The sequence below is a fragment of the Quercus lobata genome, chromosome 2 (assembly GCF_001633185.2).
Source record: "Quercus lobata isolate SW786 chromosome 2, ValleyOak3.0 Primary Assembly, whole genome shotgun sequence".
Taxonomy (NCBI): domain Eukaryota; kingdom Viridiplantae; phylum Streptophyta; class Magnoliopsida; order Fagales; family Fagaceae; genus Quercus; species Quercus lobata.
In genome coordinates, this window is record NC_044905.1 from 4090524 (window position 1) to 4162612 (window position 72089).

At 34.4% G+C, this 72089-nt stretch overlaps 5 protein-coding genes across 8 annotated transcripts; 4 read left to right on the forward strand and 1 right to left on the reverse strand.

Annotated features, from left to right (window-relative positions):
* Positions 1–9268: 9268 nt before the first annotated feature.
* LOC115974144 (uncharacterized protein At4g06744-like) lies at positions 9269–10996 on the forward strand. Its single transcript, XM_031094361.1, has one exon. It carries the CDS (start codon positions 9330–9332, stop codon positions 10665–10667), a length of 1338 nt encoding a protein of 445 aa, XP_030950221.1. The 5' UTR covers positions 9269–9329; the 3' UTR covers positions 10668–10996.
* A 16102-nt stretch (positions 10997–27098) lies between these two features.
* LOC115977847 (uncharacterized protein At4g06744-like) lies at positions 27099–28626 on the forward strand. Its single transcript, XM_031099872.1, has one exon. The coding sequence runs from the start codon at positions 27294–27296 to the stop codon at positions 28611–28613; it is 1320 nt and encodes a 439-aa protein (XP_030955732.1). The 5' UTR covers positions 27099–27293; the 3' UTR covers positions 28614–28626.
* Positions 28627–35551: 6925 nt separating this feature from the next.
* On the forward strand, positions 35552–40275 carry LOC115974145 (probable inactive receptor kinase At5g67200). Its single transcript, XM_031094362.1, has 2 exons — positions 35552–37213; positions 39572–40275. The coding sequence occupies exons 1-2, from the start codon at positions 35797–35799 to the stop codon at positions 40141–40143; spliced, it is 1989 nt and encodes a 662-aa protein (XP_030950222.1). The 5' UTR covers positions 35552–35796; the 3' UTR covers positions 40144–40275.
* A 2437-nt stretch (positions 40276–42712) lies between these two features.
* On the forward strand, positions 42713–49275 carry LOC115974148. 2 transcript variants are annotated; one of them, XM_031094366.1, is made up of 2 exons: positions 42713–43068; positions 48462–49275. In XM_031094366.1, exons 1-2 carry the CDS (start codon positions 42874–42876, stop codon positions 48831–48833), a joined length of 567 nt encoding a protein of 188 aa, XP_030950226.1. In that variant the 5' UTR covers positions 42713–42873; the 3' UTR covers positions 48834–49275. The 2 variants fall into 2 exon arrangements, with proteins under 2 accessions (XP_030950226.1, XP_030950227.1); XM_031094367.1 differs by lacking the exon at positions 42713–43068 and adding an exon at positions 47926–48115.
* Positions 49276–51958: 2683 nt separating this feature from the next.
* On the reverse strand, positions 51959–63980 carry LOC115974146 (kinesin-like protein KIN-4A). Of its 3 annotated transcripts, none has more exons than XM_031094363.1 (26): positions 63577–63980; positions 62206–62352; positions 61979–62128; positions 61125–61378; positions 60509–60696; positions 60297–60421; positions 59904–59940; positions 59158–59249; positions 58916–59026; positions 58533–58646; positions 58242–58335; positions 57926–58077; positions 57480–57578; positions 57287–57400; positions 57077–57193; positions 56912–56992; positions 55727–55798; positions 55357–55450; positions 55065–55096; positions 54877–54974; positions 54695–54793; positions 54309–54530; positions 53977–54139; positions 53419–53589; positions 53028–53338; positions 51959–52465 (listed from the first exon to the last, which is right to left on the reverse strand). In XM_031094363.1, exons 1-25 carry the CDS (start codon positions 63694–63696, stop codon positions 53126–53128), a joined length of 3159 nt encoding a protein of 1052 aa, XP_030950223.1. In that variant the 5' UTR covers positions 63697–63980; the 3' UTR covers positions 51959–52465; positions 53028–53125. The 3 variants fall into 3 exon arrangements, with proteins under 3 accessions (XP_030950223.1, XP_030950225.1, XP_030950224.1); XM_031094364.1 differs by having other exon boundaries at positions 51965–52465; positions 57926–58038; positions 63577–63696; XM_031094365.1 differs by lacking the exons at positions 62206–62352; positions 63577–63980 and having other exon boundaries at positions 61125–61412; positions 61979–62081.
* Positions 63981–72089: the final 8109 nt, after the last annotated feature.

Genomic DNA, 72089 nt, shown 5'->3' on the forward strand with positions numbered 1-72089 from the left:
ATTATATATATATATATATATATATATATATTTCATTACTCAAATGATCAAATCCTTCTTTTTTTCTATCAATGAAGATAGAATTATATTGATTTTTTCATTCATTCATCTTTTCTATCAAGTATATATCATGGAATTTTTCATATTTAAATTTCTTCATACTTTTTGATATTCATACATTTTTGTCTCTAATTTTTCTGCCAAACAAAAAGAGCTATTAAATAGATTGTTGTTAATCAATTTCATATCATTTTCCTTCTAGTAATGTTAGGATTATATAAAATAACACAATTTATATCACAATTAGTCCTAGTTGTGAAATGTAAATAATAGAAATGTGATAATAAATTCATATAAAAATATATTTTAATCATTCACAACTTACCATGTAAATAAATAATAGCAAAAGTTATACTATTTAACGTGGAGCTAGCGTTACTCTTTTTCCTTCTGCACGAATCATAATAGATTACAATGATTTGAGTTGGTTGCTGACGTATTTCCTCCCACGTCACAGCAAAGGTTCATTGCACTTTGGAATTTGTTTCTTCCCTTTGGAAAAAGGTAACCAGTGGCGGCAACAAACATAATATTATATATAATAAGCAAAGGCAAGAAGTGGGAGGAAACAAAGTCAAGAAGTCCTAATATATCACTTTCACGTCAATTACAAAGTTAGATAGATGAATGATAGATGAATGAGGATGGATAGATAAGACAACCAAAAGAAAATTCTCCTAGTTTCTCCAAAAAAAATAATGAAAAAAGAAAAAGAAAATTCTCCTCAACTTTTTTTCTTCTTCTTCCTTTTCCTTCTGTTCAGCAACATTTTTGGCTGTCCCCCCTGTCAAATTCACGATTTTATAGCGGTGAAATCCACTAATAAGTAATAATGCATTAGATATTACAAGGATGATTCTCTACTTGTACTGTCAGGTTGAAAACAAATCCGGCTTATGTTAAAATAAGTTACAATATGTTGATATTAATTAGACAAAAAAAGGAAGAAGTTTACATTAAATGTCCGTTTGGATAGAACTTATTTTGTTGAAATTGAAAACTGAAAACATTGTAGCAAGATAATTTTTAAATGTGTAAATAGTACCGTGAGACCCATTTTTAATAAAAAAAGTTGCTGAAAAGTGAAGTTTGTGGGACCCGTGAACAGTGCAGGGGTGCACTGTTCACTGCTGAAAAGTCAAAACATGTGGCTGGGAAAAGAAAAAAAGGAAAGAAAAGCAAACGTGGATCCGCAAATGCGAATCCAAACGGATACTAATTCCATCCTTATGCTTTATAGATAAGGGTTTGGAAAAGAAAATGCTGTAAAATATATATTGGTTCCTTCAATTTTTTGTGCAACTTATATTCAGATCCATTAAAATTAGGGGTGTCAAATGGGTGAGTTTGGGTAGGTTTGGGGTGGGCATAATTGAGTTGACGTATATAAAATCCATTTACCCATTAAAACCCATTTAACTAATTGTTTCTAATCCAAATTCAACCCAACTCAATTATTATGGATAAACCCCAACTCATCTAATTACCCAATTATCAAAATTACCAAAATGCCATTAAAATGAAAACCCCAACAATTTCTTAGATTCCATTTTCCACTCTCTAGTCTCCACTCTACTTTCCCAAAAAATCAAATTAAACAAAAGATACAAGCTTGAAAATAAAATCGCTTCAAATTGGATCATCCTTCTCCTTTTATTTTCCCACACTTTCTCGGTATGCAAACAGCATTATCTAAACAACAAATTTTTTTTAACAAAATAAAAAATAAAAAGGGGCCTAATTTATTAAGCATTTAGCTTCCATTTCCTGCACTTTCTCAGCAACCAAACAAAAAAGCACTGTAAGAAGCGGATATGGTTCCTAAGAAGCAAGACTCGGTGGTCTGAGACCAAATAAAAAAAAACGCAAATCGAAACCAGATTAGAAAAAATAGAAAAACAAACAAATTGGAAATATGAGCACAAACAAGTAGAAAACTAGATCAGAAAAACTAGAAAGAGAGCATAAATATGAGCAACCCAGATCGAAACCAACAGATCAAGAACAACCAGCTCGGAACGCAGAGAGAGGCTGAAACCCATGCCCGAAACACAAACTTGAAATGCAAACAAAACCTGAAACCCAGCCTGAAATCACGCTGAAACACAAACACAAACACAAACGCCGAAACCCATACCGAAATAGAAACACAACCCAAAATCCAGCCCGAAATCTACTCTAAAACATAAACACAAACTCCGAAACCCCTACGTCGCCACATCGAGAAATCCACCGGTCTCTGTGTTGTGTTTGTTGTGCCTCATTGTTCTTTGAGAGAGAGAGAGAGAGAGAGAGAAGTATTTGGAGGCTGAGAAAATGAAGGAAAATGAAAACCCTAAAACACTGAAATGTCTTAGGGCTTTTTTTTTTTTTTTATTTATGGGAAGGGCTGAGTTGAATTTGAGTATATTGTTTTTGAGTTAAATGGGGCTCAATGGATTTTTAGTTAAAACCTAATAATTACTGGGTCTAATTGGGTTTATGCCCATTTAACCTAACTAATAATTGAGTGGGTTTGAGTTCAATTATAGTGAGTAGGCAAATGAGTTTGGGCTTCCTTTGCCACCCTAATTAAAATATGCAATAAAAGCTTTCAACTTTAAATCATTATGAATGTAGTCTTCTACTTTTTTTTTCTTTTAAATTAAAAAAGGGAATATGGATGTAGTCTTTATATCAAGATTAGTAATCTGATGTGGTTTTTTTTTTTTTTTTTTGAGATTGTAAGGACACGATTCGTAACGAACCGTAGCAGTGTGGGGTTCGCACGTAAAAAGGCCCAAACAATATCATTTGTAGAGCGTGGGTTTGAAAGGCTAGGCCTTAGTCACCAGGTGGTGGGTTTTTCGTGGTGTTCATGCGTGATTAAGTTTTCTTCACCCCTGGAATCTTTCTCCTGGAGGTGGGCTGGGAGGCTCTGGTTTTTGGCCATTTTTCCCAGCCCCTTCTCTAGGTTACTTATCTTTCCTTTTATATCTGCCTGCGTTCATTGTCCTTCGTCCACGTATAGGGTCAACCTTTCCAAGACTGATACTTGTCTCATCAGCCCATACCCAAAGTCGTTGGGGGTGGTTGTAAAAGCCAAAGAATACGGCTCTGTCGGGTTCAGAGTATTAAATGGCAGTAAGGGCAACTTTCCCTGGATATTTTAGATTTTTCTTCCTAGTTTTAGTCCTATACCGTTTTTACCCCTCTTTCTGGGTGGGACTTTGGGTCTGCCGAGGACTGAACTGTCCTCGGCTGAATCCCAGGGCTATCCTGCCGAGCTTGGGCCATAGCCTTCCTCGGCTTGGGCCTCTGGCCTCCTCACGGGTAAATGGGCCCGGCCCATAAATTATTTGGGCCCCACAGAGATAATTATAATATGTTGTTAATCTTATAGCTTGAATTATTTTCTTCCTAAATCTTCAAGTACTTTGTGCATGAGGAGGTGTCAATTCAACTGCAAAACTCATGTCCCCCAACTCTACAAGCCCTTATACTTGTGAAGTGATTATCATGCTAAGGACATATACACATAGGACTAAAAAACTCAGGAAAGAAAAATAATTAATGCATTAATAACTAATAATGATTTTTTTTAGGAACAATTAATAAATTTTTTTTTTTTTGAGAAACAACTAATAATGATCTTTTACTTAACATTAAGGATATAACTTTTTTCATAACTATTATATGATTTATGTGATTAATTCAAAATAAAAATATTATTGGACTTCGGTGGGGTGATTAATTAATGAGGGTGTATGTCAAAAATTTATAAAAATAATAACGAAAAATAACATGTAACTAGCATTAATTTCTCTCCAAAATTGAACCAAATTTTTTTAATTTTGCCTGCCCTATTTCTAGTATTATCCGAGATTCCCAAGTGTGTAACACGTAAAGAGCAGTACTCTTCAACTTCAAGCTTGAAACTGGAGATGCAGACCAGTGCAGTCTCCAGTGGGTACAACCTTTGTCAGTAGTCACCAGCTCAATGCAGCCTTTTGTTTTTAGACTTGCCACTTTTCATGGTGTCGGTGGTCTTTAAACAATACCAAAATATTGGAAAATGCTAGGACCACCAAAATATCCTTGCTTTAGCTTTGCTTTCTTCATCCAAATCACATTGATTGGTTTCTTTTTCTTTGATAGTTCCACTTTGCAATTATTGATAAGAAAATTGATTATTTTTCCGAATGATGACAGCAAAAGATTACAAGAATTCTGTGCCTTTTGGATTGGTCCTGTTCCTTTTTTTTTTTTTTCCCCTCAATACATTCCTTTATTGGCATAGAAGAACTACCAAAATCACGTGGGTAGGTTTTCATATGATTGAGAATGAATTAAAACTAATTCATTAAAAAAAAAAAAAAAAAAAAGAATGAATCAAAACTATATATAAAAAGAGAAAAAAGGAAAAAGAAAGAACCAATGAACTGAACCACCAAAATCACGTGGGAGGGTTTTTATCATATGATTTCGAGATTTTAAATGGCACTAAGGAAAAAAAAATGGCGATGATAGAAATAAATGGATGTGTGCCTTTTGTTTTTGTATGATATGTATTTGATTTACGTCACACGTATCATCGAATGAAATGAATGTTTATGTCATATTTTCACCTGTTCCACCGAGTAATAAAGAAATTATTGATCCAAAGTTTTAAAATAGACTCAGCAATCGGCATATTTAATTACATATGGTCTATTTAAGCATTCATAACATTAGTTTCTCCAAAAAAAAGAAAAAAGAAAAAGCATTCATAGTATTCTATACAAAATAAAATAAAAAGCATTCATAGTGAATTGCTCTCCTAGAAAGTTCTAAATATCATCCTATGTTAGGTTAGCTATGTCAGATCATTCTGTTTTATCTTATGTATTCTTTGTTTTAATTTATTCAAATAAATTGTGATATAACATTTAGGATAAATGAACAATATAATGTTATTACAGAGGTTGTTTCTACCACAAACTTCAAATCAATTCAATAATTTATCATGAACATTCTGATGCTTTGCAAGGTTGGTACACTGCATATGTATTTGAAATTGGTAGCACAAATGGGAGATTCTACAGTTTCGCAGTGGATTATTTCAATCATCTAACACAATCTGCAACAAAAATTTCAAAAGTAACGAATAAGAAAGGCACAACTTATTATTAATTAATTGTCATAAAGGGGAAGAAATGAAGACAATAAGCTAACCTGATTGAAGACAAACTGGGCTATATTCATGCATTACCCTGATAGTCTTCAAACTATACATAATGTTTAACTCTGGTAAATCATTAATCCGATAGATAGATGTCATCTAACACACTCTCTCATGAGACTACATCAATCAATTTTTTCTAATGAATGGAAAGGTTTGAGAAGGGCTATTTATAATTAAAATTGCTTAGGATTCATTATTGTTTATGTCTATAAATGTATATACCACAACAGCATGCCTTGCGCAAATGTTGGCATGCAAATAAAGAATGGATAAACACCAATTTGATTTCTTACCATAAATATTTCAAGGTGCATTTATATAATGTTTCCATGTAAAATACACTATTTAACATAAATGAAAGGGTACTAATTATGTTACAAAGTATATTTCCAAAACATTATCATATATTGGATTTTACTCACTGAAATAAATGGTATGTGTGGGTCCGAGAGGTCTGCAATCCGGCCCAAACTCTATCTGGGCCCAGGGCCCGTGCCGAGGAGGTCTCTTGCCGAGGACGAATGATCAATGGCCGGGGTAGCAAGGGGAACGGCTGAGAAACTACCCTGTCCTCGGCATTCTAGAGCTTCAATGGGAAGACCAACATCATGGTGGAGGCAATCCCTAAACAGCCCCCTCAAGGGGATGTGAACGGAATGGGGCCCACAGGGAAGCGGGGTGTGAAATTGGACCAAGGAAAATGCGTCCCCTCTTCAGTAAATGCACCTGCCAATACCCAGAGCTGATTAATGAGAAAAGATGTTTGGACGGTGTAAACTTCGATCCATGCAACTAATAGAAAGTAAGACGGGACGGTAGATGGGATGGATACAGAAATAAGCTCCTGCCTGACCTACAAGTGGAGGGCCAGGATCAACCAAGACGGACTATATAATAAAAAGGTAGGTGCACCAAGCAGAAGGCTGGGAAAAATGGCCAAAAACCAGAGCCTCCCAACCCACCTCCAGGAGAAAGATTCCAGGGGTGAAGAAAACTTAACCATGTATGAACACCACGAAAAACCCACCACCTGGCGACTAAGGCCTAACCTTCCAAATCCACGCTCTACAAATGATATTGTTTGGGTCTTTTTACGCGCGAACCCAACACTGCTACGGTTCGTTACGAATCGTGCCCTTACAGTATGCATTTAATATCATTAGGTTTTATAGAATGATACAACACGAAATGAGGAACAAATATTTTTTAGTTTTCATTATAGTTAGTCACTAACCCGTGTAAGTGTAATGCTCAAAAAATATAATATGATATTTTTTTTTTCATTTTTTTGGGTCTAAATGTGAAATTTAATAATTATAATAGCTATAAATATACGTTTATTATGATTGTGTTTGTATATAAAACTATATATTTTCGCATTATTAAATATTTATTAAAGAAACCATGATGTATGAATATTCTATCTATATATCGTATATATATTCTACTTGTCAATGTTAAATTTATTGTTCTATGAAAGTAGAATTAACATAGTTCATTTGCAATGAAAAGTCCTTAATAATTATGTATTTACTATATAAATTTTTATGACAAAATATTGGAATATGTAATTGTTAATTCTAGACTAACCCTAAAATTTTTGCACTTGTTTCACAAATATGATTTTTTTGTTGTTGAGAAATATAGTTACTGTGTAATGGGTGTACATCGAATTTAGATATCTTAGATCATAACACCTTGAACCTTCAACCGACAACTAATATTCATAAACATGATTACACATGAAGGGCCTAAACTTTTAGGTTTTACTCTTGCTACACTCAATATAAAAATGTGTCTTCTCAAAATTTTATATATATATATATATGTGTGTGTGTATGTATGTAAATCCTAACTTTATATGGCACCTTACATATGCTCACATATTATTGAAGAGCTTATAAAATCTAAAATACAGTCAACCTTGTAATGAGACTACTGACTACTTAAGCGTAGATAACTATTACTCAAAAAAAAGTTTAGATATGACCGAAATGATTGTAGATCAAACTAATACGGGTAATACATCTTGAATTGATGGAATGCTTTAAATGGATAAACTTTTAAGACCCAAAACAAAAATAAAATTGAAGAGACTGAAAATAAAAAGATTTGAGTGTATGATCGAATATATATACACTAGCATGGAGGAACAGAGTCAAATAAATTTTTTCAAGAGGATTGAAGCTTGTGTAAAGATATGATCAGAACTTTAAACATTAGTAACTTATCTAGACATCTAATTGCAAGATGATACATTTCATAAGTTCAATTCATTACATGTATTCGTGCATGTAAAGATGATACATGTCACACGTTCAATTGATTACATGTATTGCTTGAACTTTGAAGTGTGACATTATGGACTTATCTACCCAAATCATGAGAACTACAGTGACAGGAAGTCGGAAACCACATTGTAGAGTGGGATTGAAAAAAGCACGGGGGGCCAAGAGAGAAGAGAAAAAAGGAAAAGAAAAAGAAAAAGGAAAAGAAAAAAGTCTTGGTGGTATAGGTTCCTTTGACCCCATCCCTTTCTAATGTTAACAAGGGTACCAAAAGCTAATAATTATAAATATTATATTGACATTTGGGTTTTTAAAGTTTGTTCAATGTTTTAATTTCATCCGTAGAATCTGAATTTCACAAGTAATAAATTGATTTTTAAATAATATAAAACCATCAATTTTTTTTTTTTTGAGAATCTAAATGCCGAAATATGATTCATAGGCTAATCTAAATGCCGAAATATTATCTTATCAGACACATTTACCATAAAAAAAATTTGAAAAATAATGCGCTGAGTCATCGAAGTGGATTAAAAATATCATTTGACCACCATATATAATTAATAACTCGATAGGGCCTCGTGGTATTGAAGTTTTGATGTATTCTCAACCTTTAGTAAATGGCATGAAGGTCTCACTTTCAATACTTTTCGATCTCTAAGTTGTTGGTTGTATAGCACTATAACTTGTATTGAATCTTTTTGTAAAATAAGACTAATGAGAGAGTGTTTGGTATATGCACTTAAAACTGAAAATATGTGTTTAAAAATATGTATAGAAATACATGTAGGTGAAAAAATGTGTAAAAATATATGTAATATTATTTAAAAATTAAAAATATATATTTGAGTGAATGTACCAAACGGAACCTAATCATATATCCGAACATGATCGTTATCTCATTTAAAGATTGATGTTTGAAAAAGCATGCATGCATGGGTCCAGGTCGTACGCCCAGAGAGAAAAAGAGAGTGTAGCTGGCATAGGTGATACGATAAGTATTTAAGGACAAAAATTTTGCATAATCTTTTTTTATAATTGATGAGGTTAGGTTTTGTGGTTAAAGTTGATAAAAAAATTATATTGATGATGTGTGCGTATTTGAAAATGTTTTCTTTTTGTCACCATTTTCTATGTTAATGGTTGTGAAAAAGATCTTAATAATTTTTGAGGAACAGATCTTAATAATTGTTTTGTAGTTAACCTCGTATAATGCTACAAACATAACTCAAATTATTTTTCAAAATTGACAGAAGTTTTTGACTTTGTGTAGTGGGCAAGATGGTAAGTTCGCGTTCATACAGGTAAAAAGTGTTTACTGTTTAAATCACTTCAACAATTATAAAAAGATAAGTGATAATTATATATGGTGTGTATGAGACAAGTACATAACCAATTTCAATCGTAATTATAAAATTGTGTTTCCAAAACAGAATTTTACCGTTTTATAATTATAACTGTAATTGTTCGAAAACACAACCTACAAGTTACTTGGTAATGTATTATTTTACGTGTACAATAATAATTAATGCCAAAAAATGTTGTGACAAAAAAAAGGTTATCTATAGCATTATTGTTGTCCTTGTTGATAAAGAAAGCATAGGATCCTCCTGTTCATTTTCCTCCGGAACTGTTAAAGAAGGGTCCCAAATTCTAACAAATATTATATTTTAATACTCGAGCCACCTTCTCCACTAAGATACATCTGCTACTATAAGAAGGGGTGAACTACGTCTGTTTACACAAACCTTCTTCTTCTTCCAAACACTACTTACACAATGATGCTCCGAACACTTATTTCAGCTTTACTCATCCTTTGTTCCTATTCTCTGCATGGCCTAGCCCAACCTGGTGGATGTCCTAGATGTCCCTTAATATCAGCACCAGCTCGACCACGACCACCAGTATACCCTCGACCACGACCACCACTATACCCACCAGGACTTCATCTCATGCCTCGTCGCCCAGCAAACAATCCTGGACCATTGTCCAATAGAGCCAGAATTCTATTCATCACCCAAGAACTCAAAAGAAACATCACCTATGACCCACAAAACTATACTGGCACTTGGGTTGGAAACAACTATTGCCTTTTCAAAGGGTTCTTTTGTGACACTGTCCCTGACTTGAACATCACTGGGCTCGCTCGCATTACCTTCAATGGCGCAAGATTTGGTGGTACTTTCTTGAACTTTTATCGCTTTATTCGAAATTTGCCAGACATTGCTATCTTCCATGCCAATTCTAACAACTTTAGTGGAGTTATTAATAGAAACCTTAACCAACTACGTTATTTATACGAGCTGGATTTGAGTAACAACAGGTTCCTTGGAAGATTTCCATCTAATGTCCTAGGTGCTACAAATTTAACATTTGTGGATCTTAGGTTCAACACTTATGTTGGGGTAATCCCACCTCGGGTATTCAACATTGACACAAACGTGTTGTTTATCAACAACAACAGGTTCATTCAGAAAATTCCAGCCACATTAGGTAACACACCAGCTTTGTACCTCACACTTGCCAACAACAAGTTCACTGGTGAAATCCCACGTAGTATTGGCCGAACTTGGAACACACTACTCGAAGTGCTCTTCTTGAACAACAGGTTGAACGGTTGTTTGCCTTTTGAAATTGGTTACTTGCAAAAGTCCACAGTGTTTGATGTCGGTGGCAATTTATTGACGGGTCCAATTCCACAATCATTTGGGTGTTTGTTCAAGATGGAGTTACTCAATTTGGCTCACAACCAGTTCTATGGGACTATTCCAGAATCACTATGCAGGTTACCAAATGCGTACAATTTTTCATTGTCTTACAATTTCTTCACACAAGTAGGGCCTGTGTGTAGGAGATTGATCAGAGCAAAGAGGCTTGATGTGAGGAGAAACTGCATTACTGGGCTTCCACAGCAGAAATCAGCAGCTGAGTGTACACGTTTCTTTGCTAGGCCTAGAAGCTGCCCAAGAGAGAGTACTTTCAGCGTTGTTCCTTGTAGGCTTACTACTACTGGTGAGTCTTTGGAAGAAGAAGAATTTGAGGTTATTCCTACAATTGATGAAATGACTCCACCTTCACCTACGACCTATGGTGCGCTTACAAAGCCTCACCATTGATGATTGGAAGGTATATATATTGTAGTGACTCGGTTCGTGACCTTTGTAATAGAATAAGATTATCCGAGTTTTTTATTTGCTTTGCTAATTATGGCTATTATCAGATTGTAAAAGTGTAATTACGTTTTTTTTTTTTTTTGGGTGAAGGACGTTGCTAGAGAACTCATGTTCTCTGGCATCTATGCTGCTAGAAGTCCTTTTCTTTCTTAATTTTTCTCTTGGTCTTATTTTTGCGAATTCGGAACATTGTGGTCTTTTCCAACATTATCGCATTTTCTTGGTTTGCTAAATATTTTATATGAAAATAAAACGAGGATCTTTATGTTTTATTCTCTATATATTCCCATGAAACATGAAAAAAAGATATAATAGTAGAATATACCCTTCTTTATAAAAAGCAACGGTATCAATTGAAAAAATACATCAGGTTTCGTTCCTTCCCCTCATATGTTGTGGAGTCCACCCTCATGCGAGGGGATGACTCATGTTACAAAAACATGATATATCTCATTGTATTAATTGTAGTGCACTCTATTTTTATCCGATTATACATTCATTTTTCCTTCTATTTTAACATAATTAAAGTTTAAAATAACCAAAAATTAGACATGATATATTACAATGGATGAAAAATAAAATGAAATGCTTTTAGTGGAATAAATTAATTTAGTTCAATCAGAATGTCCCTATTTAAGGTTAATAATCTTCCAACCCATTTGATACTCCACCGACAGTAATATACCATGTGTCTAAGTTTTTATATATTCATTTTAAACACTATTTACTTTATAAGAGCATAGAATGGAACACACATAAATTAGTGTTTAATGTAACTTAATCTTTCAAGTTTATAATTAGTTAGAAGAATTTTTACTCCCTTGTTCAGTTAATGCAAGTTGTTGATTGGGTTGGGCCTGGTGTGTTTAATGGACTGGAGGGAGGACTAGGCGTGGCCTCTTTATAAATGGTCTCAATGTCTGTAGACAGTGGGGTTAGACAGATAACCACATAAAATAATTTCAAGGCACAGCCCAGTAAAAAATACCACAATTTCTGCATGCAGTTCCATGTTTTAGCTACAAAATAATTGAAGTTTAGATATGCTCTAATTGGGCCTTGATTTAAATTGAGCAAGGGAAAATATGATAGTGAAAAACTTCAATTGATCCGAAGAGAAAATGAGGAAATTAAACAACGGAATGAAGATTGAAGGTCTCAAGCTAAATAAAAGATTACAAAAGCTAGGGGATTACAATTGGAAACCTATTCAAATAGAAAGTAATTACGCAGGTGAGCAGATCTAAGAGCATTAGCATCAAGTTTGTTAAAAAAAAAAAAATATCATTTTGACACACTAAAAAGTTATTTTATTTATTTTAACACACTACTTTATAATACATCCTACGTCACCTATCTTATTTTACTATATCATCAATTAAAATAATCTAAAATAACATCCACCATCTATTAAAAAACATAAAAGTAATAAAGAGAGAGGAAAAACAAAAAAGTAATAAAGAGAGAGGAGAGAGGAGAGAGATATATGATAGAGAAAAGAGAAGAGTGTGGCTTATGTTTAGTGACCAGTTCCATTACGTTAGAATATGGACACATCTCCAAAACTAAATAAGTGTTTGCATCTCAACATATTTAGTGAAACTGGCTATTGGACACAAGCCTCTAAAAGAGAAACAGTTAGTAAAGAGGAGAGAGAAATTATTTAAAAAAATTTTGCACATGTGATGAAGTTTGATTTGTAATATTTGGTGTGTCAAATGCTAAATATTTAAATTTGGTACACTTGGTGCTAGTGCTCTTAAGATGTTTGTTGTGTCAATGTTTTCCTATCTTTTAAACATCAAGTCCTCCTAAATTGTCTCTTTTTTATTGTCAAGATAGGTTTATTTCAATAATTTTTTTTAAGCTTCCCTTTCATGTAACAGTTACAGGACTAAATCCTCAAGCTAATTTCCAATAGCTGTTCAAGTGGTGTCTTAAGCATCATTAGCTTCCCACCGACACTCGGTAGCCTATCAATACACAACATCCATATTGTATGTGTGCAGTTAAAAAAGACGTTGAATGCAACATTGCAACCATTACAGAAAATAATAAATTGGTCAAAAGAGATTGTGTACATCTTTTTGCTGATGCTTATCCACGTGTCACTTTTGGGATTAGATCTAAACCTGGGTAAACGCAACTAAAACCTCATTTGATTATCTTGGCTTTCAACCTTATTTTTTATGAAATCAATAATTGGTACCAATTTTGATGACAAATACAAAACAATGTTGAAATCAAATGCGTAAAACTCATGCGTTACTGAGTTTTGAGTCTATTGACTATTAGGAGGGGAGGAGGATGACAAGAATAGAAAAGGTGCAAAGAGAAAATAGTATAGGCTTGTCAAAGGTCCTATAATTTAATAGTATTATATTATCTCTTTTATGAGGAGTATTTTAGTTCAAATCCCTCGTCCCACTTGTAAAAGAAAGAAAAAAAGAATAGGGTTGATACTTTTAGAATGAAAAAGCAAAGGAAAGGGGAATAACTTAGACCTTTTAATTTTTATGGGAGATAAAATAAATATATTAATAAATGTATATTTTTATACATAATTTTTATAATTATAAAATTGTAATTATATTATAATATATATATATATATATTTTCTTAACTCAAATGATCAAATCCTTCTTTTTCTATCAATAAAGATAAAATTATATTGATTTTTTCATTCATTCACTTAAAAAAAAAAAAAAAACTTTTCTATCGAGTATATATCATGAAAAAAAATTAAAAATTTCTTCCTACCTTTTAATATTCATACATTTATGTCTCCAATTTTCCTGCCAAATAAAAAGAGCTATTACTCTTTGGATTGTTGTTAATTTATTTATTTATTTCATATCAACTCCATATAATTTTCCTCCGACATGAATCATGATAGATAACAATGATTTGTGTCGGTTGCTGACATATTTCCTCCCTCGTCACACCAAAGGTTTATTGCACTTTGGAATTTGTTTCTTCCCTTTAGGAAAAGGTAGCCAATGGGGCAATCAAACATAGCATTAAATATCATAAACGAATTCCAACCTCTTGACTTGGAGAAAGTCTTTTTTTTTTTTTTTTTAATGAATTATTAATATATAATTTAAAGGTACATGTAAGGACTCAATTCGTGACGGCCCCAAAATAGTATTGGGTTCGCACATTGAGGGCCCAAACAATGTAATTTGTAGAGCGTGAGTTTGAAAGGTTAGGTCTTAATCACCGAACGGTGGTTAGTCATGGTGTTCATACAAAAGTAAGTCGTGTTCGCTCGAGGAGTCATTCTCCTCGATGCGATTTGGGAGGCTGTGGTTTGTGGCCTTTTTTCCCAACCCTTTCTCCGGATTGCTTACTTCTCCTTTTATATTAGCTTGTATCCCTTATCCAACGTCCACATGTAGGTTCGACTTTCCAGGACTGATACTTGTCCCATCAGCTCATACTCAAAGTGGTTGGGGGTGGTTATAAAAGTTGAAGAGCATGGTTCTGTCAGGTGCAGAGTATTCAATGGCAGTAATGACAATTTTTCCTTTATCCTTGGTCGCCATACTGTCCAGCGGTCCTTTCTTTATCAACAAAGATATTTTAGGTTTTTTTCCCAAAATTATGCCTATATCGTTCTTGCTCTTTCTTTCAGGAGGACCTCGGGAATGCCGAGGACAGAATCATCCTCGGCTACGTCTCAATATTACTTGGACTTTCATTATACATCCTCGGCTATATCCCTCCTCGACTCGGGTCTTAGGCCCTAATGTAAAAATGGGCCAGGACTACAAATTATTGGGCCCCACAATACACATTAATAAATCTTTCTTTTAGGAGAAAAAAATAAGTCAAGAAGTCTTAATATATCAATTTCACGTTAATTACAAAGTTAGATAGATGAATTAGGATGCATAAATAAGACAACCAAAAGAAAATTCTCCTCAACTTTTTTTTTTCTTCTTCCTTTTCCTTCAGTTCAGCAACTTTTGTGACCGGCTGTCCCCTCTATCAAATTCATGATTTGATAGTAGTGCAATCCACTAATAAGTGATAATGCATTAGATATTACAAGAATGATTCTTTACTTGTACTGTCAGGCTGAAAACTAATCCGACTTATGTAAAATAAGTTACAATACGTTGTTATTAATTAGACAAAAAAAAAGCTTACACTAATTCTATCCTTGTGCTTCAGAGATAAGAAATTGGAAAAGAAAATGCTGTAAAATATATGTTGGTTACTTTAATTTTTTGAGCAACTTATGTTCGGATCCATTAAAATATGCAATAAAAGCTTTCAACTTTAAATCATTATGAATGTAGTCTTCTCCATTTTTTTAAAAAATTAAAAAAGGGAATATGAATGTAGTCTTCATATCAAGATTATTAATATGATATAATTCTTTTTAGAGATAATTATAATATGTTACTTATCCCTTAGTTCGAATTATTTTCTTCCTAAATCTTCAAGTACTTTGTGTATGAGGAGGTGTCAATTCAGCTGCAAAATCCTTACCTCCCACACTTCACAAACACTTATACTTGTGGAGTAACTATCATATACATGAGACTTAAAAACCTAGGATAGAATATAATTAATGCATTAATTACTAATAATGATTTTTTTTTTTTGGGAAGAACCACTATTAATGATCTTCTACTCAACATTAAGGCTTCGCTTGGGAGGAGGAAATGGAATAGAATGGAAAGAAATGAAAATAATTATTTTAGAATATTCTTCCCTTCCATTGTTTGGGAGTTTTAATGGAGGGAATGGAAAACTCATTCCCTTGTTTAGGAGTTTAAGTAGGAGGGAATGGAATGGGTATGAGGGAACGCTCATTCCTTTCTATTCCCTTAAAATCTCAAATTTTCATTCTCCCTGAAATTGGGATGAATGGGAGGGAACAAAATTAGATTTAATGATTTTTTTACTTTAAAACTCCCAAAATACTCCTGTATATTCAACTCTTTATTTTAAAATAGGGGTCTAATAGTAATATTGTCATAAAATGATTCTATTCCATTTCCTTTATATTGCTCCCAAACAAGATTATTTACATTTCATTCATTTTCGTTCATTTATTTTAAAATATCCAATTAAGGTTACTTAATTCCATTTCATTCCATTCTTTTCCATTCTTTTCCCTTACTTAAATACATTCTATTCCATTCCATTATTTTCCATTCTCTTATGATTATTCTATTCCATTTCATTCCCTTCCCTTATGAACTCTCAAATGAAGCCTAAGGATAAAACATTTTTCACCGACTATTATATGATTTATGTGATTAATACATAATAAAAATATTATTGGACTCGGGTGGGGTGTTTAATTAATGAATAATGATTTATTTTTTTTTGAGGTAGTTTCAACTTATGAAGTCCGCTCCTGATAATAACTTTTTATAATCAGACTAAGACACTAATCAATTTTTTGTGTAGGCAGAAATTGAATCTCAGATTTTTTTTATTCAACCATTAAAGATTTTACAGCTGAACTAACTGGAACCCATAATAATGAGTGTATGTCAATAATTTATAAAAATAATATCGAAAATTAAATATCATGTAACTAGCATTGATTTCTCTCCAAAATTGGACCAAATTTTTTTAATTTTGCATGCCCTATTCCTAGTATTATCCGAGACTCCCAAGTGTGTAACACATAAAGAGCAGTACTCTTCAACTTCAAGCTTGAAACAGGTGATGCAGACCAGTGCAGCCTCTCAACTCGCTAGTGGCTACAACCTTTGTCAGTAGTCACTAGCTCAATCCAACCTTTCGTTTTTAGACTTGCCCCTTTTCATGGTGTAGGTGGTCTTTAAACAATACTAAAATAATCTTCCTTTAGCTTTGCTTTCTTTGTCCAAATCACATTGATTGGTTGCTTCTTCTTTGATATGTACAATAAAGAGGTCAAAATAACCAAATAGCACATTTTTGTAAAATATATGGGCATCTACCATTGTTTCGAAAATATATGGCAATCAACCATTATTTTGGAACTTGAGTTCCACTAAAATTTGCCACTGTGATAGTATGATGCAGGAGCATAATGGTAACTTATGTGGCAGCCACATAGGCGATTTGTGTCATTTATTTATTAGTCCATTGGTCTTTTATTTATTTTTATTATTTAGTCAAAGTAAATAATAAGTCTTGTTGGTAGTTGTTCTAGCCTAATAAATCTGATCACAGGGTGATGTGAAGTCAATCTAGGGAGTTGTCATTTGTATTGGAAGTTATCAAGCATTTATTGTAGGCATTTACTTCACATGCAATGTATTCACATATAACAATCAATAAGAAGTCCTAAGAAAAGAAAAAAGAAAGTTTCTATTTACAAAATCATTTGCAAGTGTCCTTGCTTTGGAGTTGAGTGATTCCTCCTAACAATCAAGTGTGTGACTTGGTCGCATTGAGTGACATCCGCGATTAGTAGCTTTAAGTGACATCCGCTATCTTCTGTTTAGTGGCATCCCTAAACTATTCATCCTATCATTAGGTTAAATTTTTTATTTAGCCTATCTAGCGGGTCTCGGCCTGTGTCATAATGGCTAAGCTGGATTTTTGTAAATATAAAATGCCACCTTGAACTCAAGGTTTGGAAGCTCGAGTAATTGAATTTGTAAACTACACAATACTTGATTTCCTTAAACTCGAGTACCATGTAAGTACATACCTGAGTTGATAAAACTCAAGTACCATGTGATATGCCCAATCTGTCACTCTCACTTTCACTCTCACCATCACTACTAGAGCTTGTCCCTCTACTGACACTCTCACTCTCACAACCAAAATCTATCCCTCTCACGGTCACTCTCACTCTCCCTTGCTCGCCCTCTCTTTGTTTAGACAACGTCACAGCCCTCCTGGTCATTAGAAATTCAATCAAAAGGTGCAAAGCACTCATATTTGTCCGAGTTAATTCAAGGCTGATCTCAATGTTGACGATATCGAGTTTTAAATTGGTGATCTACATCTTTAATTTCAAATAAGAAGGTACATAACCTTAATCTTTGTTTAACTGTGGTTTTGGTATTGTGGGATGAGAAATAAAATGAGTTAGGGTTTGGGATTTTGGGATTTTGGCCATTTGATAAATTGAATTACATAGTGTTTCATGAATTCAAATACTTTGTATTAAGACAAAATTCTATTTACCCTAAATTAAAAAATAGAAATTGACAATGTTGAATACTAAAATGTTTAGTTCATGAGTATTGGTTGTTTTCTTTACCTACGGTTACATTCCTTTTATGTGTTTATCATTTTTTTTTTTGAGAGAGAGTTTCAACCTATGGCGTCCGCTCCTAATAATACCTCTTTATCATCAGACCAAGACACCAATCAGTTTTTGGTGTAGGCAGAGATTGAACCTCAGATTTATTATACAACCATCAGAGATTTTACCGGTTGACCTAAATGGAGCCCACCTTTTATGTGTTTATCTAATTCTTAAGTATTGTCACTTTTTGACTAAAAAACCAAAATTATATATAGAAATTGGGTTAGCTGTAAGAAAACTTGTTGGTGTAGACTTGATATGATTTATTCTCTTATTTGCGATCTTCAAGTTTTGATATATGATTTTGGAGTTCATAAGCAACGTCAAGTCTAAGGAGGCATAAAGGCCTGGTTTGAGTTTGTCAAGAGAGAAAATTTCTTTCTTAGTGAATAGTCATATGTGTTTTTTTTTTTTTTTTTTTTTTTTTTTGTGTTTTTGTGTTTTTTGGATTTTGTATGTGGATGTGTATTTACTTTGCTTGCAAGTATATGCTTTTGGTTTTCAGATTCTTTTGATGCTGCAACCTCATATCTTTAATTGACTTTTGCATTGATGTGTCATGCCATATTCTGGGGGGTTGGGGGTTTAAAAAAGGAGTTTAATAAGATTAGATTATCTAGTGTGTTCAGATTTCTAGTTACGTAATTTGAATTTGTGCAAGATATATTACCAAGATAGCACTACTGTAAGTTCTGCTTCTATCGAAACAAGAAGTTGGTCATGCAAGGGATTTAGATTTGCCGATCTAAATTTGTAATTAAGAGCTCTAGGCATCTACCATGAAGATATTCAGATGGAGGCTTGTAGTGGTTTCAAAGGGATAGAGTGCATTGGAGAGCAATTGCCAGAGTGGATAGGTTTAATAAGGGTGTTTAACAATGCAAAAGCATGCCTTGCTGTTTATATTTGTGGATTCCATTTATGTTAGAGTTCTGTTTGTGCTCTCTAACAGCTCATCATGATCATATGTACAGTGCAGGGGTGGCTGCACTTATAATTCAGGGGTTTAAATGAAGTAGGGGTGGCAATTCGTGTTCACGTGTCGGATTCGTGTCATGTCGACTCATGAATATTCGACTATATGGGTCAACCTTAACCCAACATGCACTACAAAAACAACTTTGAGTTGCATTTATGAAAAACGCAGCTCCACCCTTAGATGTATAGCCGCGTTTAGTGAACACGGCTATAGACTAGCTCTAAAGCCGCGTTTTGTGATGGTGAGGCTGCGTTTAGCTGGGTGGACTTAAGCTGTGTTTTTAAAAACGCAATTACAGGCCCATACATTTTTTTTTTCAATATGTCTGGAGCTGCGTATAGTAAACGCAGCTTAAGGTATGCCTAGAGCTGTGTTTGATTAAATGCAGCTTCTACATATCTGGAGTTGCGTTTGGGTAAATGCGGCTTAAACATTTAGTATAAATAAAAAAAAAAAAAATTAAAATCCCTCAACTCCACACAATTGAAAAAAACCCTAAGCTCTCAATCTCAAAAAACTCTTAGACCACTCTCAACTCTCAAGCTACCTCTCGATCCAACACACTCCCCTCCTTCCCTCGCTTCCACCCTCTCCGGATCCCCTTCCTCCCTCCCTCCGCTCGTCCCTTCTCTCCATTCCCTTCTCATCTATTGATTCTCTTCCAAAATCTAGAACTTTGGGTCTTGTTCTTACAAAAAGTCTGACCCTTTGAAGGTTGGAATCTAAAACTAGTAACACACACACATACACTCTCTCTCTCTCTCACACACACACTTTGCACTATCTCTGTATGCAATAATAGACAATGGGTTTGATTCACTGATTTTGAGTTGGGTTTGCAGGCATTTGTCGATAGCACCGATGAGTTCTAGAGTTCGAAAATCAAAATCTTCTATCGCTACTTTAAATCCAAGCAGGTAATATCTATAAATCTCTAAAGGCTAAACCTACTATTTCGTTTACCTATTTCATTAATCAATTTTTTTTTAATCGAATTAATTCAAAAGGCACGCACTTTTCTTGCCTTTTCTCATTGAATCGGAAAAATAAGATAAAATTAGACCTTTTTACTAGATTTTTGTTTTTTTCTTTTTTGTTTGAATCAAAACTTTCATTTTGATTAATCCCATACAAAATTTCAGTTCTGATTCGATTCATCACATCTATTCATGGAGCATTGGGATCGTATTCAAGACTCCCTGATACTCTATTGAAGGTATGACTCAAAGACATGACAAAGTGACTTCTTCACTTTTTCTTCTCCTTATTTCTTTTGCTTCCACAAAGTTGCATAATATATATTTTTTTCTTTGCATTCTAAAACATGTTAGCTGTCAAGTTGGGGTCTCTGCCACTAGCAATGGGCCTGAGCCAAACAAAGAAATGTAGAAGCTTCAGGGTTTTGACTGGTACAGTAAAACTGGTGCCAGGGTTGGTGGTGGGTTTTTATCCTTTCTTCACAAGGAGGTTGAGAAAAATCAAATATCCATTTGCTCGTACTTTGGCTCGGCGAATAGAGAGGCTCCCTGTACAAGTATGTATTCTTTGTCCATACTACAGTAAAGTTTTCTAAGTGAAGAAGCTAAAGGTACCAAAATATTTTTCAGTAATTAGAATTGAGCTTTTATTTTGTTAGTGGGTTTCTCTTGGGTGGATTATGGATATTTGTCCTGATCGGTTTGTCATATTAATTAAATTAGCCGCGAGCCTGCGCGTTGCACGTAATAATTATTTTTATGATAGTTTTATTAAATTTTTTTTTTTACAATTTAAACTAATCTAATAATGAGTAGTGTATTTCGTAATTATATTTTTATTTATTATAGGAACAATCATAAATATAATAAAGGAACAATCCAAAACACCAAAAAAATGTAAATTAAAAAAATTAATAAAACTTAACAATGATTAATTGAACCAATATTAGGATAAAATTTTGTTTTTGATAATCTATTAAGGTTATTTTTTTTTTTGTAGAAATTATAATTTTGGCCACCCAAAACATATTATCAAATAAACAATTATTAGCAAAATCTAAGAATTATATTTCTATACATGCATTGTTATAAAATAATAATAATAAAAATTAAATTGCAAAAGTTAAAATTTGTCACCTATCCTATTATTTTCGCTTGGCTAACCTTTACTTTTCTTTAAATGAATGGCATTATAGAGTACTTCTAATTTAAGAATACTTTGTCCGTCACAAAGGATTAGAAAATAAACAAAAATTAGTAAAGTCTCATAGTTTAACATCTAAATTGAGCACTATAAAAAAATCATGCTATATAACATAATAAATACCAAATTATCCAAATCATGCTATGTAATAGAATAATATTATATTTTTATATGCTATATTTAATTTTTTAGAACGCAATAGGATAACATTTAATAATCAAAGAGAATAAAAAATAAATAAATAACAATAACAACAATTTAAAAAACAAAACTAAATTGCATTAACCAAATTAGAGTTTTAAAAAATATAAAAAATTATCAACCTAAAGTAGAGATGCAAGAAAAAAAAATCCACCAAAAATTTTAGAGAGAAAGAGAGAGAGAGAGAGAACCATTTTTTTTGTGAGGGAAAACTATGCATAGAATAGAAGAGATAGTAACAAATTTATAGTAAGAGGGTGTGAATAAGAAGAGACAAAAATAAAGGAAGATGAAAGGAAAAATGAATAATAATATTAATGTAGAGGGTAGTGGGGAGATGAAAAAGTAAGGGGGGAAAAAGATTGAAGAAGTAGTGGGAAGATGAAATGGTAAGGGAGAGAGAAAGGTTGGAGAAGTGTAAATATTAAAAAAATAAATGTTAAAAAACAATTATAGGAAAATTGAAAAAAAAAAAAAAAAACTTTCAAGGTTTTTTTTTTTTCTCCTTTAAGCTGAAAAGGCTCACACAAAACTTTAAAGCTAAATTGAAAAGACTTTGGACTGGGCTTGATAGTGGAACTAAATAAATAAGAGGTGGGCTAAATTAATTATATAGATTTATTATAGGGTGATAATGGAAGTAAATAAATAAGTAGTGGGGTGCATTTATAGTGTTGAAAATTGTAAAAACCATTTTAAAATTGTAGGACAAATTTTTTTTTTTTTTAAATGACGTGGCAACTGATGTGGCACAACGTGAGAGCAGCAGCATTAAACGCTACGCTTTAGCTTTCGGGTTTTTTTTTTTTTTTTTCCTCCTCCTTTAAGTTGAAAAAGCTCACACAGAACCCTAAAACTAAACTGAAAATACTTTGGGTTGGGCTTGATAGTGGAACTAAATAAATAAGAGATAGGCTGGATTAATTATATAGATTTATTATAGAGTGATAGTGGAAGTAAATAAATAAGTAGTGTGGTGCATTTTATAGGGTTGAAAATTGTAAAAACCATTTTAAAATTGTAGAACAAATTATATTTATAAAAAAAATGACGTGATAGCTGATGTGGTGCAACGTGAAAGTAACAGCATTAAACGCTACGCTTCAACTTTTAGTACTATATAAATATAGATGTGTGTTAAATGAAATATAAGTAATATAATAAGAGAATCCATAGTAAAAATTATTTTACTAAAATGAGCAGTTCAATGCCATGACAATCAGAATAATTGTATTTTTACATTCTCTGTAGTTGTTGATCTTCAAGAATGCTTGATGTATATATATAAAATTCTGATTTTTGTTTTTGAACTCACTATCTTTGTGGAGGCTGCCAAGCTTTGCTGTGAGGATTAAGATTTTCTGTTCAGTATCATTACTCTTATTCACACTTTATTCTTTCAATGATTTCTATTAACTTGTAAGATGGTATACAAAAGACCATTTCATGAATTCCCATACGCATTCTTCTATCTTCCAGTTAAAAAGTTAGTATTCAGTCAAGACCTTCAAATTCATGCCTGTATAACCTGTGGGGACTGCTTCCTAGTTTTTGGTGTCAGCCATGGTTTTGTTAAAGGGAGATTGGTTTGTGATAATTTGTTGTAAATGAAATGACTCCACCTTCACCGACGACCTATGGTGCGCCATTGATGATTTGAAGGTATATATTGTATTGACTCGGTTCGTGAACTCTGTGATAGCATATAGAATAAGATTATCCGAGTTTTTTATTTGCTTTGTTAATTATGGCTACTATCAGCGTCAATGTTTGTAAAAGTGTAATTACCTTCTTCTTCTTTCCTTTCCTTTTTTTTTTTTTTTTTTGGAAAGACGTTGCTGGAGAACTCATGTTCTCCGTTCCAAGAAGTCCTTTTTTTTTTTTTCCCTTAATTTTTCTCTTGGTCTTATTTTTTGCGAATTCAGAACATTGTGGCCTTTTGTAATATTATCACATTTTCTTGGTTTGCGAAATATTTTTTATGAAAATAAAATGAGGATCTTTATGTTTTATTCTCTATATATTCCATTAAACATGAAAAAAAAAAAAGAAAAAAAAAAGAAAGATATAATAGTACAACATATCCTTTTACTTTACCATAAAAGGTAATTGAATCAATTGTGAAAATACATCATGTTTCCGTTCCTTCCTCTCACATGTTATGGGGTCCACCCTCATGTGAGGGGGATGACTCATGTTACGGAAACATAATAAACTTGTTCGTATCAATTGTAATGCACTCTATTTTTATTAGATTATATATTCATTTTCTCTTCTATTTCAACACAATCAAAGTTTAAAATGACCAAAAATTAGACATGATATACTATAATCGATGAAAAATAAAGTGAAACACTCTTAGTGGGAAAAATTAATTTAGTTCGGTCAGGATGTCCCTGTTCAAGGATAAAAATCTTCTAACCCATTTTATACTCCACCGACGATAATATATCATGTGTCTAAATTTTTATATATTCATTTTAAACTTTATTTGCTTTATAAGAGCATAAAGTGGAATGGATAAAACTTATGTACAGTATTTTAGGTACCGTTCCTTAGGTTCCCCTCTTAAGATTTTGTCATGTGGCTATTTAACTTAAAAAATACACTTCCATGCATGAGAAAAAAGCCACATGGCAGAATCTTAAGAAATGAACTTAAGGAACAGTACCTAAGTACTATACCTAAGTCTTGCTCAAGTGGAACATGCATAAATTAGTGTTTAATGTAACCTAATCTTTCAAGTTTATAATTAGTCAGAAGATTTTTTACTCCCTTGTTCAGTTAATGCAAGTTGTTGATTGGGTTGGGCCTGGTGTGTTTAATGGACTGGAGGGAGGTCTAGGCATGGCCTCTTTATAAATGGTCTCAATGTCTGTAGACAGTGGTGTTGGACACATAACCACATAAAACAATTTCAAGCACAGCCCAATAATAGATACCACAATTCCTGCGTGCAGTCCCATGTTTTAGCTTCAAAAGAATAACCTCTTTGTGCTGTTGTTTTTATTCGTAGAATTACAAAGTATAGTAGTATTAAGGTTAAGCAAGGATATGATTAAAACATAAAAGGTTTAACGGGGATAAATTAGTAAGCACAAAGAACATAAATTAGTACCTGCATTGAACCAAAAGAAGATTAAACCAACGTGATAATTTTGAAGTATTGGGCTTAATCTATAGATTTCTCTTTTACTTGATGGCCCCTGACCCCAGTTTCCCAGGCCCGTTTCCAAATTTTGAAAGTACGCGATGACTGAATCAGTTTGTTGGGCCAGATAATTCATTCTGACTTGGTTTTTTGGGCTAAATTTAACTGCCCCATTTAATGGGGATCAAATCAACATAAATTTTTTTATAGTAAAATTGTAAAACTTTTGTGTTTTCCCATCCTTTTGGTACGTGATTTTGTTTGCATTTGTGTTAAGCAGGAAATGCAGCGCACTTTGTTTTCTGGTTTTGGAATGGTGTCTTAAACTCTTAAAGGGCTAATTCCACTACTTGCAATGGGCATACTAGATTGTAACGTTAGTGTAATTAGCATACAAGCCTAATAGGTCTTAGGCTCACTCTACTTTTCTTATATTGCACATATACTTGTATCGCACTCCCACGTATAATTTGATTTAGGATTGTTAAACAATCAATTATGACCTAATCTTTGGGTTATTGGATGTGGAGATTTACCTAACCTAGGATCATGTCTCCCTTAAAGGTGGATTAATAAAAGTAAAAGATTCAAATTATTGGATTAGATGCTATTATCATTATTAAATCATATTTGAAAGTTACAAATAGGTACAACAAGTAGATAAAATTTTGATAAGAATGATTGGATAGTTTGTCATTGGCTCGTTGCCGAATAAGTTGTATATTCTTTATAGTGGAAGGGGTTTTCCTTGCTCCAAACTTGTACTATTTATAGGAGGGTGATAGGTAGAAAAATGGAAGGACACAAAAGTGAAAGTGAGAGTATAGCTACCTAATAATTTTAGGGACAATCAATTTTATAATATATTGGTGTGATTGACTGTGAGTGGTGAGCACTTTTGTTTAAACTTGTTTAAATGACTACAACTTTTTGTCAACAACTCAAATCAACTCATATTGATCATAGCATATTGTTTGAAATTGAGTGTGAAATTAGAGTTTTATTACATAACTACCCTGCCTAAGTAGTGTACTTGCCAATTTAACCCTAGGGAATCACGGCTCCTCAGCAATACTTCTATGTATCAAGCATGCAAAGTTAGAAAATGAGCAACTTTGTTAATTACAATATTTGTGACATGCAAGTTTAACACCTTAACTTTAACTAGCAAAGTTTTTTGCTTTTCGAATAAGTTATTTGGATTTGAATCCACCTGGACCCTAAAAAGATTTCATTGACATCTTCATGTAAAGAGAACGAACAATGATGAGTAATGACGAGATTAGAAAATGCAAGCCTCCTTCAACAATAATATCATGCACTCCAATGTCCCTTGGTAAAGGCCAATTTTTGCATGCATGTGATATGCAAACAAAGCCGATCCTTTGTTTTTTGTTTTATAGAAGTTTTTTATTTCTATTGTATGATATTTAGAATCAAGTAAATTGATTGGATAAGTATGTGTTATGCGAACGTGTATTAAATCTTACATCTATTGTTTACCGTGTTAAATTAAGTTATAAAAACAATTATGAGCATCTAATTGTAATTTGACTAATGCTTGTTTGGATAATGACAAATAGTAACCTAGCTAACTATATTATTGGATCCGGTATTCACATGGCTTCCAATTGAAAATGTTGCACCTGAGTCTGACCTTATTGCCTTAGGTTAGAAAAATATGCAGCCCTTCATTCCATTGGCTCTTAGGAAATGTATTTTAGCCCTCATTGTTAGTGTAGCTAACGCGCTTTAGTTTGATTGCAGCTCGCGCGGGCGCTCACGTTTTTTGGCTGAGCCGTATCTTGCTGGTAATGGATTGATTCTGGAATCTTGCTTGGTTTAGGCAGGTAAGTGTTAAGAGGCTCTTTAAGGCTTTCATTAGGTATACATAGCTACACATAGGTTAGAAAAATATGCAGCCCTTCATTCCATTGGCTCTTAGGAAATGTATTTAAGCCCTCATTGTTAGTGTATTCGAAAGGGTCCAGACAATGATACCAGCTGGACCCAATTATGCAGTAGTCATCACAATGATATGGAAATGGGAACCCACTTAGTAAAAGCGGCTATAGAAGATGAAAGGAAGGATTGACTGCCGACCTTATAATAAAAATAACAATTGTTTTCTGTAACCCAAAATTAGTATTAATATAAGCTAAACTAAGGACATACACACAAAAATAACTAATCAGAAAAAAGTACCCTTGTCTTTTTGTCCTGGAAATTAAAAGAACAAAATTATTTTAAGAATACTTAATCAGTTGGACTAAATACAATAATATGAATGCCGATTTTGCAAGTTCAGGTAAAGATTTTGTTAGATAGAAAGGTGGAAAATGTTCATGTTAGGATTGAATCTACATCAGGAAAATGAGAAAACATGGACTATCATGAAATATGATATTTATACAGTAAGGTTCTTTTCAGTATGATTACCCATACTTACTCGAGTCTAGTGAGTAATCATACTCAGCATGTACATCTCTTCATTATTTCTTTTACATTCCACTACTTTTTGTTTGATTACTTTCGGTAACTTGCAAAGTGGGTTTTAAAAAGTCTCGCACTCTTCTGGAATAGTACATTAGATGTAGGTGATATTCTGTAGAAAAATAAACATGGATGTACAAAAGCAATTCAAGATGATTCTGTATTGGCTTATGTTGCTACCTCCTTTTCTTCTTATCATTATTCTTCTTTTCTGTAGAGTTTTTCCATGCTCTTCACCTTTTGCTCTTAAAACCTTCAAACAAAGCCCAAATAAATCAATAGGAAAAGATGAGCAGCATATCCACCAAAGCAACAGCTTCAACCTTCTGTATTCTTGTTGCCTCTCTGATTCTCAACACTGTAGTACCACTATCACATAGTACCAACAAAGAAACACTAGATTTCTTTACTGTTGGCAGAGATAGAAGCCAAAGCAAAGGCTGCAACAATGAATTTCACGGTATATCCAGCTCATTCCATTGTCAGAAACCAACAGCCTCTCAAGCACAACCGCCTTTACCAAAAAAAAATGGAACTTTGGTATTTGCAGACCAAAGGCTTGCTGTGGTCTATCCTATAATCCAAAGATTCAAGTCCATAATCACCTCAGATCCTCTAGGCGTTACTAAATCCTGGGTAGGCTCAGATATATGCAACTACAAAGGTTTCTTTTGTGACAAACCCCCAGATAACCAATCTGCAATAGCTGTAGCTTCTATAGACTTCAATGGCTTTCAACTTAGCGCTCCTACTCTTGATGGCTTTCTTGATCAGCTTCCTGACATAGCTCTCTTCCATGCTAATTCCAACTTCTTTTCAGGCACTTTATCTTCAAACATCTCCAAGCTCCCTTATCTCTACGAGCTTGACATAAGCAACAACCAATTCTCTGGTCCATTTCCTAGTGCTGTTCTAGGCATGAACGGCTTAACATTCTTGGACATTCGGTTCAATTTCTTTACCGGGTCAGTCCCACCTCAAATATTCACACAAAACCTTGACGTCCTTTTTATCAACAACAACAATTTCATGCAGGCACTTCCTGATAATCTAGGCAGCTCCCATGTTCTTGTACTCACTCTAGCCAACAACAATTTCACTGGTCCTATCCCAAAAGGCATTGCCAAAGCTTTGGGCTCTCTAACTGAGGTCCTTTTGTCAAACAACGAGCTCACAGGTTGTTTGCCTTATGAGATAGGGATTTTAAAAGAGGCCACACTATTTGATGCTAGCAACAACGAATTGACTGGTCCTTTACCATCCTCTTTGGCTTGCATTGAGAAGTTGGAGCAGTTGAATTTTGCTGGGAACTTCTTGTATGGTATGGTGCCTGAAGTGGTGTGTACGCTAGAGAATTTGGAAAGTTTGTCATTGTCCAATAATTATTTTATAGTTGTTGGGCCACTATGTAGGAGTTTAATTGAGAGAGGAGTGCTTGATATTAGTAACAACTGCATTCCTGATCTTCCATTTCAAAAATCAGTACGTGAATGTGCGAATTTCTTCACGAACCCAAGGAAGTGTCCCAACACGTGGACTTATACTTACCTTCCCTGTAAGTTTCCTCCCTCTGGCTCTCCAATTCCTTCAATTGCTCCTTCACCTTGAGTACTCCTTGAGCCAGAAATTAGTCTCTCCAAAAATATTTCAGAGTTCCGCCTACTAATTATCTTTCCTAAAACCCCAAATAAGTGAGAGGTTTATGCACGGTGTACGACGACCATGAGTCCTTGAGCTTGTTATTGTCAATGCTCATTGGAACGGTTGTTTTTAAATTTTTTTTTTTTTTTTTTTTATTTCTCTTTGTAGTATGGAACTCTCATTTGTGTGAATGATGATAAATCATCATTTACTTCCTGTAATTTAATGAAAAATACTCAATATGTTTAAGTCATGTAAATATGAATGGGTATACTTGGTCGTAGTCCAATTAATAAGAAGTTGTCCTTTTGCAATTTTACTATTATAGAGAACCCAAATGAGTCATTCGCTTTGTTTGTCTGACCCAGGAAAGGGTTGGAAAAAAGGGAAAGAAGAAGGCAGAAACTAGTGGGGTATCTCATAAGCATACCGATGAAGAAAAGGTTCTTTTCCAAACAATCTGGTCCAGAAATTTTTGCATTCAATGCCTTTTCTTTGCTGCCGACCTCCCAAGTTCAGGTCTCAACTACCCCAACGCACTACATTCTCCGACTGCAACAATATGGTCCAGCTCAAAAAGACCAAAAGAGCCTATTGTTGACAGAGACGGAACTAGTAAGGGGCTGAGGGGGGCCATTCCCCACCCCCCCCCCCCCCGCTCCAATATTTTTTTTTTTTAAATGGTACTAGTATACACATTTAATGAATAGTTTAACAATTGAGCCCAAAATAATTATTTTTGGTCCCCTCCTTCCAATAAGTTACAAATTGGCCCATGAAAATGATAAAACCCAACTAGCAAATAACTATACTATAACATCTGTGTTATTGTGTTGACTGTTTCTTACTCTTTCTTTTTAGATTGAAACTATTTTTTTATGAGTGTTAAGATTGACTATTTGAATTTTCGTGAAAAAGATATGACTATTTTTGCTGAAAAGAAAAAAAAAAAAATCATGTATCATTAATCAAAGAAATTAGGATTGAAAGGAAGATTGTTGCAAAGTTTAGTACAAAATCAACTATGGATGATTTCTGTAATTTAAAAGAATGTTGAATTCTATTTTTAAATTATTAATTTAAAATGTATTAATAAACGGTTATTTTGTTTCTCCTCTCTTTTGTTGATATTTTCTTAACATTAAATATATGCTAATTTGTATTTTAAAGAATTTTTTTTTATTGAGATTTTGGCCCCCCCTAAATTTTGATCCTACTTTCGTCCCTGATTGTTGAGAATATACACAAATTCTCACATCTATAAGAGGCAAAAACATATAGGAAAAAATAACATACAAGATAATCACACAATACAAAAAATTATGTCGTTCAACAATTTTGTCCAAGTTGCAATACAATTTTTCTTTCTTAAAACAATATACAAAACCCTAATCTAAAATAAAGATATTTATATCCTACACAGATGATTATTAATAAGTTAAAAACAGGTCTTCGCTCCATGAATTAAGTCTTAGAACATCTTCAATTAAAAATCATAACATTTTTATATTTGATCAGATCATAATCCGAATCAAACACAAAACTAAGCTCTACATAACCCAACATTTATCATTCTAAAACATAATTAACCAAAAACAATGTGAAAAAAAAAAAGTAACCAACACTGTATCGTTTACCAAATTGCCGTGTCACTTGTCACTGGTCACTACACATCGTTCTATATCGTTAATGGAAAGCTGCAGATAACATTAATATCGTGTGTTGTTTTAAAATTTATACACGATTATTATTAAGAAATTGATTAATTAGAATTCGTGGGCCGGTTTACCATACCTTTTTCATGGCTTTGAAGTTCAGAATTCAGATGCTTTATTTGTTTAGTGCTGCAAATAACGTACAGGCATAGCTATATATGGAAAGTGATGCTAATTCTGTGTGAGAATTATCTCCAACTATGCCTACTTTCTGACTTTCTTAATGGGCTCCAATTGTCGCACATTATTGGAGGACCGTTACGGCATGACCAGCATCTTTAAAGAAGTGATCGAATAGTCAGCCATCCCAACAGTACTGGGTGTTTAAAATACGGTATTGCTGTTTTTGGTTTCGAAGGAAAATGTTCTTTTTTTCTGAAGCAAAATGAATCCAACTATTTATGGTCACTTGAACACTTTAAAAAGACAAATTATGGTTCCCTTTTCATTAGTTATAAAATAGATTGTCGGCAAGAATTCTAATATAAATGTCAGTTCAATCATAGAGGAAGGGATGGACAGTCAGTCCACGGACCACCATTTGCATGAAGCCCATCTATAAGCCAGATAACCTTTTTATTTATTTTATATATATATACACACAAACACGATAATGGAATGGAAAGTTTTTTTCTTATTTTTGGTAAAAAAAAAAAGGTTCTAAACCCCTTTTTGAACTTGGGTTATGTTAGAACCCAATCATAAATCAAGGTCCAACATGTTTGTAGCGACTGATTGAGTCCAGCCAGAGCATTTAGTTCACTGTATCATTGGATCCGTGTAGTGTTGTGCTGCCCATGTCAATGTGATACCACTCCGTTAGTTGGGTCTATATCATTGGATCCACATCTGCTTTTGAAATTTGAATACCATGGTGAGTATCAGAGTATGGGAAATTTTTACAGAAGGTTCAATAAAGTTATCTACTGATTCTACTTCTTTTTTTTTTTTTCTTTTTTTGAGAAATACTGATTCTACTTGTCTTGCTTGAGAATGCATTCATTCACATAGCAAATTCAATTTTCCCTAAAGAAATGAAAACAAACATTAAAATGTATACAAAAAAATTGCATAATTTTATTGATCGAACTTACCAATTACAAAGTTATAGTTTGGACCAATGCTTTATGAAACAGTCACTAGGAGAAAGACAACTATTAAAGAAAAAGTTGGAAGATGATCAATTGAATAACCCTACTTTGCAATCGTTTGGCTGCGGCTAATTTCACATTAATATGGCAATAATAGAATTTTAGCTTGAAAATCTAACACAAATGTGCATTGCTTATCAATTATCATGTATTTAAATGGAAAATTGGCTTAGTGCACATTTGGCATGTAGTTTCAAATACTCCTTTTTTTTAAAGTACTAGTTGTACTAGGTCACCAATATTCGGGTGGCTTAGTTGGTAAGATACTGAGCCAGCAAGTCTCAGGACTTGGGTTCGAGCCTCAACAACTAGCTGTGTGTTGATGCTCCTTATATCCCATCTCCATCCCAAACAGTCCAAAAAAATAATAAGTGAGTTTCTCACAGACCGGGAGTATGGGGTCTCGTCCGGGAGTGGATAGGGTGCTACTATGGTTACGCTCAAGTAGGAAAGCCACACTAGTCGCCCCCTTCTACCCATTTTTTGTTTACCAAAAAAAAAAGTTGTACTAGGTCGTTTATGTGGACATGCCCCAGCTAGTTTATTTTTTTTTTTTTAAAAAGAAAATCAATCATTATATTAATCAAGAGGCTTGTAAATCAGCAGAAACAAAATTGACCATATAGTTGACTATATACCCTGTAGTTGCACGATTTTCCTGGCCCAAATTCGATTGATCAGGCTCTGGCCCAAAGCGCAACCCACAATAAATATTTGTAGAGGATGGGTCAAAGAACTTGGTCTCAGTGAGTCTATTCGGTCTGATACATGGACAGCATTGTTGCAGAAAATAAAAACACCAGAATGGATCTCTCACGTATAAGTTTATTTCTTTAGTTCCTCATACAGAATTTTTCGTCCCCTTCTCTAAGGGACTCTACTACATTATATAGTTCCCTTCTCTCATCTCAACCCTACACTTGTTGACTATCTAAGCACCTACTTGAGTGGCTGTCCCATCAGACGCCTTCATCTCTCCCCATGTGAGTTGCAGAGGCCAAGGCGGTACTGTTCAGGGGTCATTTCCTCATTAATGCGGCCAAGAGGGTGGTTGGGGCGCAATTAATGTGGTGGTAGCTCTCCATGGGATATTTTGGATTTTATTCATTTTATATGTTGGGAGGATGAACTGAAGTGGCTGGGGAGAGTTCCTCGTCTGGGCTTCGTGATGTCCGAGGAGGAGTTACTCCTCGGACAGGTTTCCTTGGCGTTTATGGGATTGAGTAATGCTTCATACGTGGTTTCTCTTCGGACAGGACGCTCCTCGGACGGGCCTGAATTTGGAATAGCCCATTATTTCTGGGCCGGGCCCCACATACCCCAACTAGTTAAGTTGGCCTTGTTAATGGAATTTAATTTCTTACATAGTTGTATTTTCACTCTTTTATATTTTTTGGAGTAAAGTGAAAAAGATCGTTTTCTCAATCCAATAATTAATAACATAAATGACAGTTATACATTTTTTTTGGGGATTCTACACATATACCTTTGCTCAATCCAATTCTTGACATAAACTTGACTAATATAATTTTTGTACATGATTAAGACACTAAAAAATTTCCAGATTTTTGTCCCTTGCATCTTAGGAAATTGAACAATCTACTACCATTTTCGGGGCCCAAAAAATCTGGCGAAATAAGTTAGAATGCAAGTTAGCCTCTCTCCTTTACTTTAGGTACTCTATAAATACCAGTCAAAAACTTTAGTTGCTCTAAAAATACTAGAATAGTAGTTGATCTCAGGACAGTAGTATTATAAGTATTAGAAATTTGGAATAGATTTGCTATACTTATTTTTTGGTTAAGTGAAAATGTCTAACCGCTCCACCGCATTATCATTTCTACTTGTTCTCTTTTTATTCAACTCAGGTGAAATCTTTTATCAGCCTCTTTGATTAATTGTTTGATCATTTTTTTTCAGTTAGCAACTTGCTATACGTACATGTCACTACTTAGGTTAGGTGTACAAAATATAAATTCTAGAAAGCACAGAAAATGAGAGAGAGAAAGGGATTAGCTAAATGATAATATCTTATTCGTAAATTAGTCATTTAATCTATTTTTATTAAATGAGTGTTGTTGAGAAGATTGTCATTTAGATTTTGTCATAATTAAATATTGTGGCAGTAGTCAAAAGTTTAGGATATGGTAAAAAGTGATAATATCACATAAAATCTTTTTCTTTTCTTTTTTTCACTCAAATGTAAGACTGGCAGTAATCAAATTCATTTATTAAAAAAAAGAAAAAAAAAAAAAAGGAAAGGACAAAGAACTAAGAAATTTTTTATTCTTTAACAGAGTAGGTATGCAAGTGGTCATCTCTCTTTTCCTGACATCTTCTAGGAAAAACCACTGAAAATAAAAACTGTTAGAAAAGAACATTTATAGAAAACCTCTTTTTGAAATCAATTGTTCAATGTTTTTACCAATTCAAACTAACAACTATACCACTTTTAACTGTAGGAATCGGATGAAGCAAAATGGGATTGATCACCAAACGCCCTTTTGTTGTTAAAAAATTTGAACAAGCCAACTTATGTGTGTCCAACATATAGACTAGCCCTTGTTGCTAACTGTTTCTCCAAATTTCGTAGTTCCGAGATGGCCCAAGGCCTGAAAACATTCTATTAGGCCTACCGATTTACAGTGTTGGGCTTCCGCCGAAAATTATTCTCAAAGTTCAGGCTAAACTAAGCCCATCTTTTCTTTTTCTTTTTCATATGAGTGGGGTTTGAAATGGGGTGTGTGATCACAGATGATTCTAGTATTCATCAAGTATTTTTCTAAGCCCGTTTTTTGATGGTAAAAGTCGACCTTAGCTTCAGTGAGAAATTCTAGGCAACGAGATTCTATGCACAAGAGCTAAATTATGGGTCCTGCATCCTGGTTAATTATAGACTAGCTTACCAAGTATAAAAGAGCAATGATATATGTATAAACTACATGTGTACAAATTTTATTAAGGTAAATTCTATTAACATATCCTGATATTTGAGCTAATGCCAATTAGGTTGTGATTATGAGTTTCATTTCTTATAATCTTAGGCTACTGCTACAAAGGTTAGATCCTTTTATAGTGGAACTCTGGTTATATAATATATTATAAGTCTGTTTAAAAAATTATATATACTACTTTCATGTTCGTGTATTCTAATAAATATTACTATTTCCTTCAAAAAAATTCAAGACTTTTTAAAATTAGCCAATTTAGTTTCTAAAGTCAACTTAGTTTCTAACTAAGTTAGCTTTAGAGACCAAATTAGTTAATTTTGAAAAGTTTTGGACCTGATTAGTATAAGTCTAGACCTAATAGTATGTTAATGAAATTTACCCATTTTATTAATTTATTTGTGGATTTGGGTTTGATATGAAAATCATAGACAAATCAGAAGTCGGGCTTTATCAAATTCTTGAGCCCGTATAAATCTCTGAACACCAGCTCAAATTTAATAGAGTGATCAGACTACAAAATCACTTCGATTATTTTTGCGTCTTTAAAACTCTGTAGTTATGACTTATTGGGTATACTTTTTTTTTTTGTTTTTTGGAATAGTATTGGGTATACTTTCACTATTACGTTTGTAATATGTAATCAAATTTCAAGGAAAAAGACATGCTAATCAAACATGCAATCATATTACATCTTAAATTTCAGGTCAAAGCATCTCTCAAAATCACGTAACTGTGAAGTCACAGACAGAGAACACCGTTCCAAGCACACGAAAAGGACCTTAAAAACTAAACCAAACCCAAAAAAGAAAAAAAAAAGGAGACAATCTCTCCTCAAAAGCCAACAACAATCTCACACACACACTCTCTCTCTCCCTCTCACGTTAAAAGCAAATAAGTTCCGTGGCGTGACAGCCAAAGCCCATGAGCAATCAACAAAGCCAACCTGTTAGTAGTAAATTATCTCAACCGTACAACAGTTAATAACTCATAAATAGTACAGTTGAGAAGTTATAAAAAATTACAGTACTCTCAAGTCTCAACACAGTCATACTGTACAAATAGTTGTGTCATCAGAATTTTCCCTGTTGTTTCCCTTTGCCTTCACGTGATTCTGATTTTTGCAGAGTCCGACAGCGGCTACTCAGCTATTACATGCTTTTGTCACCTTCTGCTTAAACCCTCTCCTTGTCTATTAGGCAAATGAAAAATATGGCCAAATCACACTCTTCTTGTGCTGCCCTTTAGCTTTTCAACTGAGAAAAATAGCAAAGAGAAAAAACACCCAACCTTCTTCATTCCCATTTTCACATTCTTGCTAACTGTTTCTCCAATAATGCTGGCAATGCTTCCTTTTCAACCCTTTAAACTTTTCTTCATCTCCTTCTCACTCATCTTCACCTTAGTAATTTCTTCTTCTTATTCACAACCAAACGATGTGCAAGCACTTTTATCTTTCAAATCCAAAGCTGATTCGAAAAACAAACTTTACTCCTTCTCTCCAAACACGACCTTCCGTTTCTGTCAATGGCAAGGAGTGAAATGCGTGCAACAGAGAGTGATTCGTCTCGTCCTTGAGGACTTAGATCTAGTTGGTACTTTAGCTCCAGACACGTTGACTCGGCTTGACCAGCTCCGAATCCTGAGTTTGCAAAACAACTCGCTCACCGGTCCGATTCCTGACCTCGCCGGACTCGTCAACCTCAAAACCCTCTTTCTCGACCACAACTCTTTCTCAGGCACTTTTCCACCGTCGATCCTGAAGCTCCATCGAATCAGAACCGTAGATTTATCATACAACAACCTCACCGGAGCATTACCGTCTTGGTTAGCCACACTAGACCGGCTCTACTACCTCCGGCTCGAGTGGAACCGGTTCAACGGTTCCGTTCCTCCACTTAACCAAACCACTCTCCAAACCTTCAACGTCTCCGGTAACAACCTAACCGGACCGATTCCGGTTACAGTCACTCTCGTCCGGTTCGGCTCCTCCTCGTTCTCACAAAACCCTACTCTCTGCGGTGAGATTATAAACAAGGAATGCCAGCCTGGCACTCCCTTTTTCACACCACAACCGTCTCCGTCGAATGCGGCGCCTCCGCCGCATATTTCGTTAGGCGAGAGCGCGGAAGTACACGGCGTCGAGCTGAGTCACGAACCGTTACAAAAAAAGCACGAGAGAACCAAAGTGATCATCGGCTTCTCGGCTGGCGTGGCGGTTCTGATCGTCTCGGTTGTTTGCTTCGTTATAGCCGTTAAGAAACAGAGGAGCCAGAAAAAGGGCGAGTACTCGGCATCGGCTTTGACGGCGGCTCCGGCGATGGCTTCGGAGGAAGCGGATGCTGCGGCGGCGCAAGCTGCGATGGAGCAAGAGAAAGAGTTGGAGGCGAAGGTGAAGAGAGCGCAAGGGATGCAGGTGGCGAAGAGTGGGAGCTTAGTATTCTGTGCGGGTGAGGCGCAGCTGTACTCGCTGGACCAGCTTATGAGAGGCTCGGCTGAGTTGCTTGGGCGTGGGACCATTGGGACCACTTACAAGGCAGTGCTTGATAACCGTCTGATTGTCAGTGTTAAAAGATTGGACGCTGGGAAATTAGCGGGTACAAGTAAGGAAATATTTGAGCGTCACATGGAATCAGTGGGTGGGCTTAGACATCCAAATTTGGTTCCACTTAGGGCCTTTTTCCACGCCAAGGAAGAAAGGCTTTTGGTTTATGATTACCAGCCCAATGGCAGTCTCTCCTCTCTCATTCACGGTAAGTCTGTTTTTATTTTCTTAATTAAATTATTACTGTTTAAACTTTCATTACCATACTTTGAAATTTGAACTAACGTCGATAAAGGTTTTCTGACCAATTTAGGCCGTTAAACTATCTTAATCCCCAAACATTGATAGGACACCGATAGGTAGGTTAGTCATGCGCCAACAATGTCTAAGGTCTTTTTTTGACTAATCTAGTTCTTAAAGTTAACTTAGTCTTTAAACACTGATAAGCTCATTAGTCCTTTTTTTTCTCAACTATTTTAGAGACTAAAATAACTGTAGGGACCTCTGTTTTGAAATCTTCTCTTTATTATTATTAGTAGTTAGCAGGAACGAGATTAAGATATAACGACATGATTATTTGTAATCGATGGTAGATAGGACTAGATTTTGGTGGTATCTTAAAACCGAGAATCTTGCTGATGACTACATTGGGACTTCGATTTTGACGTTTAAAAAATATTTTGATTTTGTAAAAGTATCTTTCTCGTTGAGACCATGGTCACTGTGTTGGCATGTTACCAGAACTAGCTGCTCTAAAGTAGAGCGCGTGGAGATAATACTTAGGTGGTTGTGGGGTAGGGTATGGGAGTGGGACCTATAGGATACAGCCTCTTGAATTTTCTCCGATTTGAAATTCTGACAGGACCCCAGCAAAAAGTGTCTGAGTTTGCTTGTCCCACGCGCAGTTGTTCGCGTCGGGTTGCACGAGGAATAGTCATAGCTGGAATTTAGGAATTATATTTGGTAGTTGTCGTTGTGGGACCCACCTCAATATACGATTATGAACTTAGATGGGCCTGAAGGTATTAACTGTTACTATTCCAGTGGACCCATTCGTAGCTAGTGGAGCCCAGCCCACCTGATTCCTGTAACATTCATATATAGCAAAGCCGATCTTATTTGATAATAAAGGTGATCCATAATGGGCTCCCTCCGTTCCTAGTGGAACAGCTCACTTTTTTTTGAGTCCAAATTTGGTAAGGATAGGGTGTAACACTTATGTTTCACATTATTCAATAAGAGATTGTCATATCAACATTTTATTTAAAATTCATTACATTCTACCACACTTTAACATCTTAATAAACTCCTAATTTGGTTGGATTTATATTTGTGTATTAGAATTAATTGAGTATGGTTGTGCTTATTATTGAATATGTAATAAGATGATGTAATATGTTGGTATTGAAGGGGTAAAACATGGGTTTTATACCACATCTGTACAAAATTTAATCTCTTCTAAATAAGGCTTTCTAAATATTGAAGGCCAATCTTAACTGTTGATGGAACACTCTTTCATGAATGTTAAAATTGTTATTGTGATTATGTGTGAGATAGAATAGAGTATGAATAAAGAGCAAAAAATAAGAATTAACAATGTTTGGTAGTAAGAATTAACATTATTTGGACAGATGACCTATATATATATATATATATATATATTTGAGAGAGATATGACCTATACTCATAATAGAAGACATTTGATAGTTACATATGTACTATATGAACTGTTCATATTACAATAAAGCCCATGCATGATTTATATAGTAACTAACCGTAGGCTAACCTAGAATAATTTAGGGCCGAGGTTTTACTACTTGCACTATAAATGTTCCTCAAAAAAAAAAAAAAAAGGTACTTGCACTATAAATAAGATTCATTTGATTAAGGATTTAAAAAACGGATTAAACATAATAAATGTAAATGAAAAAAAATATAAATAAAAATATGCACAAATATATTACAAATTGATTGAGAAATTGAGGACAAAAACCTAAAAGGTATGGCTGTACATATTAGATTTAAAAAAAAAAAAAAAACTATGTTCCAACTGAATGGCATAGTTATGTCATATCAATATAATTTCATAAGATATTGGCAACAAATTTGGGATATTAAATATTGTGCAATTTGTGTATATTTTCTCAGATTTTAACTGACTTTCAAGCAATGTACAAAGCATATGTTTATTTTTCATATTATTATTATTTGAAATATTTTTTAATTTTGGTTCAACTTAAAATTTTATGTATATGTTGTGTTACTTCAACATATGAAACTGAGATTAAAATTATATGTATAAAATTTCAATCTATAACATTTGCTTTATGGTGGTTGCTCTTTGTGGTTAGATCAAGACACTAACTGATATTATGGTATAATTGGATTCAAGTTTAGGTCCTTTGTTTTGTGATGAGAGATTTTATCAATTAAGCTAATTGGAATTAATGCATAGAGTTGTTAGTTGAGACTATGAATTGCATTAAAATTTGTAAACTCGTCTTTGATTTTATTTTTAGTAATAAAATCCTCTTTGATGTAGTACGTTTAAAAATTGCATGTGCAGGTTCAAAATCAACTAGGGCAAAGCCACTCCATTGGACATCATGCTTAAAAATAGCAGAGGATGTAGCACAAGGCCTCTCCTACATCCACCAAGCATGGAGGCTTGTCCATGGCAATCTCAAGTCCTCCAATGTCCTCCTTGGCCCCGACTTCGAGGCATGTGTCACGGACTACTGCCTCTCCATCCTTGCCAACCCAGCCTGCGATGATGACCAAGAAAACACTGCATATAAAGCCCCCGAAACTCGCAATTCCAATCACCAATCAACCTCAAAATCCGATGTCTACTCGTTTGGAATTTTGTTGCTAGAGCTTCTCACAGGCAAACCTCCATCGCAGCATCCATTTTTGGTGCCCAATGATATGGTAAATTGGGTTAGGTCCACAAGGGATGAAGATGGAGGGGAAGACAATAGTATGGAAATGCTTCTTGAGGTGGCTATAGCTTGTAGCCTAACCTCACCTGAGCAGAGGCCCACTATGTGGCAGGTATTGAAGATGTTACAGGAGATTAAAGAGACTGTATTAATGGAGGATGGTGAATTATTGGACCCGCCTACTGCCATGTCCTAGTTTTATCGTTTCTACGTACAATAGATGAGTCATGAATAGAGATAAAAGATATAGATAACAACTAATGCAATGCTGCTTTTCCTTACATTTTTCCACCTCATATACTTATTTATTTTCTGCGTTCTTTCCCTATCTTGCTTTCAAATCATCGTTGTTGAGGAGCACCTCTTTTCTTCCGTAGACTACTTCCATTATTGTTACTTCTAAAAAAAAAAAAAAATCGAAAAGAAGAAAAAATAAGGTTTGGTAAAGGTATGAATTATGATCATAGTTGCAATCATGCATAAATCTAATGGTAATGAAAATCTTTTATCCTACTTTATACTCAACCAATAATAACCTATAATACATCTATTTTTTCTTTCTTTATAAACTAACTGAAGTTTAAAATAAAATAAGATAAAAATAAATTAGTTATATGGCATGGTATGATTAATAGAGCACAAAGTGGAATACTCAGAATGAAATTGAGGATTCTATTTTCATTGAGGTTGTAGTATTATAAATCCAAATCCTCTCTTTTTACTCCACTTTATACTTTACAAATAAGAACTCATTGCATGTCTATTTATTTAATTAATCCTAACAAGTCAATAACCCGTGCAATACACAGAAAAGTTAAACAATATAATTTTTTTTATATATATATTTTGTAAATATGAATTTTGTTAATTAGAGTAATCATTAATAGGAAACTATTATGATAGTGTGTATATAAAACTATATATAGTACTATTTAAAGAAAATATGGTGTAACAAGATTTTAATGGAGAGTTTAAATATAGAATAAAATTTAAAACCAATTATATATTGTGGGGTCATAGAGTCCAGTGATATACATCCACCTTTTGTGTTGGGTCTGAGACCCACAATCGCATATGAAGAAGACAGTGGTGGTCATGGCAACCCAGGAAGCTGTGTTGGGGACAACTGTATCCTCAACTAGCCAAAGCCGAGGTGGAAGAAAAGTGATTTACCGACAAAGACAATCTTCCAAAGTACTCCAAAGAAAAAGATAAGTACAGTAAGTAAGCACACTAGAGCATGGTAATAGAGCAATTCCAGGAAAAGCTGCTGTCTCCACATTAAATGCTCCTCAACTAACACTCTGGCCGCATTAATGTGAAAATGATACCTGAGCAGTGGCTTTTTCAGACTCACAGCTACTACCTAAGAGTTTTGGGAGAAGGTTGATGTGACAAAGACCAACAACAGCAGATCTGACCTGCACGTGTATGGTGGAGATGAAGGAGGAAAATAGTATATAAGGAAGAAGGAGCTCTGAGAAAAGGGATCAGAGATTTTACTACTGTCTCCACATTAAATGCTCCGCAACTAACACTCTGGCCGCATTAATGTGAAAATGATACCTGAGCAGTGGCTTTTTCAGACTCACAGCTACTACCTAAGAGTTTTGGGAGAAGGTTGATGTGACAAAGACCAACAACAGCAGATCTGACCTGCACGTGTATGGTGGAGATGAAGGAGGAAAATAGTATATAAGGAAGAAGGAGCTCTGAGAAAAGGGATCAGAGATTTTACTAGAGAAAACACTGTAGCAATTTGAACTAACTTTGTAACCATTGTTATTGTCACTCAAGAAGCAATAAGTTGAAGCTCCTCGGACTAGTGCCGAGGATTGAATTGTTTGCTCAAGTCCATATTTGTTTAACTTATTCATTCTTTAAATCATTTTCAACTGTTGTTATACTCATTAAAGTTCAGTTCTTCTATCCACTCTCTACAAATTTATTGTATTGGGCTCGCTGGGCTTGGATTCACTTATCCCTTAGGAATAGTCCCTACATATATATATATATATGAGAGAATGACTTGTAAATTCCGAGGTCTTAAAAGTTTAGTAAGCAAAATACTATGATGCCAACTATAAGTCTAGCATTTTCGGTTTTATATAAATTATAGATTCTACATTCATTTTTATTTCAGTTATCTAAAATAAAATTTAAAACCCTTAATACATCCCCACCTCCAAAACCAACCTCTGATGACACTATCAAGAGGTCACTAATGCCGTTAATACTGGTTTGTAGCCATCCGCTATTGTGACTTGCTGTGAGCCAAAGAAGAAAAAAAAAACACTATCCATTACATTTAAAATGAAGAAGGTAATTTTTTTTTATATATATAATATATATTAAATATAAATTTAAATTATATATCGTCTCTTATTATTTAAAATTCTATTTTGGTGAAAAAAGAAAGCTAAATTTTCATGGTGATTGAGAAAAACCAAACCCATGATAGAGTAAATCAATACATAAAAATAAATAAATAAATGAGAAAAGAAGAAGAAGAAGAAGAAGGGAAACGGGCCATTGGTCTGTAAGCCCATTGGCAATATTAATTCCTGCTCCAACTCATCTTAAAAAGGGAACAGAATAGAATAACCCGAAAAGCCCAAAAGTGGCCTTCTATAACAGATATCAAGATGTAATAGGTTGAGCCTTAAGCCCACTAGAAATCTCGTAATCAAACAGCACAATCCACGTTTCATCGGTAAGCAAGAGGAAATTGCCAGAAAGAAAGAAAGAAAGAACGAATTAAAAAAAAGAAAAGAAAAAGAAAAGAGAAAACAGAGCAGAAAAGGTAAAGGGCAAAGAAATTCCTAGAATCATCCAGATAGTCATACTATATAATCAATGACTATAGTCAATTAGTCTACCATCTATCTATATTTATAATTAAAATTCCCAAAATCTCACTCTTTCAATGCCTAGCGCAATGGAGCGCAAGGACACAGAGATGATGGAAACAGAAGAGAGTAGCGCCACCACCATGCAGAACAACAACACTAGTAGTAGTAGTGGTAGTAGTACTGCACAAAACGACGTCGCTGTCACAGACTTTCTCACATTGGCTCGCCAGCTCATCGATCAAGGAAAACCTTCCCAGGCTCTCCAGGCGGTAATATAATTTTTTTTTTTTTTTTTTTTTTTTATAGCTATTTCAGATTTATAGAGCAGAACTTGCTTTAAATTGTTGTTTGCTGTTTCTTTTTTCTTCTCTGATTGATTTAGGTTTTTATTTTAATTTTTTTGGATTAATTAGTTGTTTTTGAACTAACTGTGTTTGTGATTATACTGGTAGTTTAAATATATCTTTCAACTTAGGTTTTATTTAGGTTTCTGTGTGGTGTATCTAGCAATTGAGATTCAGAATGTCAATTCTGTAATCCATTAATCGATTGAAGCATGAAAGGTCCAAGTTTAGAGTGTAGCATAACAAAATCTGGATGTATGTAATAAAAATTGGGGTTAATTGCAATTTCCCTGCTTAGCTATGGTGCAGTTGCAATGTATCCGTAGACTTTAAAATTGACCAATGTATCCGTAATTTTTTTTTTTTTTTTGAAATTTAATACAAAAAACTGAAAAACAACTCCAATAAAAAATCAAAATTTTTTATAGGGGTGTTCATTGGTTGAGTAGGATTGGGGTTGGTGTCAACTGACCACTAGACCTGACTATTCGGCGAGCTTTTCTTTCACCCATTGTCGACAGGTAACCCTGTCACCGCCGTCCGGCACTCGTTTCTGATGTGATCAGGAGCCAAACAGGTGGTGGTTAAACAAATTATTTATTTAGTTTTTTTGGATAAGTAATAAGATTATATTAATTAGAAAAAATGAGCTACCCAAGTATACAGGAAATATACTGTGGTAGACAATCAGTTACAAAAATTGCATAAATCTATCAAATCAATAATAGAATAAACGAATTATAAAACTTGAAAAAACAGAAACCATAGACTTCCCTATGTTTGTTGATGGTGAATGTGAGGAGTTGAGGAGGACTAGAGGTCTTGGACGAGAGAAAGGAAGAAGGGGAAAATTAGAAATTGGAGGGGGATTGGTAATGGGTGTTGGGCAAGTCGGGTTAGCTGAGTGAGGTCCGACTTGCAACCCAAGAAAATTAAACCCTCACACTTGTTATTCTTTCTTGGTCGAAAATGCCCAAATTCCTTCAGATTAGATTGGTCTGGTCGGGTGGACCAGGTCCCTGAGCAGTCCTAATTATCAATATTTAAAGGGGGAAATTTCTTTGTCGTATGGTTTACGAGGATTTTGCAACTGCACCATAGTTAAAGAGGAATGTGCAATTTGTTGAAATATTTTCTGAGAACACATAAATTCTTTAGCAAAGAAATGAATTTAAATTAAAAAAAATTAACAAGAAGAACAAAAACCGAAGTCAAAGTTTTGGAACAATCTAGAATCGTGCAAAAGCATTGTCTTTAAAGGTTGATTCGTGCCTCCAGTGGAAACCCCTGCGTACGCCCATTTATTGCTTTTTTTAGTTATGCACAGACGCGCATGGTAACAACCAACTTTATGAAGTAAAATTCAGTTTGAAACAATTTTTCTCAGCCAAACAACCTTTAGGATTAAACTATAGTGTCTATCTTCGTGTTGGATGCACTTTCACACACAAAGATTCAAGATCAACCTTTTATAACAGCCTTTTCTTTCCACAAGAAAGAGAGAGAGAAAGAATTTGTTGGGGGAGAACAGAACGTGTGTGTAGAGAAAGGCAAAGTAAAGTTGTTTGATGGTGTGTTTGGAAGTGTGTTAGAGAAGCTATTGAATTGACCAAGTAAATATTAAACAGGGCCAAAGGCCTCCAATGGTAACAATTGGCTAGTTAAACCTAAGAATGATAGGCCCAAACTAAAAGGTTTTCAAAAGGAAGAAAATAAAGTGGACCAAAGCAAAGCTCAATTGGATTCATGTGCATGAGACGAGACTGGGTGGGCCAGGACATGCATGTGTGATATAAAGCCCAAGCTCCATACTAGGCCATATATCTAAAGGTACCAGTCAAAGGCCACATGAATATATAAAGGCAAGTAGGAGCACACGTGGAAGCCAAGGAGAACCAATTGTTTGGAACACACACCAACACACTTTGCCCTAAAAATAGATGCATCTAGAAGAAGCACCTGCATTAGCAGAAGACACTTATATAAATGGTTGAAAGGAGTGTCGTACTAAAACAAATTTATGTGCAATTTGGCAATAATTTTCCTATGTGGTACAGTAAATATTCAGTGCTCAATGGTGAATTGTGCAGTGGTAGGGTTATGGTTACAATGTTGGTGGTTAGGCCCTTTATTGTATTCACTTACAATGACTACATGTCAAGGACCGTATAAATGCGAACGTTAAAGGTTAAATCATTGTAGGTTGATTTTGTTTGTATCCATCCTTGATGCATGAATTTGTTCAACACTATGGGGTGATATAGGTTCCATGATGTTTGCAGAAATCTTAGATGGTTGCCAAGGTAAAGCTTTGAGGGTTAACACTTTGTCCCCCACCATTCAGGTCTAAAAACAGCCAAGTTCATTTTGGCATCTAAAGATCTTAGAACTCGAAGAGCTTCTATGCTAAGATGGTGCTACAATCTTACTCTTCATACTTCCCCTCCCCTTTCCTCTCTTTAAAATGTGGTTTCAACCATCTTTGTCCCATGAATATCTTGGAGAAATTTTTTTTTCTGCATAAATCTATGAGGCAAGGTGATCTGTTGTCTCCTTTGTTGTTTGTTTTGGTGATGGAAGCTCTTGGTCGAATGTTGGACAAAGCAGTTCTTGAAGGTCGCATGTCGGGTTTTAGTGTGGGTAACTTGGAGGGAAGATCCATGGCGGTGTCTCATCTCCTTTTTGCAGATGACACGCTAATTTTTTGTAAGGTTGATTTAGATCAGATTTTGATCCTTCGCATGATTCTTATTTGGTTTGAGGCGGTGTCTGGCCTAAAGATCAACCTGGGAAAGTCAGAATTGGTTCCGGTTGGGGTAGTCAATAATTTTGACCTTTTCTTGGTTGTTCTTGGCTGCAAGCAGGGCTCTCTCCCAATGAAATATCTAGGTCTTCCTTTGGGTGCTAAATTCAAGGATAAGTCTATATGGAATCCTATTCTAGAGAAAATGGAGAGGAGATTGGCGGGTTGGAAACGTTTATACTTATCCAAGGGAGGTAGAGTCACCCTTATCAAAAGCACCCTATCTAATTTACCCACTTATTTTCTTTCTTTATTTCCTATTCCTGCTAGTGTGGCTAACCGTATTGAGAAGCTCCAGCGGAATTTCTTGTGGGGCAGTCTCGGAGATGATCCTAAAATTCATTTGGTTAAATGGGCTACTGTTTGTTCTCCTATTTCTTCGGGTGGCTTAGGGATTAGGAAGATAAGACTTTTCAATGGAGCTTTACTTGGGAAGTGGCTTTGGAGATTTGGGGTTGAGGAAGATGCCCTTTGGAGGCAAATGATCGAGACAAAGTATGGATGTATGTGGGGGGGGCTGGTTTTCTAGAGCTGTGATTGGCCCTTATGGTGTTGGTTTATGGAAAAATATCAGCCAGGGATGGCCTTCTTTCTCTCGCCATATTCTGTATGATATTGGTGATGGGTCTAGAGTGAAGTTTTGGCAAGACCGGTGGTGTAGAGAGACTTCTCTTGCTATTAGATATCCAGACTTGTTCAGATTTTGCAGGAATAAGGATGCCTGTGTGGCTGAGCTTATGTTGTCCGCTAATGGTGTCCTCTTTTGGGATGTGAGATTCATCAGGAGTGTGCATGCTCGGGATCTAGAGGCTATGTTCGACTTCATGGCAACTATTTATGGTTTGCATATAAGGGGGCGAGGTGAGGATAAAATGTGTTGGATTCCTAACAAAGTTAAGGGTTTCTTGGTTAGTGATTATTATAGAATTTTAGCTGGCTCCTCTTCCTTTGGGTTTCCTTGGAAAAGTATTTGGAAGCTAAAGATCCCCTCTAGAGTAGCTTTCTTTGTTTGGACTGCTGCTCTAGGGAAATGCTTGATGATTGATAATTTACGTAAAAGGAAGGTGTGGATTCTGGATTGGTGCTACATGTGTAAGAGAAATGGTGAATCGGTTGACCATCTATTTCTTCATTGTCCTTTTGCTTCGGATCTATGGTTTTGGGCCTTTTTGGAGTTTCTTGGGTTATGCCGCACTCTGTTTTGGGGCTGTTATGGTGTTGGCAAGGCAGCTTTGGTCGTCATCGAAATGGTTATATTTGGTCCATCATTCCTCATTGCTTATTGTGGTGTCTTTGGAGGGAGAGGAATAGTAGATGTTTTGAAGATACTGAGAAATCTATTCCTGACCTCAAGCTTCTCTTTTTTAGAACTTTAAGGGATTGGTTGTTTGCTTTGCAAGATAAATCTTTCCCCTCTTTTATTGATTTCCTAGACTCTTGCAATTTTTGTATTTGATTTCTTTTCCCTTGTACACTCTCTGTGCACTAGGGTGTCCCCTTTATATCAATATATCTTATTACTTATCAAAAACAAATTCACAATTTTATTTAAGACCATCAAATCGTTGATAAGAGTATATCTTGATCTCGTCTTGATCTGTCAGTTGTCTCCTAACAAATCAATTAATCAGCAGTTTTTAATTAACTTGTTTCTTCCAAATTACTTAGTCAGCAAGTTTTCCATCCGCTCTGTGAATTGATTATGAAGAAATTATAACCATGTTTTACATCCACTTCATGGCAGAAGACAGACATCAATCTCAATGCTTGGTGGGATACTGAATTTTCTGACTCAGGCCTCTCCAAACATTACTAAGCGCGGATAACTTGCATCTGAGCCATTTGATGTGACAGAAGATAGTAGCATTCTTGTTACATTACCTTGTAATAGACTGTTTAAAATGGCAAAGTCAAAATATGTGGGTTTTTTTTTTTTTTTTTTTTTTTTTTTTTTTTTTTTTTTTTTTTTTTTTTGATTGGGGGGTGTTGTTTACTTGTTTATGTTTCTTATCAAAGATAATATTCTGGAGTTTGTCAAGATCTATCATATCCTTGGTTATGCTTCACTCATTTCTCACCTTGACCACTTATGGGCCAGTGGCCAGCAAAGGTCTAAAGTGCAGTGCATGTGTATCAGGTGGCACAGTAATTCTTTCACCTTTGTTTGGGGTATGTGAGAAACTTCATGCATTACAAAACTGGATGATATGGAGAAGGAATATATATTTTTGTATAAATGCATCCATTTTTTTTGTCACAATACTATATTGATTCTTTTTGAAAGTTGGTGAGACTCTTGTTTTCATAGCCTTGTATGGTTCTTATCTTGGATAGTTTGTACAGTTGCTATTATTTATTTGTTTTGCTTGTTTAATTGATACCTAGTGTTATCTGTCAAATTATTTGATGATGGCAATTAATACAATAAAAGGCAGACAGAAGTATTTTTATGTCGGGCATAATAATGGCCTCAGATAATTTTCAGTATTTAGTACTTATCTAGTCTCTGGAACAGGTCATAATGGCAATGAGAACCAAAGGGGGTGATGAGGCTGTATTTCAGTCTCTGCATCGTGCTCGTGAACTTTATAGAAATAGGCTGCAAGAAAATGCTGCCGCTGATCAACTGGCTTGTTTGTTTGCCGAGTGTGCAATTGCTGAGGCCCAGCCTTTAAATATTGAACCATCAGTAACTACAACCAATGTGGGTGGGCCATCAATTTCTCCAGATGCTCATGGGACTTCTATTCTGGCAGAAAGTGGCAGAATGCAAGTGGTTCTGGATGCATTCTCAGATGGGAGCAGCTTCATTTGTTTACAATGTGGGGGTCTTGTCAGTAACCATCGCAAAGACGAGCACTATGCCTATTGGTGTTGCCAAACCTGATGCCCTGGTATGTGGAATGGGTATTTTGTGCTTATTCGATTTGATGCTCTGAATGCCATATGGGTGTCCTACTTCTCTTGTACTTAATGTTGTATTTGGTTTTGATCTCTGCTCTTTTGATGGCCGCATATGCTAGGCAGTGGTCATTTACATGCAGAACATTCAATGCCTGATCTAGGATTTAGAAGTCATACATCAGTTGATGAGTGAATTGCTAAAACTTCTTTCCCTGTAAGAGTTGTCCAGAATCTTGTAATTCTGTAGTCATTAAATTGTCCTTTATAAATAATTTTGGCCAAGGTGATATGTGAGGCTAGTGTATCTATATGTATTTTGACATTTAAGATAAAGGGCTGGCAGTGTTCTACTTTCTCCTCTTTTTTGGTCGTGATTATTTTACTTGTTATTCCAATGATCAAGTACACATGACAATTACTTGAAACTAAGTATTGCAAATTTGTCAAATGTGTCATTATCGCTTGTACATCTGGTTCCCCTCCCCCCCCCCCCCTCCTCCCTCCTCTCCTCCAAAAAAAAAAATGATTCTCTTCTCCATCCTAGTAAAGGGGCTGGGGGATTCCCCACCCCACATGGTGTAGACAAGGGGTACCAACCAATTGATTGACAAGACTCTTAGCTAATATGTAAGCTGATTATTAATTTGTGCATTTGAGTAAAACAAGTTAGTACAACAATTTTAGCCTTGACTAAGTGAATCATATATATTTTTCACCTGGGAGAAAAATTGATCCATGTTGTTTCAAGATTTCCTCAAAATCCTTGTCACTGCAGTTGGTCTCTGCTTCCTACTCATCTCAACTCATGTTATTATTAACCCATTGCTGAACCATACTATTTTTTTTTTGCTAAAGGAACCGTACCAATTCAAGCTTAGATAATTATAATTCTCAAATCTGGAGGCCCTTGTACTCATGTTATTTGGATGGTACCAGCCAAGTACCATCCAAGTTAATTTCCATGAATTGAGGTGGGAAACATCTGTGGTGGGCGGGAGATCAGTTTTTAGAGTCCCAATTTTTCTAGGAACTAGAAGCTGGTACATCTGCTGTTAGAATGGTTTGGTGCACTGCTGAGTGATTTCAAAAGTCCAAAAGTTTGTAATTACTAATTAAATTACCGCCAGTAAATTGAAGGAAAATGTTAAGGATTCTGTCAGTTTTGCTACAGGTTTCTCAAATTTAAGTTATTAATTTCTTTTTAGTTACTGTTTTGATTTGCCTATTGGAATAGAATATTTCAATACCAGTTTATTTCAACATGTTGTTTTAGGTTATCATTAATTTTAACTAAAAAAAAATCTTTATTTCATCACATTCTATGGACTATTTAGTTAACTATTAGTCAAATACAAATTCAAAATTACACTATACGTCAACAATCCACAAACACAATTACTCAAAGTCCCAAACGGCCAAATTTTGAGAAAAACCACAAATAGTGAAATACCAAACCCCAGCAAAACAATCGAATCAAGCTCAAAAAATCAAAACCCAAAATCCAAACCATAAATCAATAACGCATTAATCAACACTCAAATCTCAATAGAATCAAGCTCAAAAATCAAAACCCAAAATCCAAACCATAAATCAATAACGTATTAATCAACACTCAAATCTCAATAGCTCAATCAAAACTAGGATATGAAATGTACCTCCTAAAATCACCAGAAACCAAGTTGCAATAGAGAGAGAGACTTCTCACAACAACATAATGGGTCTTGAAGGCTAGGTCTTCCTCATGACGACGGTGAAGGGCAATGGCGATGGGTCTTCCTCACAAGTCTCTAGTAAGAGAGAAGAGAGAGAGAGATTAGATTTGAAAGAGGGGGAAAAAAAGGAACAAAAGTGTTGTAGACCTTAAATGCGCACTAGTAGAATCTTAAATACTACTCAAACTTTTCTCGAAAATGACTGGAATTGTTGGAATAGATCGAAATTTAGGCATGCCGCATGTGGGGATTGGGGGGAGGGAGGGGGGGTGTTTCATATCGGTTAACTTACTAGTACAAATCTTTTTCGGTCAAAATCGAATGAAATCAATAACCTTGTTTCAAACCGACTTGATAAGTTATCAAAACTGTGCTACATTGGTAACTTAAGAAGTAAATTTTGGTATCAATGATTTGGACCATATTCTATGGTTACGATTCTACCATATATGTCTTCTTCATTCCTTTGAACTCGAGGGCCAATCTACGTCTGACCCGAGTTAATTTTGTTTCCTTAAACTTAAGGGTTTTTTAGTTGTATTCTGTTTTGTGTTTAAAATTTGGCATATTAGTTTCATAATGGATAATACCTTGAGTATCTCTCTAAATTAAAACGAATGATAATTAAATAATTTCAACGTGCATTTGTCTTTTGGACTTTGTAATAGAAAGGAAATAACTTTTCAATTTTGCAGTCTACACAAATTGGAAGGATGGAGAATGATTATACAACTCAATACAATTTAATGCAGAGAAGAACTGAAATTATAATAACCGAGTAGCACATCTGTTTCGGGTAGGAAGTGACAATTAACTAAGGACCTGGATTTTGCAAGCAGGGTCTACAGATTTGATGTGTTTTCCAGAAAAAGATTATTAAAGTGTGTGTAGAATAAAAATGTGTATAGCAACAGGTCCCATATCTTGCCTTTTGAACCCATGTGTATCTTGCCTTCAGTTTGACGGTGCTGTTGACTGTGGGTAGGGCAAAACTTATGCATGTTTCTTTAAATGTTGTATCTTGAATTCTTCAATTAAATTAAATACAGTTTCGTTTGTGGATTTTATATTTGGATTAAATTTAATCATGTGATCTTGGAAAACTATACACGTGGAAGGTGCATTGGCCAATAAACTAATGGAATACAACATTTGAGATTGGTCTTACTGCTGGATGGGTTTGATTTGAGTTTGGGTTTTTGGCCCCCAACAGCTGAAGGGAACTGATAAATTCACACAAAATTTGATTAAGAAAAGAAAGCGAATTAAATAATTTAAAGCCTAAGCAAAAAGGCAAAAGAAGCATAATAATTTCATCCAAATTTCCTCTTTTTCTAGCACAAATTGCGTGGATGCTTCAATGACTTTTAATAAAATTGACTATAAACTTTAGACAAGAACTGGGAAAAAAATCTGTATAAAGAATTCCTTTTGCTGTGATGTAGTAGAAATTCGACGGAGTTCAATTCTTTCCAACAATATCAATATTGTGCTTACATACACACACACTAAACAGTTAAGCACTAACACAAATTAGCCAGTAAATTACAATAAAAAAGAAAAAAGAAAAGAAAAAAAAAGCCTTAATATACATTTATATAACTTGATCAAAGAATTTTTCCTTCCTTGAAGTATGGTTGTTATGTAGAGAAATTTTTACCAAAACACTGGCGACACCTCGAGCGAAATGCCCTTTCACCAATGCGTCAAACATTTGGACCATCTCAGCTTTTGGTGTCTTTTTACTTTTTTAACTATCTGGGTATTATTGGTAGCATCAACACAGCTTTACAAGATGCTCCCATCGCAAAAGAATTCAATACTACAAAGCTAGCTTTTTTCAAAATCAACTCATCCAAGACTTGCTATAAGCAGATATCCCTTGACAACCACTTACAGCACACTGCACCCATAGACACCAAAAAAAAATATAGTAAGCTTTATTGATGCCATCATCTTTCAACTTCTTTATCCAAAAAAATAAAATATAAACAATCTTTCAACCTTCCTTCAAACTTGACCTGGCCACACATTTTGATGACCAGCAGTTAATTTGGAAATCTACCTAACCTTTCCTGGAAGCATATTAAATTCCCAGTTGGCCATTTCATTGAACAAGCTGGTCTCCATTCTCCAATTCGACAGCTAAGACTAATATTTATTGGCACTTTTTAAAACTACAGTGATGTGATCATTACCATAGCTACCATGCTTGTTACTATTAACTATTGTAATAACACAATCACGTCCCAAGGATTTCTAGGTCCCAAGGACATAATTGTGTTTTTTTTATTATAAAAAATATGACACAATTATGTCTTTGGGACCTAGAAGTGTTATACACTTAGGTATTAGTGTTTTTGAATAATTTGTTCTAATCACTTTTATTTTTTCCAAAATGGTAAATGTTATAGATGTGGATTTGTAGATATTTCACAAAGATGTGCTAGTTTGAGAAAGATTACCTGCACTTTATTTGTATGCTATCCCCGTGCTATGTGTTGGATCATAGTTATAGGTCAAAGATGAATACTGGCAACCAAAAGCCGGTGACCTTAGAGCATTACATTGTATCTTGTAGAGCTTGGGGACGAGGCCTTGACCTTATGATTGTTTCATCGCTGTGTCTAATCAATTCCGAAAGTCTCCATGGCTTCTGCCACTTCCATTTAAACTGTACTAGCCATTGGTGATGACTTCTCTTCCACCTCCAGAGCCTCCCAGCTTGTCCCACAACTGCCAATTTTTTCATTGACAACTGCCCAATTGGTACCATCTGTACTAACAACAAATTCAACTTTCTTAGCCAAAAGGAAAGCAGATTGCAATTTACAATTAAAAGGTCAGAACATTAACCTTTCTCGTCTGATCTATAAATGCTGCTGATTCTCTGACCGGGCCATTAGCAATGCCTGGTGTATATTTGAGCTGTTTCTGTGCTGGCACAGACATTGGCGACAAGGGACCACTCATGTCATCAGCAAATTGTTTCAAGGAATTCTGTGAGTTCACCTGTTCAAGCCCAGCCTGAAGAGATAATAAAAATGATTATATCAATAAAAAAAAGCATTCAAGATTAGGTTCATAAACTGTAGGCAGCAAAGGCTAAGGAAACCATGAGAACATCAACAATAGCTTCATAAACTGTAGAAAGGACCTGAAATCTTAGGTGTCAATTGATAATATATTACTTTAGTAGTAAAGCTAAATTTAGAACTCCAAAGGCTGCTTAAAAGTCACTTAACCAACGTCCTCCAAGATTACTTGACCAATTTATGATGATGCATATGGGTGTCAATATTACAAATTCAAAATCATTCATTTCTCAAACTTCAGTTCTAAGCAACAATTAGGCTGTAAAGTCATTACATTAATGCATGAAGAAAACTTAGACACAACAACAGATAATCTCACCGAAGCTGATGTAGTCAATGCAATTGCAACAGCTTGCTCTCTCAATTTTAGTTCCTTCTCAACTTCCTTTCTTCGTGTCTCACTCTGCCGCAATAGTCCTACTAGTTCTTTAAGTTGTTCTTTTATTTCCTTGATTTCCATATCCTTCTCCCATAATTGGCACCTGTAGAAACGTGCAAACTTATACTTAAAATTTAGATAAGGAAATGAAATTCTGCCTAAACACCATTATTCAAAAAAATTACCCATATTATTATTACATTCATTATACAATTAGAGTGAGTAATGATAAATTGAAAATATTGAGAACATTACTAGGTTAAAGAAAGTACCTAAAGTCTGCAAGAGAATTGAACATATATTGAAGCAAATTCTTTGCATCTCCCATTGAGCGCAATTGAGTCCAACGTCCACGGTTAGTAAAGGCACGCTCCCGCTCTTCTGCCTCTGAAAGTTGCGAGGCCATAGCTACAAGTGAATTGGAGGATATACTCAACATGTTCTCAAGTGAAGAAATTCTGGCCATTCTTGCATTTGGTGACATGGAGGATGCTCTGAACAAGAAAGAATGAGCAATAAAAACACCAGAAGAGAGAGAGAGAGATTTTAAGCATTTTCTATTCTATATATTTGATACTATCTTGTTTATTAAATTCCATACTATACCAAAGAAAAAAAATTCAGGAGTAATTAAACTAACTTATAGCACAAAATTTACCTAGCAATTCCATTCTTTCCTCTTGGAGGACTAAGACCTTTTGAGGCAAACTCATCCACTTGCTTCAGCATGGCTAACTCTTCTGCCAGTGCAGCTCGCCTGGAGATTGCAGCATAATTATTATATAGGCCATCACTACACATCACATATAATTATTAACTGAAAATATATATTCTTCTTACACTTGACTTTGCTTCTCATACTCATAACGAACTTCTTGCACTTTCACCATGACTTCTAGCTCGTGATCAAGCCAACGTTGCAAGGCTTTCTCATTGCTCTAAAGATGCAACTTTATATTAGGATGGTTTTATATCATAGGATAGCCTCAAATACATATCCCAAGAAGAGAGATAACAAAGATCATTACCTGCCCATTTGTTCCATTTCCATTGACAATAACTGGAAGAAGATACACAATTAGAAAATTGGAATAAAAAAGGGAAGGTCCATGGTTTAAAAACCCCACATTTTCTACATAATGTATGACACCCCCCACCCCTTCAAGGCTTTACTCTTAACTATTGAATGCATATGCTCTGATAAAGGGTAAAGCTGACATTTTAATGTTACATAGAGAAGTCACACATTTTTTCAAAAATTTTAAAATAAGGGGCCTCTATATAAAGATAAAATTTGTCATCAATTAAAATAAAACATACCTGAGCTGTCACGGACAGAAGACTTTCGGGCTTCTAGTAATTCTTTTAGCCTCTTGGTGGCCATGGCAGCCTCTTCCGTCTTTCTTTGAAGAACCTGAACAGACACGCACGCATAAGGTTTCGATCAACCCTTAAAAATAGAAATAGAAGAAATTAACTTTGTTACATATGTATGTTACAGACACAATAGGAAAACTACTTGTGGGTGTTTCACATTTGCCTTTTCCCTTATGTGAGTGACTCTACTTGAACTAATTGACATCCATAGGAGCACAATTTTATGGAAGTTTTTTACCAAATGTTAAATGGGATTTTTTGTTAGAGATGCATGATTAAATAAATAACAAGCTAGCAACAGCAAAATACTCACCATTTTCTGGCGCTGATTTAAAGCTTGAAGCTTATGCCTTTCATACTCATTTCTCCTTCCCTCCTTACGTAACTGATTTGCAAATGTATCATAAGCACAAGGATGTATATAATATTAATAACATAGTCAATGCAATAAAATTTATATATCATTACAATCTGAAAGCATACTCAAATGGAAACCTGTACCTATAAAGGGGAAAAGAATGTCATAAAGAAGGCATTGTAGAAAAATTCATATAAACTGCTATTCTACTATAGGGATCATTCTTTAGTTGGCAAGCAACTCACACGCTCCATGGGTTGTGAACCCATGACCTTGTCCACAACCCATGCTCATGGGAGGTAGAGGTGTCATTTGGGATTTTCCAAAAAATCTTCAGTAGCAGTTTAAAAAAAGGGGATGCTTAAACCAATAGTTCTATTTATTGATATTGCCACAGAATTTTTTTGTCTTACAGTAGAATAACCCTCATCTCACATCAACCTAAGATTTACTCTTCCCTTTTCAATTGTTAAGGGTTCCCACAGTCCACAAGTAAGCAAAATATATCTACTTTACATTAAGAACTATCATTTCATCACTGTTTTTCATGAAAAGCTACCCACCCACCAAGCAACACACACACACAAAGGAGGCCAGCATTGAGTGCTTCAAGTTTGTTGTCATCATTATGTGCCATCGATAAGAGAAATAAAATTTTCCAACAACGATGAGGTGTAACTCTATAATTCAATTCTAGCAGCATTTAACTGAGACCATCCACACTTAATCATCATGAGTGTATTTATTTGCAGGCTAATAACAAGGCTGCATGAACATGAAGTTTATAATAGCTGAATCTAGAATGAGAACTTATGCTCATAACTAGCTGGTAGACTTTAATAGTATGAGAATAACACTTTTAATCTGCCACATCTACCAATTCAGTAGCAAAAACTGTCATGTGTGTTATAAATTGTATTTCAATTATGACATAAAACACAAATAAAATTGCAAGTTCTGTCACATATGAGTTCAAATACCACACGCTCAATTTTACTTCCTTGAAAGCAACAATAAAGCTTCATAGACCACACCTCTGGCTCCAAAAAGAATTTTCTGGAAATGGCATAAGAGTTGGTGGACTAACGTGTCTCTTTGATAAATTAAACACATTTGTTTTTAAAAGGTAAGAAGAAGTACCTGCAGCAGCTCCTTTTCTCGAGAAGCCTTCCACTGCCGAAATTGTTCTGCCTCTTGTTTTATCCTTTGTTGTAATTGAACCTAGAAGTTAAAAAAGTAGCCCAATATAGTAGAAATAATAGGATAAAGAATGTAAAGTTAATCAAGACCAAAATGAGATTCAACCTTTTGTGCCTTTATGGACTGAATTTCATCTTGCAATCGCTTTGCCGCTTCATCGCTTTTTTGCTTTTGCTTTAAAAGCTGGACCTGGCTCTCCTGTTTCTTCTTGAGATCCAGAATCTGGTGTTTATGATTTGTAAAAAGACATTTACAATTTTAGTTATGAGGAGTACCTTCTAAAAGAAATGGCATTAGTGAGAGATCGATCTTCACCTGAGACTCAAGTGATTTTAATTTATGGGCATGGATATCTTGCAATTTCTGTGTTTGTCCATCTGAATTAGCAGCAAGATTTTCAACTTCAGCCAACAAACGATCCCTCTCTTTCTGCAGTAATATAGCATGTGAACAAGTAGATATTGGTTTTCTCAAAAAACCAAGCATATTCTAAAAAGTTCTATTTAACCTGCACTGTTTTCTTTTCATCCTCAAGTTCCATGATTTTCTTTCCAAAGTGCTGCTTGAGGGCCACAGTGTCAAACTCTCCAAAAAGTTTCATCTCTGACTGCACAGACATAGATCCCAAAGAGACACATAAACTACAAGAACATGTCATATGAAATCTGTTCCATCTGCATGCTTAAATAAAGCAATATAGACACAGATTCGTAGTAGTAAGTGTGTGTGTGTGTGTTTATCTCATCTAATAAAAAGAGAATGCCAATCAATATAAGGGAGAAATTTCATATATGCTTTTTCACTGCATAAAATTTTCCAGTAAAAAATAGAGACGAATACTACAATCATGTTTTTCTCCTATCTTTTACACTTATGCATAAAAGACGAATCCATAGGGGAGAATCAGGGGACACTTTAATGCTGAACATGTAACTATAACAACAAAATGCATACCTCTTTCTGTTCTAAACGTTTATTTAATTCATGTAATTCTTTGTCCATAGTATTTTGCAGAAGTGTGTGCTCCCATTCTTTTGCTACTTCTTCATCAATTTCCCTTGAATCACCTGATAATTGGCAACTTAGCCTAGATGAAATGGTTCCAACTGAGCAAACTTAAACTATGTCAAAAAAGAAGAAAGAGAGAACAAGATGGAGAGGGGAAGAGATCGATGATAAAATAGCTAGTAAAACAAATACAACAAACCAGAAATGAAGTTTAAACTTAATTTGAGCTGATAAAAGATCTCACACTTGAGAAGACTCATACCTGTTAGTGTTTCACCCATTTGATAATCAGATGACTCCATGCTATGCAAGCCCCTTTTAAGACCATCACTTTTTAGAGGGCAAGTATTACCATCCTGGAAGATGAAGTTTTAGGTTCACATATGTATCCAGATGATATATAAAGCTTCATAACCAAAACCTTAGGGTGCAGTGTTAATAATAATAATAGTATTATTATTATTATTATTATAGTCACATCTCAGAGACATAAATGACAGTAGAGAAAGACTAGAAGTCACAAAAAAATTTAATAGAAGTATCTAGAACGTACTTGAACATCTGTTTCATATTGTTCTCCAACTGTGCATCTGCTGCGGCATTCGTGAAGTTCCCGACAGAGATCCTCATTAGCAGCTTCAAGCCAAGTAATCCTTTCCTTGAGAACCTACACAATAACGTAACTTTACTTTAGTGAAATATACATTATCTCCGAGAGCAGATGGAAGAAAGAATAGTAAAGTTCATTCTAGGATCAACAAGAGATCACAAATATAAGTCAAACTAAGCCAAGTAACATTTCTTTTTAAAAACCTCATGATTAGTTTTATGAACTAATTTCCATTAATTATCGACTATCTTTGAGAATATATTTGAAAAACGTGGTCATTGAATTGTAGTAATAAACAATTAATCAAAATATAAGATGCAAAGTACCTGTACTTCATCAGAAGAAGATCCTCCTGTACGAGCACAAAGCTCAGCCTGCAAATACTCTAGTTGTTGACGCATTTTTAGCATCTCATTGGACATAGGATCTCTATTGATCTGCTCGATGATAAAACACAGAAGAGAAATGATTGCACTTATGCAATGGTAACAAATATGTATCTAAATTTCATAAAGAGGGGGAAAAACAGAAAGAACAAAGAAAGAAAGAATCAATCTGAAAGACTTACAACAGGCTTATTTTGGATGTTGCGAGCACGATTTGCATACTTTAAAGTGTTAAGGGTTTCTTCAGCATTAATATCAGCAGGACTAATGCAGGCTGAAAAAGGATGAAATTTTGATGATATGAGGAAAACATGATACCCAGAGATACTGTTTTGGAAGGAAAGTGAAGGGAAATATAAGAGATATAAGAAAACTAGAACACACAAAAATGCAACATACAGACAGTAGTTATTTTGTAGTATCTTATTAATGATGCTGAAAACCTGAGAACCATCTAAGAGATGCTGAAAAGCATTTTCTGGACATAACAAAAGTGATGCCTGAGTGCACACACTAGATTTTTAAACTGAAGTGCCATTGATTGTTTGGGCATGAGCAATGCCAGAGATGTGAAGGATAAATCTTTATTTCTAGCTACTTGGAAACATGACATGTCTGTGAGGTTTTGGACGACACACTTTGGGAATAGGATGAGAGGGTTAATATAATATGCTGATATACAAAGACCAATTATTGCACCAATATACAGATTTTATTGAGGGGAAACTTTCATAAGAAACAAAAATAAAAAGAAATTATTTTATCATGTTTATATTGTACCCTTATACTTTCATTTTATTTTTATACATATAAAACAAAATCACATTCAGGCAACTGCTATGAAAGAGAATAAGGTCACCATCATTGCCAAAAGCAACATGGGATATTGCCCATGAGAAATCAAATAAATGAACAATAAGCAACTTACCTATCATAACAGTTCTGCTGTTACCACCAAGTGAATCCTGTCAAAATGCATTAGCTAAGTTTAAAAATTAAATAAAAAGAAATAAACAAAGAACGTGTATAAAATCAAAGCATAATAAAACCAGAAATGATCTAATACGCTGCACATTCTCTCAGATACATATTCATACATTTTATTTTCAAAGGTGATAACTAATAGCACAATTAATCAATGGATCTCACATGCTCTCTTCGAAATTAATGACTAGCAATCAGACTAAGGAGTTGCTATGAGATTCATCTAGCAAAACAAAGGCATCAAAGTCCAATTCTTCACATCTTTAATGTCCTTTATTATAATAAATGAAAGTTTTCCCTTTACAACATGACAGTTGCACATTTAAACATATCGAACCTGCAAAAGCCGAGTAAGCTTACTGTCCCTGTATGGAACATGAACACCTTCTTTGCGCTTTTTCTCATCACCAAGTGCACTGATAACATTACCAAGTGCAAGAAGGCCCTTGTTAATGTGAACACCTGTTTGAAAGATGGAAGTATTGATGTGATTTTGTGATGACCAGAAGGCACATTTCAATTAAACATGTCAAGTACATTGCCACATACCTTCCTTAAAACGTAGACCATCAGAACCAGTTCTTTTAGCTCGCTCTGATCCAGCAAGATCTACTAAATGCAATTTGGCACATAGATATTCTTCATTCAGAGTCTCATCAAGACTGCTATCACTAGAGATAGCTGGATTGAACTTGCGCATTTGCTCTAATGTGATGGTGAAGATGGCATGAGAACGGCTTTAAAGACAACCAAATAATGAAAAAAGGTCACTAAACCAATAGTGTAGACTGCAGATTGAACAAAAAGAGTTTTACATGCAATGCCACCCTAAAATCCAGGTTGGTAGGCTGAATTGAAATATTGAATAGTTGGCCAAAAGGGTAAAATATAAGAGGAAAAAGATCTAGATATGTCCCAATATGTGTATAGTATACCTAAATTCCTGACTCCTGTGAATAAGACTTCATTGAGTGAAACTAGGCATTTTCTTTCTCCAACTATATTTTGTAATTGATGTTTTATTATATTAAGATGTCCAGAGAAACTTGCCATGTAACAGGTTTTACTGATGAACATTTAAGGTCATACCGGTTTTCTGTTTCCTCCTCAAATACAGATGAACTCATGAAAACACAATTTAGAAAGAGGGAGATGCTAAACTAACCTTGACTGGTTGTTCATATTTGTACTCCCAGTTGCCCTGCTCAATGATCCTTGTTCGAGGCAAGTAGCCATTTCCTTTAATGTACTTACACTGAGTTCAGTAGAACCTGCCAGTGTAATCACACCATTTGATGATTCACGAATTTGTATGGGTGGTTTCCCAGGAACAGGTACTTTCCCTGCATGCCCATTTGCAGTCTCTGGTTTGCTCAAAGAAGTGGAATCCAGCAAGTCTCGTACTTCTTCTTTTAGAATCTTTTCACATTGAAATCTTTTAGTCAGATGCTTGCTTTAAGAAGGCAGAATAGCTTCAGAAGTTACATTCAGGAAAATGATAGGCCATTTCATAGCATTTTTTTTAAAAAAATTGATAAGGTTCTTTGAAACTTGTTTGAGAAAGTTGCACTATAAGACGTAAGGGAATAGAAAATTAGAGAAGAGACCTTAAAACCTATCTAATTGGAAAAAAAAAAAGAGGTGGAATATCATTGGTGCATTACATAATTTAAGCCCAATAATGTGAAATCTTTTATTGTTATTTTAATATCATATAGTTTTCTAGTACAACACAAGTAGTGGACAAATAAATCTGCAGAAAATACCCAGAAATTCATGTGCTATATATGATGTGATTGATACATCCTAACCCTTGATGAAATAACTTATTGTTCAAGCCACACATATATATATACTACATGACTCATACTAACATGATTTTTAATATAAATATTTATTGAAAAAAAAAATATATATATATATATAGAGAGAGAGAGAGAGAGAGGAAATGTCACTGATCATAACGTATGGAATTTCAAATTAATTGAGACAAGCAAGGAAACAAGTACTTCAACAGACCTCAATAAAGGAAACATGCAATTGAAATTCAGTTTGATGCTTTAGAGTTTCAATCTTGCTGAACAGAACATTCATAACTTGAGGGATTATTCCTGTTTGGCAACCATCTCTGAAGCCTGTGCCCATGGTATATGTTTTACCAGAACCCGTCTGCAACAGATTGAAAATGTCAACTGCAAAGTAAAGGGGATGGAAAAGCATGTAAGTGTTGCTTGAGCAAGTTTTACCTGACCATAAGCAAGAACCGTAGCATTATATCCTTGGAATAGACCATCAACTAGTGGAGCAATACATTCCTCAAACATGGCAGATGAGGGAGAACCCGTGCTTCCATAGACATGATCAAAGGTAAAGGAATGTGTACCAATCTGTACCTGCACCACATCCACAACCGGCATTTAATCCTGCTTCAAAATACATTTATGAAAAGTGCAATCTTACCATAGATGTACCAAATCCTATATTAGCCATGTATGTCTCAGGTAGTCATGTAGATAAAACATAATACATAATTATCAATTATCTTCCTTGCAATTTCCATTTACCAACAGTTAAACTTCTTTTGTTTATCCAACCAATCAAGTCCGTACTTATCATACAAAAGAATGCATGTCAAACAAATAGAAATTTCCAAACGGAACAAGAAACAAGATAGTATGTTTTTGCTGTTCATTTTATTTATTTATTTTTAAAAATAATAAGCTTAGATATTCATAGTATTCGATTTAGAGGTTAGGTTTGGTGTGACGGTGCCTTCCACCAAATGCGATATGTTGCAGGTTCAACTCTTGCAACAAGCCTCTTAAAAAAATAAAAATAAAAAAAGAGGGTAAGGCTGCCTACCAATCACGGCCCCTCAACAATGGGAGTTTTCTTCACATACATATCCGTAATATATGATTTGCATTTTTTTTTTTTAACTAAGTCAAACACGCACCCAGTAAGTCTTGAACCTACAACATCACCCAACAAGGAAAGAAGATGCTATTTGAGCTAGAGCTCATTCGCCTTGTCTTATACTACAGAGTTAATAGAGAAGAAAAGATTTGCAAATTTTATCCAAATTGAGAAATTATTAAATGCAATATACACAAGTGACATAGCTAGCAAACAGAGCAGAATCTATGTAGCCCCCCATAAAATCAAAGAATTAACTTTCCTTGTACTCTCAATGTTCCTCACAGAAATTCATTACCAGTTACAACCTCAAACTCTTAAGCCAGAATAAGCCAAAAATGCAACCAAAAAAAAAAAAAAAGTGTGCGCATGACACTACCTTGATTTACCAAATTGCCACTAGAACATGATACTAGTCAAAAGCTTTCAGAAAATCAAAATCCAAACAAATTGCAATGGTAAAGTACCACTCAATTAACTTCTTAGCTCCGATCCAAAATCGGATTATAGAGAACAAAGACTTCAAATCAAAGAAACGCATGCAAAGTCTACTATATATGGATCCAGATCTCCCTAGATTTACTCCTCCTGAATTCTCTGCTAAATAACCAAAATTCATTGACAAGCACTGAATTCGTAACCGTTTCAAGTTAAACTGAGAAAAACACACTGAATGTGTGAGAGTGTGTGTCTCTGTGTACCTGTGGTTTGTTAGACACAACAGTGACACAGTCTTTACAGCCTTGGAGTTTCTCATCGCCGATGAGCGGTCTGATGTGAACCGCGACTTTCACGCAACAATCTTCTCCTCCAGCTTCCATAGGAAGCTAAGCGAGAGAGAGAGAGAGAGAAAAAGAAATTTCAGAGAGAATTTGGAAAAATGAGTGAGAGAGAAAAAGAAGTAAAATTAAATAAAGTTGCTGAAGGAATTTTAATTCCCGTGGAAAACCGTTCTCATTGTCTGAGAATTCAGAGAGAATTCTCAGAAAGAACAGAAAGCGATGCAGCAACTAGTGAGCGAAAGAAAGAAAAGAAGTAAAGAAATATAATAAAGGAAGAGAAGGAGAGAAAGAGAAAGAGACAACTGTGTGTACGAGAGAGAGTGAGAGAGAGAGAGAGAGTTTGTTACATTACAAAGCTAGTAGTAGAAGTAGGAGTAGAGAAAGAAAGTAAAAAAAATAGTTAAGAGAGAAAGAGAGAGGGGTAGTTGGGGTAATTAGGAGGTAACCGCAAAGACAACAACCACTATCATTTTCCTTAAGCTTCACTACACACCAGCCCTGACGATTGCGTTTGTGACACTTTTATGACACCTCTTTCCGAAATTGTCCTCCCTTTCACAACGGCTCTCTCTCTCTCTCTCTTGCCTTTCCCACTTGACCCCTCCTTCCCGCCGTTTTTACCATCTTACCCCTTTCGCTTTCCTCTTCATTTCTCTCTTTTTTTGGTTTAATGCTGCTCATTAGTTTATAAAATAAAATAAAGAAGGATTAGCAGCACAGCACATAAGGCACGTGATGAGGAATCGAATAGGATTACGGAGATGTTCACGGCACGAGCAAGATACACTGTCATGATTAATTCCTGTGATTCTTCCAAGTAAATGTCAAATGCATGATTTTTTTTGTCAAATGTATGGCTGTTCAATTGACGATAGGTGGTGTTTCTAGTAGAAATGTCCAGATACAAATCTTCTATTTTTCAACTATTGAATTATCAAATAATGAAAACACAATTTTTTCTCATAATAGTTTGCAGATTTGTTGTAATTGCCTAGTAATATTACTTTTATCAAAGTTCATCACGGTTGTTCCGATGCATCAATCACAATAGATTATATTGATAATTGAAAAAAAAAATGACCAATATTGTATTCTTTGTTTATTGAATAAAAAAATAGGCATGAGAATAATAAATTTGAAATCTAGAAATCTCGTTAGATTAAGAAATATTAGTTATCAAAAGTGTTTATTACCACCTTTAAATAGATTTTAGTATATAGAAATTATTGTCTGAAAGATGGTTGTAGATGTGGTGGGAAAGGGAATTGGGTTGGGGGCACATTACCTTGCACTTGGGAATGTCTATCGCGTAGCATTGTAAAGTGAAAGGAGGGGAAGGTAGCTGCTAGAGGAAGAGAAGTAAAGCGAGAGAGAGAGAGACCCACACAGTAGACATAGCCAGCTGGTGGTCTCTTCTCATCACATGGCATTTTAGTGTCTACAACAAGGTGGACCCCACAATAACTCGGTCAGAACTTCTGGATGGCCCACGTTTTACAGATATTCTGGCTGTTATAATAAATAGGCTCCTTGTATTTTGCAGCTTTCAGTAGCGTAACATAAATTTAATCAGAAGTACCTCATCATGTGGGGAGACTCTAAGTCTGCACACGTTAAAAGTATCAAACATTTCATACTAACATGTAAAGATGACGTTTAATATGAAAGGACTTACCTTGGTCCACCTTGGGACAAGTTTTGATATATAGCATAAAGGATAAAATATAGGGATAATATTTAGGTATTATTTTTTAAGTTTTTTCTTAAAATATTGTCATATAACTTTTTTCTCAAGAGATGAAAGTGTATTTTTTTTAATTAAATAGTTACATAGTTGAATTTTAAGAGGGGAATTTAAGGAACAACATCTAAGGTACAGTACATAAATTTTGTCTTTAAATAAAAATATGTTAGGAATGAAAATATGTATTACTAGATTTAAAGGAGATTATAAAAAATAATAATAATAAATAAACATAAAAAGAGGTTGTTTAGAGATTTATAAAGTCACTATTAAACTTTCTATAAAATGTTTTTATTTTCTTTTGCTAAGTAATTAAGGAGAATGAGAGGAGTAGATTAAGGTTTTATAGGTGTAATTGTGTAAGTCTCAAGCCCATCCCAAAACTCTCGAGGTAACTTAGGTATCTTTTAGACTACATCTACTTCTATCGGACAAGGTTTCTCTCCAAATTAGTTTAGAGGAAAATTCTTCAAACTCTCCATATATCTTTTTTATTGGATGTGAAATTTTGAAAATCTAACCATTAGATGACATGTTCTTTATGTTCTTAACATGCATGTAAAATTTCGTTCAAATTAGATGTTATTTACTATTCGATCAATATATACTTAATTTTAATGCATGATTTTAGATCAAAAAAATTTAAAATTTAAATATTTGATTGATGACATAGTTATTGATCTTTGATCTTCTTGAAATTTTACAAGAAAATTTACAATCTAACAGTTATATTTTCAAAGTTCACATCCAATAAAAAGATATATGAGGAATTTGAATAATTTCTCTCCAAATTAAGTGAGAAATGTTTTCCTAATCCTATCATTCTCCTTAATTATTTAGCAATAAATAAATAAAGGGTAAACTACATATTTAGTCCCTAACCTTTACACTATACGTCGATTTGGTTCCTAACATTTCAAATGTGTTAATTTGGTCCCTAACCTTTTGATATTATGTCAAAATGGTCCTTGCTATTAAATGATGGATGAAAAATATTGATGTGTCTAACAACCAAAATAAAATATTAATATGTTTGCCACATATACTGCCATGTCAGCATAACCTTAAATAATCATTGAATGATAAAAGAAAAACAATTCCCAGAGTGAGAAAAGTAACACAGAACGTGAAGCAAAATTTGCTATTGTTTTTTGGATTAGTTTTAAATTTCTAGGCAAATCTATAGTATTAATTTTGCAGATTTATTGGTTTCACGCATTATGAAGAATAAATCATGGCGCACAAGAAGTAAAGATTAATGATAAACAACCATTAATCTTTACTCGTGTTAAGTTCTACCAGTGAAGGGTTAATGAAGTTTGTTTATACCACAAATTACATCCTATACATTGCTTAACCATTTTTAGCACTAAGATTTATAAGAATCACATAATAAGAACAATGATAGCTTACAATATACCAAGTCGTTCTGTGTCAATGGCAAGAAAAAGGAGACTGTAAAAGAAATTATAACGATTCAGGGACATGTTCAGCCCAAATTTATATAATCTCTAAACCTAACAGGAAGAAAAAGGAATTAGTGGAAATTAAAACATTTGATTGAGAAAATTGAAAAAGTTATACCAAAAATCAGAATACCAACTCAAACTGAAGAGATAAAAGCCTGGGAGAGAGATTATACCGTCGAGCCTAACCGTTATCTAATCTTTGGACCAAAACGTAAAGCAAACAAATTGTTCTACAATTGTGGGTTAGGGATTTTGAGTTTTTTATCCCAAATTTCGCTTCACGTTCTGTGTTACTTTTACTCACTTATTTGGGAATTGTTTTTATTTTATCTTTCAATGATTATTTAAGGTTATGCTGACATGGTAGTCTATGCGGCAAAAATCATAATATTTTATTTTAGCTGTTAGACATGTCATCATTTTCCATCCACCACTTAACAATAAAAATCATTTTGACACAATAACAAAAGGTTAGGGACCAAATTGACACATTTTAAAGGCCAGAGACCAAATCGACATATAGCGTAAAGGTTAGGGACTAAATATGTAATAAACCCATAAATAAACAAACAAATAAAAAAATTGTAATGAAATAACTTTTTCTAATCGTACATTTGATTGTAAACTTGAAATAAAAAATCAAATCCGTATTTCATAAATTGTATTTCTAAAATTCTTGCTTATGCAATTATATTTATTCTTGTTGTATGGTTCAATTATCTTAAAAATTGAATAATTTTAATCTTTACCACTTTGTCCATTTTTTAAACCAATACGTATATCAACTTTATTTTTAAAAAAAAAGAAAAAAAAGAAAAAAAGAAAAAGAAAAAAAAAGACAAATAAAAATTTTTTGTATCCCAATTGCATAAAAACAAAATTAGGAAAGGTTGATGTTTTAGATAGTCGTTGAGATTGTGATTGATGATGGAGGTTTAGAGAGATGGATAACATGGCGGCAGTCTAAGGGGCAGAGCCGCTGATGTCATTGTTTAAATCATAATTATGATGGAGAGGAACAATATGACGGTATGAGAAATGGAGATTAACTCTTTTGGTAAGTGAGCATGTGTGTGTGGATGTGTGTGATTTGGAAACTAAAATGGAGGGTTTCAAATGGTAAAAAAAATGTTGATGTTTCAAATAGTTGTTAAAATTGTGGTTGCTGATGGAGCTTTAGAGATGGATTGGGGGGTAGATATATGGATAAATCATAATTATGATGGAGATGGATAGCGTGAGTATACTAGAGATGGATTATGATAACTATTTACGTATAGCCAAGAGTTTTGTAGTTTAATGAGCACCTTCTAGTATTTTTAACAAAAAACGTCCATGGTTCAAATCTTCCCCCTTTCAAATTATTATAACTATTGAATTTATCAAAACTATTTGAGTATCCAAGAGTGTGAAAGATTGTTTTTAAAAAATAATAATAATTTGTCATGAGAGAGATACTATGTTTTGAGGATTTTTTATAATTATTATGTACATAGTTAAAGAGTGTTTATGTTTTCAGATGTTGTAATTTTTAGAGTTATTATGTGCATTAAGAAATAACTATTACAATTATTTTACAAATGAATAGTTATCTTTCAATTTATGGGACAAATACCTATTTTATTACAAAATATATTCTAGCTTACCAAAGGTGCTCTTAATATACCATTTAATCCACATAGGAACCCGACATCCTCCGATTGAGGCTTTGGTGGGTATCTAACACTAACACTATGGCAAAATTAATCTTTTGGTTTAATTTACTTCTAGTATTTTTTAAAAAAGAATCTCATTTTATTTTAATGAGAGACTGTTTTGTTTTAATGAAAAACTGTTACATCATTTACTAACTAAATAAAATGTGGGAATTAAAATTCACTACCACTTACCATTGTATATTTAAAACAAAAGAACATGTTTAGTTAAAAAAGTACTAAAGATAAGCCAAACTCTTAATCTTTTGGCCCTCTCAGATTACAAAAGGATCTTGATGACTTTTACCACACACCACCATTAACTCTAATACCATATTAGATATTACTTAATTCAAAAGTTTCATCAGTATAGACTTAATTATATTATATTAATTTCTTAAGTTTCATATATATATTTTTTTCGTCCGTTCGAGACTTCCATTCTCCTATTTTTATTTAAAATAACAAGAGAGCAACACCAACACACATCCACACCAGAAGAAACTTATCCAATTAACTGAAGCTAGAGGTCCCCAACTGAATGTAAAAGTCTTCCACATATTTCTCTGAACTTAATAGCACATGGTGTGTGTTAAGTCGGCATTGGAGTAATAGCCCACAGCCCTAAGTACATATATTATTAGCGCAAGCCGTTGCTGGTTGTTGAGTTGTTGGATCATTAAGAGGATTCAAAGAAATGATCATAAGTAGATAAGCAAGGGCTATCGAGCAAAGTGGTTAAACAAGGACTTTCATCAATGGCATTTCAAGTAAAGAGTGTGAATCAACACATTTTGCCCGAAATATCATTATCTGTAGGCTCAAGCGCTGTCTATCAATGACGTTTAAAGTAGAGTGAATTTTGTGTCATTAGCTTGTGTCATTGTAGGCCTGCATTTCAAGCCTGCTTTGGTTACATTCTGCATGTTGGAGGTCCTAATCATAGGACTATAGGAGCATACAAAGTTTAATCATGCTATTCACTACATACAATTTTGCTATTCACTACATACAATTTTGCTATCCATATTTATACAAAGTAAGGTGTATACACAGGAGCTCAAGCAGGATAGCCCCACTTATTATAAATCCATGACTAAAGGTGTATGTCTATAGGAGATCAGACCCACTCAATAATCCAATACTCCACCATATTATGGAGCGTGCCAAACTTTTTTAAGTGGGTCACAGCTGAAATATCATTGTTTTTATTTGTTTTGGTCTGAATGTCATGTCACAATGCCAACTTTGTAGTAACCATGGAAAACTATCATCACCCCAAAATTGAGGGAAAAAAAAATAAAAACAAAACATTTCCTATCAAATACCATGGTATGCGTATCAAATCATACTGTTATTGTTTTTGTTTTTTTTCTTAAGACAAGGGTGAAAAGCCCAATAATCAATATTTAATAATTTTACAATAATGAGACCATCAAAATAATCTGACTTATTTCAACTTGTGGTTCCCATTGGACAAGAGATTGACATTTTTTTTTTTTTTAATTTTATTTATTTTCACAAAAACAAACACTCCTTTATTGAGGCATCTTTCTCTTGAAGTGGTAGACTACAAGTTAAGCAAACTGCGCCACAAGTCCACATGCCAATTCTTTCTGCAATTCTACTACTCCTTCAGTCAGAAGGAAGAGCTGGGAGATGTGAATAAAACCTAATAAAAATGATCCCAACCCCAAGTTCCCTTTTCCCCAACCTAACTCCCTCTTCATTGGATTTCAATGTTCCGACCGTTAGCTTGGATGCAGGCCAAGCAACCACTGATAGGCCCCACTTTAAAATTTTCCATATTAAGTTTCTTATGACAATGCAGTTTTGCAATATACAAAATATAGCTACAGTTCTTTAGATTTGGACATTGTGCATTTAGTTTTCTAATCAAATTCAATTATATGGCAAATCAATGGACTACATTTGTCATGAATTGAGTTATCCTTAAATGTAATACTTTTACATGGAATCAGTCGATCTAACTACATGGATGAATTTAATTGGAAAATCACCTAAGGAACTAGGTAAGATTGCCCCCTGTAAATAATTGAGTAGTTAATTTGAATTTGTTTCTTTTGAACTTGCCTTAGAAAACCTTAATAAAGGGTCTAAAACAATGTTAATATGTTGTTTCAATAAATAATGATTAAAATTTTGAATGCAAACTACAAAGACAGCTCTTTGAGATCTTGATTGTGTGTAAATTTTGTCGTTTAACTAAAGTGCTAAGATGGAAATGGCCTTATGTTCCGTAAATATGTCCAACCAACGAATAGAAAATGCTCCTTCTACATATGTTCAACCTGTGTCCTCCGTGGCACGGAACTTGAACTAGTTTCAGCCATTATTGTACAGAATCGTACTAAAAGTAAAATGGTTTTTCTTCTATGTTGCCGAGTCAATTACTCAATCTGCCAATGTTCATCAATAAGGCAACTTTTCCCATTTTATATATGTGCTTTTTTTAGTTTTAGTCTTATTTTAATGTACGGTGAAACAGTGTAATCAGCTTTCGGCCATCCAATACTTGCTTATAATCACTGTAATCCAACACAAACTCTCATTAGACCATGAGGGCAACCATGAAATTTGGCAAAAAGATTATTTCTAAAGTAATGTTGTGTTAGTATTCCTCAGGTTCAGAGATGCTACTACTTGTGTGGATGGTAGTGCTTTTCTTTCATAGTGTATTCTCTCCAACACTCCCTCTCACACAACCTTTTTCCCCAGCACTTTTTACCCATGTGGAGCTTTGCATCACATGCTCCCACCTCCTTTACATCACGAAATTATTCTCAATCGTCCTCTTTATCCAAGCTCTCATCTTTCTGTCCCCTTTTGTTCTATCATTCTCTCAAGCAAATCCTTCTTTATTTACCATAATTATTGATACTATAATTATAACTAACTTGGACTATCTTATGGTCCAATAGCGGCAGTTTTCTTAGTCAGTGCACTCATTTTAAGAACATTAAAACATAAAATTATAGTGCCATAGAGGAGATATGATTCTGATGGTATGATTATCAATGCGGTCCTCCTGTCCACTAGGCAATCTAATTGTGGTTCTTTTTAGTTTTGTCTTCCATCATATCCTGTCTTGGATAACAACTGCACTGCCCCTCTAAAGCTCTGCTACAATACCTTATTCCGAGCTCTAAGCTTAAAAGCTTAGGAGAGCGGAGACAGAACATGTGCATCACTGCAAATGTTCATCATGATCATGCCTCAAATGTGGTCTAATTAGTAAAGGAATATTTATGGGTGGGTTTCGGGATACTTGGTTACGAGTTACAACTTATGAGTTTCTTTATGCAAAGTGCAAACTCTTTTCTTGGTTTCTTATGAGATTGAGTTATATGACTTAGTTTTCATCACCCAAAACTCAAAATATACAAGACTCGCAATATAAATGGATGTTTGACTTAATTTTTGAGTTATGTTCTAATCACTCAAAACTCAAAAAAAAAAAAAATTTGAGTTTGAGTTATGAAAACCAGGAACACTATTTTGGTG

Excerpts from the sequence above, each read along its gene's own strand:
- LOC115974148 (XM_031094366.1), top strand. The coding sequence starts at position 42,874 with ATGCCTAGCGCAATGGAGCGCAAGGACACAGAGATGATGGAAACAGAA. Across the intron at positions 43,069-48,461 it reads CTTCCCAGGCTCTCCAGGCG|GTCATAATGGCAATGAGAAC; the intron begins GTAATATAATTT and ends TCTCTGGAACAG.
- LOC115974144 (XM_031094361.1), top strand. The coding sequence starts at position 9,330 with ATGATGCTCCGAACACTTATTTCAGCTTTACTCATCCTTTGTTCCTAT.
- LOC115977847 (XM_031099872.1), top strand. The coding sequence starts at position 27,294 with ATGAGCAGCATATCCACCAAAGCAACAGCTTCAACCTTCTGTATTCTT.
- LOC115974146 (XM_031094363.1), bottom strand. The coding sequence starts at position 63,696 with ATGGAAGCTGGAGGAGAAGATTGTTGCGTGAAAGTCGCGGTTCACATC. Across the intron at positions 59,250-59,903 it reads CAGCAGAACTGTTATGATAG|CCTGCATTAGTCCTGCTGAT; the intron begins GTAAGTTGCTTA and ends ATCCTTTTTCAG. Across the intron at positions 56,993-57,076 it reads AGTCCATAAAGGCACAAAAG|GTTCAATTACAACAAAGGAT; the intron begins GTTGAATCTCAT and ends TTTAACTTCTAG.
- LOC115974145 (XM_031094362.1), top strand. The coding sequence starts at position 35,797 with ATGCTGGCAATGCTTCCTTTTCAACCCTTTAAACTTTTCTTCATCTCC. Across the intron at positions 37,214-39,571 it reads TCTCTCCTCTCTCATTCACG|GTTCAAAATCAACTAGGGCA; the intron begins GTAAGTCTGTTT and ends TTGCATGTGCAG.